Here is a 69,963-nt window from a genome sequence, read left to right as displayed (position 1 = left end):
CCCCTCACCTCTCCTACATATATTGCTGCCGCAGAGGCTTCGTTTATTGCAGCCTCTGGCTGCTGTAGGTGCTGGAGGAGCCTCTGACTCCTTCCCACCCTGCTCTCTGCCCTATGCTCACCTCGTCATCCACCAAGGAGTCTCCAGGCCAGTGGGAAGCAAGATGGACACTAAGTGCATGTTATTTTTATTCTATCCATATCAGGATGTGGTAGGTGAGCCTGATGGTTGGACTTGATGATCTTACAGCCTTAATGATTCTATGGTTCTGTGATTTCCGTGCACGTCACCAGCTGCGAATGCAGGCTGATTGTGAATGACTATAGCATCTCATGATAGCAGCATACACACAGGTCCACATTCCTCTTGGTCTCTGTCTAGATCAAAAATTCCTTTCCCTACACCTTATGGAAGGCTGCCATGTGTGGGTGTGCAGCCCACCATCTCCTGGGAGAGTTTCTAGGTGTTGAAATGTATTGTCCTGCATGCCCTGCATGCCCGGGACTGCACTTGCTGCTTTTGTGCTGCCTCTGTGGGGATAGAAAGCTGAAGTGTTCCCTGACATGAACCTCCTACTGGGGCTTCTCACCCTCTCCATGTTCACTCGCATCCCCCAGCAAAGGGGCCAGCCAGGATGTGGGCCTGGACAGATTGCAGCTTTGGCCTGTGCTGCCAGAGCTTGATGCACCAGTAGAGGGGTGTCCAGGGATTCTTCCAGGTAGTGGGACTACTCAAGAAATCCCTCATTACAAGTGAGCCAGAATGCTGGTTTTGTCTAGGATAGAGTTAATTTTTCCTCCAAGTGTGTAGTAGGTTCTGTGTTTTGGACTTAGTATGAAAATAATATTGATAACACACTGATGTTGTAATTGTTGCAGAGCAGTCCTTACAAGAAAGAAAGAAAGAAAGAGAGAGAGAGAGAAAGAGAGGATTTTTTTGTTTGTTTCTTTCATTGTTGTTGTGGTTTTTTCTTTTTAGTTTGGTACAGCTTCCAGAGAGATATTTTCAATTTATTGTTTTGTTAAGGCCTTAATCCAAATAGGACATACGTATGCACGAGTCAACACTGCAATATCAAATTCTCCTGGAAAGCGCTCAAAATGTTTGAGACACACCAGGTTGAATTGTGACTTTTCTTCTAGTTAGCCTCAGGGACATCCTTTCTGATGTGTTGGTTGTTGGTCTATCGGCCAGCTGAAGGTGAGGCTGAGAGAGGGAGTTAGGAGAATCTTTTCAAGTAGCAATAGAGCACTGACGGCATTAAACTAGGATGCTACTTAGTGTCTTTGCTACCTATGGTACATTGTGCAAATTAACTAAAGCAAGAAGCCTTGTGCCCCTTACCACGTTCGGTCTCTTAATAAGAGTGTGAGCCTATTTTAGGAAACTGGTAGAAACTGGTGCTGCGGATGGACAAGAGCCAAGGAGCAACTGAGTCTGTGCAAAGACAAGAGGTCAACTAGCGGAGAGGAGGAAGAGTCATCAGTCTTCATTGCCACGACCCCTGACAACCACCACCAGATTACACTACACAAGCGCAGATGGGAGGAGTTTATGGAAATGACTCCGTGGAATTAATTTTAATAGGAAGTGGGGACAGGTAATGAATACGTAAGGGCGTATTGTGAAACTTCATGCATAGGTAACTCTTTACCGCATATAAGCAAGGCAAGTTGCGGTGTCAGGTGAGCACGTTTCTGGCGGGACTACTCCCCGTGCTGCCCAGTGCTGAAGAAACATACCTACGTTACAATCTTACTGATTGTGGAGTCAGTTTTGTTCAAGTGAAGGGCAGGGCCAGGAGGCTCCCTCCCTGCCTCCGGCTGCCGGGGCGCCGCGCTCCTCCGCTGCCCGCCGAGCTGCCCCGCGCCCCGCCCCGCGGCCGCCTCCTCCTCCGCCGAAGGGGCCGCGGCCCCGCGGGGGGCGGTGTGGGCCGGGCGTGGGCGGGCGGAGCGGTGGGCGCTGCCCCGGCGAGGGCCCGACTTGTGGTGCGGGCAGGAGCGGCCCGAGCTTGGCCCCGCTCTGCTGCTGTCCGCCTCCCGCCGGGCGCGGCAGGGCCCGATGGCGGGCGGGCTGGGGCCGCGGCTGCTGGCCTTGGCCTTGGCCTTGGGGCCGGCAGGTGAGCGGCGGGCGGGGAGGGCAGCGGGCCGGGGCCGGGGTCGTGTCCGGTGTGTGCGGGAGAGGGAGGCTGTCGGGGTGGGGGAGGCTTTGGGAGCAGCCTTGTCTGAGCCCCGAGCAGGGCAGTCGGGGTAGTGCACCTGCCGAGTGGCTTTCTTGTGTGTTAGTGGGTTGGCGACTGAGGCTGTGCTGGTCTCGGGTTGGTGGTGGGCCTTCTAGTTAGCATCCTCTTCTTTCTGTGTGCACACACTGCCCTACTCCATGTGCTCTGCTGCAGGTGTGTGGGCTCAGTGGAGGTTGGTGGAGTCTGGCGGAGGTGTGAAAACACCTGGGAACTCCGTGAAGCTCTCCTGCGAGGGATCCGGATTCACCTTCAGTTCATTTGCTATACAGTGGTACCGACAGGCACCCGGTGGCAATCCCGAGTGGGTGTCTTACATCGGCGGGCTATCTGGTGCTACAAAGCAATACGGGGCTGCAGTACAAGGTCGAGCCACAGCCTCCCGGGACAATTCACGGTCCGAGTCATCTCTGTTCCTCCAGCATCTGCATGTGGGGGACTCAGCCCGCTATTTCTGTGCTGTTCACACAGGGACAGGAAATCCAGCAGAGCTTTAACAAAAATCCCTTTGCAGGGCATGGCCAGGACTGTGCGAGCTGCAGAGCTCATCTGGGTTGTGTCCGCTGTAGGCTGCTCCCAGGGAGCAAGGGTGCATCACTGTATACCACAGATAGCCCTGTCCTTTCTGCAAGAGCTCCTTTCTCTTAACACTACGTTCTTTCTCCGAAGTCCCCCAAACCCATAATGTAATCTGAAGAGGATGCTCAGCATATTTCTGGTCACCAAACCAGCTTGCGTAGTTTAGCTGCCTTCAGCCCCTCTCTGCCTGCCTTTGGTCTCCTTCTTCACTTGGGCTTTAGAAAAAATGTTGCCTATTTCCATTGTTACTTCCCTCAGTGACCCATCCCTGTGCCATTTCCATGAGCTGGAAAAAGAAAAGCAGTTGAGTGAAGAGCTGTGCTGTGACTCCAATTGTGTTTCAGGGCAGTAAGATCCAAGCAATGAAGTCTGCATTGCGGGACTGAGCACAGTACACAGAGACCCTGTGATGCACTTATAGGTCCAGCGTTTCTTACATTTACATGGCCTGTCACCAGCAGCATCCCAGTTGGCAGTACTTGCTCCAGACAAGGGCCAAGGAGGCTGCTACAGCCCTAGGCCTGTACAGTTGCTGCAGAGAATGGGATTGCTGAATCTCCTGCAGTGCGCCCAAGGTCTTTCTCTAGGAGATACTCCATAGAAGATAGTATGGGAAAGATTGGGAGAATCCCTTGTTGCTTAAAAATCTTCTCTCCCACCCTAGCCTCAGGCTATGGCTCATCCTAATTGCACTGCAAGTACCCAGGAGGCAGCAAACAGCTACAGTGTACCTGTCCAGAGGAAGAGGCTAAGCTCTCAGGAAATTACAAGCAAAATCCCTTTGAGAGTGGGCTATGTAGAACAACAGATATGCCTGTGCATACCAGCCCTCACAGAAAATCCACACTCTTTGTCCTGTAGGCAAATTCTGTTGTTGACAGAATAGAAAGAAAGGATGCCACCCAAAGGGACCTGGACATGCTTGAGAAGTAGGCACACATGAACCTAATGAGGTTCCACAAGTCTAAGTGTAAGGTGCTACAACTGGGCCGGGGCAATCCCAGACATGAGTACAGACTGGATGAAGAACTCCTAGAGTGCAGCCCTGCTGAGAAGGACTTCAGGATTCTGCTGGATGAAAAGCTTCACATGAGGTGTCAATGTGCGGCTTGCAGCCCAGAAGGCCAAAGGCATCCTGGGTTGCATTAAAAGAGGAGTGGCCATCAGATCGAGGGAGGTGGTTGTCTCCCGGTAATCTGCCCTTGTGATGCCCCACTTGGAGTACTGTGTCCATGTCTGGAGCCCCCAGCACAAGAAGGATGTTGATCTGTTAGAGCAGGTCCACAGGAGTGTCACAAAAATGATCAGAGGTACAAATATATCTATTTTTTAATTTTCCCAAGTACATGATCTGCCAGTTTAAAGTAGAAATGATTTGCATGTCAGTGTGACTGTGTCTGGTGCAAGAGGGGTGGTGCTTCTTTTCTGCGTACAAGCGTGGGAGGAGGGCTATGTATAAAAAGGTTAGAGAATACATTGTGGAATTCCCTAAAATCTCGGAAAATTGTCCCATGTGAAGTCTGAGTCATGGCTCACTGGAAAGCAAGGGTAATAGGAGGGGCAGTGCTGACCTTATTTTAAAAAATAGCAATGCCTTCTGCTTTGTGAAAGAACCTGTAAAGTGGACTGACATTACAAAGAGTCCCAAGCCCCCAGTGGTTCCAAAATCTAAGAACAACGTTTAGCTGTCTTCAATACTGTGATGTGACTGAGCTGCCAGCACAGAGGTGATGCAGAAGCAGGTCACCCCTGAGCATCAGTCGGTTGTGCTGGAGTTAGACCAAAAGTACAGGATCCATCAGGCCACAGATACCCCACGATGCAGTGCCTGGGGAGATACTGCTATGAAAGACGTACCAGTGGACATGCCTATGTGGAGTGGAGAAGGCTTCTCCTTTCAGTCCGGAGAAGATGAGGCTCGGTCTGCTTAGTGGAGGCCTCTCTCCCGCTCCCTGAAAGGAAGTTGTGGGGAGCTGTGGGCCGGCCTGTTGTCGCTGATAACGAGCGATAGGACAAGAGGGGCCGCGGCCCGGCGGGGGGCGGTGTGGGCCGGGCGTGGGCGGGCGGAGCGGTGGGCGCTGCCCCGGCGAGGGCCCGACTTGTGGTGCGGGCAGGAGCGGCCCGAGCTTGGCCCCGCTCTGCTGCTGTCCGCCTCCCGCCGGGCGCGGCAGGGCCCGATGGCGGGCGGGCTGGGGCCGCGGCTGCTGGCCTTGGCCTTGGCCTTGGGGCCGGCAGGTGAGCGGCGGGCGGGGAGGGCAGGTTGGTAGGGGGCCGTGTCCGGTGTGTGCGGGAGAGGGAGGCTGTCGGGGTCGGGGAGGCTTTGGGAGCAGCCCCGTCTGAGCCCCGAGCAGGGCAGTCGGGGCAGTGCCCCTGGCCGGGGGCTTTAGTGGGAGAAAATTGGTTGTTATCTCTGGCAGCCCCAGACAAGGGGCATCAGGTTTCCTGGGGATCCGCCTCCCTCTGTGGGCACACACTGCCTTGTTCCAAGTGCTTTCCTTCCACAGGGGTGTGGGCACAGCCGAGCGTTGTGGAGGTCTGCAGCTGGCTGGGGGCTCCGTGGTCCCTTCCTGGCAGGGTTCCAGAATCAGGCAAGGTGGCAGTGTTGAGTGGGCATCCTTCATCAGCACAGATTCCACATACACTGAATTTGGGCCAGAAGTGGAGGGCCAAGCCATGGCTTCCCTCGATGACTTCTTGTCTGAGGTGCATCAGTCCCTGACTGCCCTGTGCCTTCAGGATTCACCCTGCAGTTTCTGTGATGTTAGCATAAGGACAGAAAATCCAGCTGAGCTTTAACAAAAACCTTTTTCCAGTTCACAGCCAAGGCTGCATGAGCTGCAGGGATGGCAGGAGGTGGGCGAGCTTTGGGCTGGTCGCAGGAAGAAAGGGAACATTACCACACAGCACTGGTGGCCTCGTTTTTTCTGCAGAAGTTCCTTTCTCTTAACCACCCTTTTCTTCCTCCATAGTCCCAGAAACAGTACTGTAACCTGAGGAGGAATTTCAGCATATTTCTTGTCACCCAAGCATCTTGGCCAATGTGCCTGCAGCTCATCTCCACCTGCCCTTGTTCCCTTTTTCCCTTGGGGACTGAAAAGCATTTGGGTTCTAGCAACAGCGTTGCCTGCTTCCATCAAGATGTGTGTGGGTCATTTTTATGTGCCTTTGAGAGTGTAGAAGTGGGTGATTAACTCTGCTGTGGTTTCAGGTACAGTTCAGGGTGATGAAATCCAACCAACGAGGACTACAGTGTGGGGACAAGCAGGGCAAACAGAGACTTTGCAGTGTACTTACAGCTCCAACGCCTCTTATATTTATGTGGCTTGGTACCGGCAGCATCCCAATGGGTCTCTGCAGTACTTGCTCCAGAGCAAGGGCCGGGGAGGCTCCTACATTCACACAGCCCCATTTGCCCGCAAGAGGTTTTCCGGCAAGGCTGATGAGAGCTCTGGGACATTGTTCATCCATGCACTGGAGCTGAAGGACAATGCACTGTATTACTGCACCCTGCAGGGACCACAGTGAGAGGTACCCCAGGGCACCTAGACAACATCAAGTTCCTCCACTCCCTCTTGCCTGTTCACAAGTTGTGGTAGGTTTAACTTGGCTGGCTGTCAGCCAACTCTTACTTTCTGGAGGTGGGTGGAGAAAATATGGTGATAAAACTCCTGAGTCAAGCTAAAGACAGGGAGACCACTTACCAGTTTGCATCACATGCAGGGCATTGCCAGGACTGCGTGAGCTGCAGAGCTCATTTGAGCCGTGTCAGCTGTAAGCTGCTCCCAGAGAGCAAGTGTGCATCACTATATACCACAGATGGCCCTGTCCTTTCTGCAAGAGCTCCTTTCTCATAACACTACATTCTTTCTCCAAAGTCCCCCAAACCCACAATGTAATCTGAGGAGGATGCTCAGCATATTTCTGGTCACCAAAATAGCTTGCGTAGTTTAGCTGCCTTCAGCCCCTCTCTGCCTGCCTTTGGTCTCCTTCTTCACTTGGGCTTTAGAAAAAATGTTGCCTATTTCCATTGTTACTTCCCTCAGTGACCCATCCCTGTGCCATTTCCAGAGCTGGAAAAAGAAAAGCAGTTGAGTGAAGAGCTGTGCTGTGACTCCAGTTGTGTTTCAGGGCAGTAAGATCCAAGCAATGAAGTCTGCATTGCGGGGCTGAGCACAGTACACAGAGACCCTTTGATGCAGATGTGAGTAGAGACTGGATGAAGAACTCCTAGAGAGCAGCCCTGCTGAGAAGGACTTGGGGGTTCTGCTGGATAAAAAGCTCGACATGAAGCATCAGTGCGCGGCTTGCAGCCCAGAAGGCCAACTGCATTCTGGGCTGCATTAAATGAGGAGTGAGTATCATGATGAGGGAGGTGTTTGTCTCCCTGTAATCTGCCCTTGTGAGGCCCCGCTGGATCCCACAATACTGGATTGGCACTGGTTCAAATACCAATGTGGCAATTAGCATCTGTAGCAGTCCTGTTCATGGATGGGTTGACAGTTCACAGGCAGTTGATGGTGAGTCTGAGTCCACACCAAGAACACGCGGCTTCTTCTTTTGTACATTTTCATATGCCCTCTCCTCAGTCCTCTCAAGGCAATTAAATGGAAATCTGGGGCTCATGATGAGCTCGTGCTTAGCCTCGTGTCCTGGCTGTCTTCCTCTTTCCCCCTCCCTGACAGTAATGTCAGTGCTCAGGCTGCAATGGGACCAAGAGCTCCTGAGCACGGGTGCTTGCAGCTGCAGGATGGAAGAGATGTGGCTTTTGCTGCCGGCCCCCGTGGGCACAGCAGGCAGCGAGCAGACGAGCAGCTTTTCCGTGTGGCTCCGGCGTGGCACTGCCGGGTCCCTCCTGCCGGGCTGCGCGGGGCTCGAGGCCGGGGCAGCGCCGGGAGGGCAGGGCCAGGAGGCTCCCTCCCTGCGTCCGGCTGCCGGGGCGCCGCGCTCCTCCGCTGCCCGCCGAGCTGCCCCGCGCCCCGCCCCGCGGCCGCCTCCTCCTCCGCCGAAGGGGCCGCGGCCCCGCGGGGGGCGGTGTGGGCCGGGCGTGGGCGGGCGGAGCGGTGGGCGCTGCCCCGGCGAGGGCCCGACTTGTGGTGCGGGCAGGAGCGGCCCGAGCTTGGCCCCGCTCTGCTGCTGTCCGCCTCCCGCCGGGCGCGGCAGGGCCCGATGGCGGGCGGGCTGGGGCCGCGGCTGCTGGCCTTGGCCTTGGCCTTGGGGCCGGCAGGTGAGCGGCGGGCGGGGAGGGCAGCGGGGCCGGGGCCGTGTCCGGTGTGTGCGGGAGAGGGAGGCTGTCGCGGTCGGGAAGGCTTTGGGAGCAGCCCCGAGGATCCCAGAAGAGGGCAGTCAGGGCAGTGCCCCTGGCCAGGGGCTTTGCGTGGAGCAAGCGGGTTGGCGTTCCTGTCTGTGCTGGGCTGGAGTTGCTGTAGCTTCTGGAGAGGATCTTCCATCCGTGGGCACATGCATCCCTGCTCACTGTGATCTCTTTCTTCAGGCGTTTGGGCTGAATTAAAGCTGGTGGAGTCTGGTGGAGGTCTGCGAGCACCTGGAGACTCCGTGTAGCTCTCCTGCCAGGGATCTGGATACAGCTTTGAAGATTATTATGTCTATTGGTACCGTCAGGCACCCGGTCGAAGTCTCGAGTGGGTGTCCTTAATTTACTATTATGGAGAATATGGCAAAGCAGTGGAGGGCCGAGCCAGTGTCTCCCGGGACAATTCCCAGTCCAAGTCTTCTCTGTCCCTGAGCTCCCTGGTACCCCAGGACTCAGCCCAGTACTTCTGTGCAGTTCGCACAGGGACAGGAAATCCAGCTGCGCTTTAACACAAACCTAGTGCCAGGGCCCCTCACCTCTCCTACATATACTGCTGCCACAGAGGCTACATGTATTGCAGCCTCTTGCTGCTGGAGGATCCACTCCTTCCCACCCTGCTCTCTGCCCTATGCTCACCTCCTCATCCACCAAGGAGTCTGCAGGGCAGTGGGAAGCAGGATGGACACTAAGTGCATGTTCTTTTTATTCTATCCGTATCAGGATTTGGTAGGTGAGCTTGATGGTTGGACTTGATGATCTTACAGCCTTAATGATTCTATGGTTTTGTGATTTCCATGCACGTCACCAGCTGGGGATGCAGGCTGATTGTGAATGACTATAGTATCTCATGACAGCAGCATACACACAGGTCCGCATTCCTCTTGGTCTCTGTCTAGAGCAAAAATTCCTTTCCCTACACCTTATGGAAGGCTGCCATGTGTGGGTGTTCGGCCCACCACCTCCTGGGAGAGTTTCTAGGTGTTGAAATGTATTGTCCTGCATGCCCTGCATCCCTGGGACTGCACTCGCTGCTTTTGTGCTGCCTCTGTGGGGATAGAAAGCTGAAGTGTTCCCTGACATGAACCTCCTACTGGGGCTTCTCACCCTCTCCATGTTCACTCGCATCCCCCAGCAAAGAGGCCAGCCAGGATGTGGGCTGGGACAGATTGCAGCTTTGGCCTGTGCTGCCAGAGCTTGATGCACCAGTAGAGGGGTGTCCAGAGATTCTCTCAGGTAGTGGGACTACTCAAGAAATCCCTCATTACAAGTGAGCCAGAATGCTGGTTTTGTCTAGGATAGAGTTATTTTTCCTCCAAGTGTCTGGTAGGGTGCTGTGTTCTGTACTTAGGGTGAAAATAATGTTGATAACACACTGATGTTGTAATTGTTGCAGAGCAGTCCTTACAAGAAAGAAAGAAAGAAAGAAAGGATTTTTTGTTTGTTGGTTTCTTTTGTAGTTGTTGTGTTGTTGTGTTTTTCCTTTTTAGTTTGGTACAGCTTCCAGAGAGATATTTTCAATTTATTGTTTTGTTAAGGCCTTAATCCAAATAGGGCATATGCATGAGTCAACCCTCCAATATCAATTTCTCCCGGAATGTGCTCAAAATGTTTGAGACACACCAAGTTGAATTGTGACTTTTCTTCTAGTTAGCCTCAGGGACATCCTTTCTGATGTGTTGGTTGTTGGTCTACCGGCCAGCTGAAGGTGAGGCTGAGAGAGGGAGTTAGAAGAATCTTATCAAGTCATGATAGAGCACTGACGGCGTTAAACTAGGATGCTGCTTAGTGTCTTTGCTACCTATGGTGCATTGTGCAAATTAACTAAAGCAAGAAGCCTTGTGCCCCTTACGAAGGTCAGTCTCTTAATAAGAGTGTGAGCCTATTTTAGGAAACTGGTAGAAACTGGTGCTGCGGATGGACAAGAGCCAAGGAGCAACTGAGTCTGTGCAAAGACAAGAGGTCAACTGGCGGTGAGGAGGAAGAGTCATCAGTCTTCATTGCCACGATCCCGGATGACCATCACCAGATTACACTACACAAGTGCAGATGGGAGGAGTTTATGGAAATGACTCCTTTGAACTAGTTTTAATACAAAGCGGGGACAGGTTATGAATACGTAAGGGCGTATTGTGAAACTTCATGCATAGGTAACTCTTTACTGCATATAAGCAAGGCAAGTTGCGGTGTCAGGTGAGCACGTTTCTAATGGGACTACCCCCCGTGCTGCCCAGCGCTGAATAAACATACCTACGTTACAATCTTACTGATTGTGGAGTCAGTTTTGTTCAAGTGAAGGGCAGGGCCAGGAGGCTCCCTCCCTGCCTCCGACTGCCGGGGCGCCGCGCTCCTCCGCTGCCCGCCGAGCTGCCCCGCGCCCCGCCCCGCGGCCGCCTCCTCCTCCGCCGAAGGGGCCGCGGCCCCGCGGGGGGCGGTGTGGGCCGGGCGTGGGCGGGCGGAGCGGTGGGCGCTGCCCCGGCGAGGGCCCGACTTGTGGTGCGGGCAGGAGCGGCCCGAGCTTGGCCCCGCTCTGCTGCTGTCCGCCTCCCGCCGGGCGCGGCAGGGCCCGATGGCGGGCGGGCTGGGGCCGCGGCTGCTGGCCTTGGCCTTGGCCTTGGGGCCGGCAGGTGAGCGGCGGGCGGGGAGGGCAGATTGGTAGGGGGCCGTGTCCGGTGTGTGCGGGAGAGGGGGGCTGTCGGGGTCGGGGAGGCTTTGGGAGCAGCCCCGTCTGAGCCCCGAGCAGGGCAGTCGGGGCAGTGCCCCTGGACACGGGCTTTCTAGGGAGCAACGGGGTAGGTCACTCAGGCTGTGCTGTGCTGTAGTCGCAGGAGCTTCTAGAAAGCATCCTTCTTGGCCATGGGCACACACTCTCCCACTCCCTGTGCTCTTCTTCTACAGGCGTTTGGACTCAGTTGAGTCTGGTGGAGTCTGGTGGAGGTCTGCGAGCACCTGGAGACTCCGTGCATCTCTCCTGCCAGGGATTCGGACTCAGCTTTGAAGATTATTATGTCTATTGGTACCGTAAGGCACCCGGTGGCAGTCTTGAGTGGGTGTCCTATATTAATGATGATGGTAGGATACGAGAATATGGCAAAGCAGTGGAGGGCCGAGCCAGTGTCTCCCGGGACAATTCCCAGTCCAAGTCTTCTCTGTCCCTGAGTGCCTTGGTACCCCAGGACTCAGCCCACTACTTCTGTGCAGTTCACACGGGGACAGGAAACCCAGCTGAGCTTTAACACAAACCTGCTCCCAGGTTCTCTTCCCTTTTCTACATGTATTGCTGCCACTGAGAACCAGGAGGAGCAGCAGAACCATATTGTTCTCAACCCTTTCCCACTTTGCCTGTCGGGGCACATGGGACCAACTGCAGTGTCAGGGGGAAAAGGCCAGGTCAACTGGAGTGCAGCAAGAAGAGCTGCACAGGCTTCCTCATGAGAGGAAGTGCTGAGTGCTGCTCTTGGGTCCTAACAACCCCATTCTGTGGGATTGATGGATGTAACAATCCCGTTCAGGCTTGGGGAAGAGTGAATGGAAAGTGTCTTGGTCAAAGAGGTCCTGAGGGTTTTGTTTGACAGCCAGATGAACATGAGCCATTGGTGTGCCCCTGCGGTCAAGAAGGCCAATCTCATCAGAAACAGTGAGACCATCAGGAGTTGGGAAGTAATGGTCCTTTGGTACGTGGCTCTGGTGACAACACATCTCTGACATTGGGTTCATTTTGGTCCCCTCACTACAAGGAGGTGTGCTGGGTCTGGCTGGCATGCTATCTCTCCCTGCAGTAGCCCATACAGTGCTGTGCCCTGCACTTGTAGGTACAAGGGCACTGGTGTCACACCAGCATTTAGTTTATTGTTGCCCACTACTGGCACAGCATCAGGACTCCCTCCAACCCCGGAAGAGCCATCAGGCTGGGGGTGTGTAAGTGATGGGGAGGGGACATCACTGGGGCAGCTGACCTAAACCGACCAAAGGTCTATTCCATACCATATGATGTCACTCTGAGCAATAAATGTGGGAAAGGTGAAGGAGAGGTGGGGGGCCTCGTTGTGGAAGAGTGTGTTCTCCCACACAACCACTATGTGTATTGAGGCCCTGCTTCCCAGGATGTGGCTGAATGTGGCTCGTTGATGGGAAGTAGAGGGTAACTGCTTTTCTCTCACTGTTCTTCCGTGCAGCCTTTGCATTTTTTTTTTTTTTGTTCCCTTCTTATTTTTGCCTTTACTTATATCATCCTTATGTCAAACCTTGAGGCCTTTGTATTGTTTTTTCTCCCCCTTTTTCTTTGAGGAGGGGGAGTGAGAGAGCAGCTGTGGTGGAACTCGGCTGTCCACCCAAGTAAAACGACCACAGAAGGATATTGAGTTGCTTGAGTATGTGCAAAGAGCAACAAAGCTGGTGAGGGGACTAGAAAGCAAGTGTTCTCATCAACAGCCGAGGGAACTGTTTTTTTTTAGTGTAGAGAAAAGCAGGCTGAGGGGAGACCCGATCATTCTCTGCAGCTGTCTGAGAGAAGATTGCAGCAAGGAGGTGTTGTTCTCCATGTTTCTATGATTCCATGGTTAAACACTGGACAGCTTTTCCCTCTGATCCTAAATGGGACTATTTTCTTGTGCAGAAGAGATGAACTGCTGAATTTATTTGCTGTGGAAGAAGCACTAGTTTCCCGGGAGGTCAATGAGGCTGAGTGAGTTAGAGATGATTTATCATGTGTCTCGCCAGGTGATCGATTCTTCCGCTGCAGGCCGAGCTGCCCCGCGCCCCGCCCCGCGGCCGCCTCCTCCTCCGCCGAAGGGGCCGCGGCCCCGCGGGGGGCGGTGTGGGCCGGGCGTGGGCGGGCGGAGCGGTGGGCGCTGCCCCGGCGAGGGCCCGACTTGTGGTGCGGGCAGGAGCGGCCCGAGCTTGGCCCCGCTCTGCTGCTGTCCGCCTCCCGCCGGGCGCGGCAGGGCCCGATGGCGGGCGGGCTGGGGCCGCGGCTGCTGGCCTTGGCCTTGGCCTTGGGGCCGGCAGGTGAGCGGCGGGCGGGGAGGGCAGATTGGTAGGGGGCCGTGTCCGGTGTGTGCGGGAGAGGGAGGCTGTCGGGGTCGGGGAGGCTTTGGGAGCAGCCCCGTCTGAGTCCCGAGGAGGGCAGTCGGGGCAGTGCACCTGGTGAGTGGCTTTCTCAAGAATAAAGGGGTTAGCGGCTGAGGCTGTGCTGGTCTGGGGTTGGTGGGCCTTCTGGTTAGCATCCTCTTCTTTCTGTATTCTCACTGCCTCACTCCGTGTGCTCTCATACAGGCGTGTGGGCACAGTGGAGGTTGATGGTGTCTGGCGGAGGTCTGCGAGCACCTGGAGACTCCGTGCACCTCTCCTGCCAGGGATCCGGATTCAGATTTGAAGATTATTATGTCTATTGGTACCGTCAGGCACCCGGTGGAAGTCTTGAGTGGTTGTCCTTCATTAACACTTATGGTAGCACTGTAGAATATGGCAAAGCAGTGGAGGGCCGAGCCAGTGTCTCCCGGGATAATTCCCAGTCCAAGTCTTCTCTGTCCCTGAGCTCCCTGGTACCCCAGGACTCAGCCCAGTACTTCTGTGCAGTTCGCACAGGGACAGGAAATCCAGCTGAGCTTTAACACAAACCTGCTGAAAGGGCCCCTCACCTCTCCTACATATATTGCTGCCACAGAGGCTACGTATATTGCAGCCTCTTGCTGCTGGGGGATCCACTCCTTCCCACCCTGCTCTCTGCCCTATGCTCACCTCCTCATCCACCAAGGAGTCTGCAGGCCAGTGGGAAGCAGGATGGACACTAAGTGCATGTTCTTTTTATTCTATCCGTATCAGGATTTGGTAGGTGAGCTCGATGGTTGGACTTGATGATCTTACAGCGTTAATGATTCTATGGTTTTGTGATTTCCGTGCACGTCACCAGCTGGGGATGCAGGCTGATTGTGAATGACTATAGCATCTCATGATACCAGCAGGCACACAGGTCCACATTCCTCTTGGTCTCTGTCTAGAGCAAAAATTCCTTTTCCTACACCTTATGGAAGGCTGCCATGTGTGGGTGTGCAGCCCACCAACTCCTGGGAGAGTTTCTAGGTGTTGAAATGTATTGTCCTGCATGCCCTGCATGCCCGGGACTGCACTTGCTGCTTTTGTGCTGCCTCTGTGGGGATAGAAAGCTGAAGTGTTCCCTGACATGAACCTCCTACTGGGGCTTCTCACCCTCTCCATGTTCACTCGCATCCCCCAGCAAAGGGGCCAGCCAGGACGTGGGCTGGGACAGATTGCAGCTTTGGCCTGTGCTGCCAGAGCTTGGTGCACCAGTAGAGGGGTGTCCAGGGATTCTCTTAGGTAGTGGGACTACTCAAGAAATCTGTCATTACAAGTGAGCCAGAATGCTGGTTTTGTCTAGGATAGAGTTTATTTTCCTCCAAGTGTGTAGTAGGTTCTGTGTTTTGGACTTAGGGTGAAAATAATGTTGATAACACACTGATGTTATAGTTGTTGCAGAGCAGTCCTAACAAGAAAGAAAGAAAGGATTTTTTTTTTTTTTTTGGTTTCTATTGTTGTTGTGTTGTTGTGTTTTTCGTTTTTAGTTCTGTACAGCTTCCAGAGAGATATTTTCAATTTATTGTTTTGTTAAGGCCTTAATCCAAATAGGGCATACATATGCATGAGTCAACCCTCCAATATCAATTTCTCCCGGAATGTGCTCAAAATGTTTGAGACACACCAGGTTGAATTGTGACTTTTCTTCTAGTTAGCCTCAGGGACATCTCTTCTGATGTGTTGGTTGTTGGTCTACCGGCCAGCTGACGGTGAGGCTGAGAGAGAGTTAGGAGAATCTTATCAAGTCATGATAGAGCACTGATGGCATTAAACTAGGATGCTACTTAGTGTCTTTGCTAACTATGGTGCTTTGTGCAAATTAACTAAAGCAAGAAGCCTTGTGCCCCTTACCGAGGTCAGTCTCTTAATAAGAGTGTGAGCCTGTCTTAAGAAACTGGTAGAAACTGGTGCTGTGGATGGACAAGAGCCAAGGAGCAACTGAGTCTGTGCAAAGACAAGAGGTCAACTGGCGGTGAGGAGGAAGAGTCATCAGTCTTCATTGCCACGATCCCGGATGACCATCACCAGATTATACTACACAAGCGCAGATGGGAGGAGTTTATGGAAATGACTCCTTGGAACTAATTTTAATATGAAGTGGGGACAGGTTATGAATACGTATAGGCATATTGTGAAACTTCATGCATAGGTAACTCTTTACCGCATATAAGCAAGGCAAGTTGCGGTGTCAGGTGAGCACGTTTCTGACGGGACTACTCCCCGTGCTGCCCAGCGCTGAATAAACATACCTACGTTACAATCTTACTGATTGTGGAGTCAGTTTTGTTCAAGTGAAGGGCAGGGCCAGGAGGCTCCCTCCCTGCCTCCGGCTGCCGGGGCGCCTCGCTCCTCCGCTGCTCCCCGAGCTGCCCCGCGCCCCGCCCCGCGGCCGCCTCCTCCTCCGCCGAAGGGGCCGCGGCCCCGCGGGGGGCGGTGTGGGCCGGGCGTGGGCGGGCGGAGCGGTGGGCGCTGCCCCGGCGAGGGCCCGACTTGTGGTGCGGGCAGGAGCGGCCCGAGCTTGGCCCCGCTCTGCTGCTGTCCGCCTCCCGCCGGGCGCGGCAGGGCCCGATGGCGGGCGGGCTGGGGCCGCGGCTGCTGGCCTTGGCCTTGGCCTTGGGGCCGGCAGGTGAGCGGCGGGCGGGGAGGGCAGCGGGGCCGGGGCCGGGGTCGTGTCCAGTGTGTGCGGGAGAGGGAGGCTGTCGGGGTCGGGGAGGCTTTGGGAGCAGCCTTGTCTGAGCCCCGAGCAGGGCAGTCGGGGTAGTGCACCTGCCGAGTGGCTTTCTTGTGTGTTAGTGGGTTGGCGACTGAGGCTGTGCTGGTCTCGGGTTGGTGGTGGGCCTTCTAGTTAGCATCCTCTTCTTTCTGTGTGCACACACTGCCCTACTCCATGTGCTCTGCTGCAGGTGTGTGGGCTCAGTGGAGGTTGGTGGAGTCTGGCGGAGGTGTGAAAACACCTGGGAACTCCGTGAAGCTCTCCTGCCAGGGATCCGGATTCACCTTCAGTTCATTTGCTATACAGTGGTACCGACAGGCACCCGGTGGCAGTCCCGAGTGGGTGTCTTACATCGGCGGGCTATCTGGTGATACAGGGCAATACGGGGCTGCAGTACAAGGTCGAGCCACAGCCTCCCGGGACAATTCACGGTCCGAGTCATCTCTGTTCCTCCAGCATCTGCATGTGGGGGACTCAGCCCGCTATTTCTGTGCTGTTCACACAGGGACAGGAAATCCAGCAGAGCTTTAACAAAAATCCCTTTGCAGGGCATGGCCAGGACTGTGCGAGCTGCAGAGCTCATCTGGGTTGTGTCCGCTGTAGGCTGCTCCCAGGGAGCAAGGGTGCATCACTGTATACCACAGATAGCCCTGTCCTTTCTGCAAGAGCTCCTTTCTCTTAACACTACGTTCTTTCTCCGAAGTCCCCCAAACCCATAATGTAATCTGAAGAGGATGTTCAGCATATTTCTGGTCACCAAACCAGCTTGTGTAGTTTAGCTGCCTTCAGCCCCTCTCTGCCTGCCTTTGGTCTCCTTCTTCACTTGGGCTTTAGAAAAAATGTTGCCTATTTCCATTGTTACTTCCCTCAGTGACCCGTCCCTGTGCCATTTCCATGAGCTGGAAAAAGAAAAGCAGTTGAGTGAAGAGCTGTGCTGTGACTCCAATTGTGTTTCAAGGCAGTAAGATCCAAGTAATGAAGTCTGCATTGCGGGGCTGAGCACAGTACACAGAGACCCTGTGATGCACTTATAGGTCCAGCGTTTCTTACACTTACATGGCCTGTCACCAGCAGCATCCCAGTTGGCAGTACTTGCTCCTGACAAGGGCCAAGGAGGCTGCTACAGCCCTAGGCCTGTACAGTTGCTGCAGAGAATGGGATTGCTGAATCTCCTGCAGTGCGCCCAAGGTCGTTCTCTAGGAGATACTCCACAGAAGATAGTATGGGAAAGATTGGGAGAATCCCTTGTTGCTTAAAAATCTTCTCTCCCACCCTAGCCTCAGGCTACGGCTCATCCTAATTGCACTGCAAGTACCCAGGAGGCAGCAAGTAGCTACAGTGTACCTGTTCAGAGGAAGAGGCTAAGCTCTCAGGAAATTACAAGCAAAATCCCTTTGAGAGTGGGCTATGTAGAACAACAGATATGCCTGTGCATACCAGCCCTCACAGAAAATCCACACTCTTTGTCCTGTAGGCAAATTCTGTTGTTGACAGAATAGAAAGAAAGGATGCCACCCAAAGGGACCTGGACATGCTTGAGAAGTGGGCACACATGAACCTAATGAGGTTCCACAAGTCTAAGTGTAAGGTGCTACAACTGGGCCGGGGCAATCCCAGACATGAGTACAGACTGGATGAAGAACTCCTAGAGTGCAGCCCTGCTGAGAAGGACTTCGGGATTCTGATGGATGAAAAGCTTCACATGAGGTGTCAATGTGCGGCTTGCAGCCCAGAAGGCCAAAGGCATCCTGGGTTGCATTAAAAGAGGAGTGGCCATCAGATCGAGGGAGGTGGTTGTCTCCCTGTAATCTGCCCTTGTGATGGCTTACTTGGAGTACTGTGTCCATGTCTGGAGCCCCCAGCACAAGAAGGATGTTGATCTGTTAGAGCAGGTCCACAGGAGTGTCACAAAAATGATCAGAGGTACAAATATATCTATTTTTTAATTTTCCCAAGTACATGATCTGCCAGTTTAAAGTAGAAATGATTTGCATGTCAGTGTGACTGTGTCTGGTGCAAGAGGGGTGGTGCTTCTTTTCTGCGTACAAGCGTGGGAGGAGGGCTATGTATAAAAAGGTTAGAGAATACATTGTGGAATTCCCTAAAATCTCGGAAAATTGTCCCATGTGAAGTCTGAGTCATGGCTCACTGGAAAGCAAGGGTAACAGGAGGGGCAGTGCTGACCTTATTTTAAAAAATAGCAATGCCTTCTGCTTTGTGAAAGAACCTGTAAAGTGGACTGACATTACAAAGAGTCCCAAGCCCCCAGTGGTTCCAAAATCTAAGAACAACGTTTAGCTGTCTTCAATACTGTGATGTGACTGAGCTGTCAGCACAGAGGTGATGCAGAAGCAGGTCACCCCTGAGCATCAATCGGTTGTGCTGGAGTTAGACCAAAAGTACAGGATCCATCAGGCCACAGATACCCCACGATGCAGTGCCTGGGGAGATACTGCTATGAAAGACGTACCAGTGGACATGCCTGTGTGGAGTGGAGAAGGCTTCTCCTTTCAGTCCGGAGAAGATGAGGCTCGGTCTGCTTAGTGGAGGCCTCTCTCCCGCTCCCTGAAAGGAAGTTGTGGGGAGCTGTGGGCCGGCCTGTTGTCGCTGATAACGAGCGATAGGACAAGAGGGGCCGCGGCCCCGCGGGGGGCGGTGTGGGCCGGTCGTGGGCGGGCGGAGCGGTGGGCGCTGCCCCGGCGAGGGCCCGACTTGTGGTGCGGGCAGGAGCGGCCCGAGCTTGGCCCCGCTCTGCTGCTGTCCGCCTCCCGCCGGGCGCGGCAGGGCCCGATGGCGGGCGGGCTGGGGCCGCGGCTGCTGGCCTTGGCCTTGGCCTTGGCCTTGGCCTTGGCCTTGGGGCCGGCAGGTGAGCGGCGGGCGGGGAGGGCAGCGGGGCTGGGGCCGGGGCCGTGTCCGGTGTGTGCGGGAGAGGGAGGCTGTCGGGGTCGGGGAGGCTTTGGGAGCAGCCCCGGCTGAGTCCCGAGCAGGGCAGTCACTCAGGCTGTGCTGTGCTGTAGTCGCAGGAGCTTCTAGAAAGCGTCCTTCCTGTCCATGGGCACACACTGCCCCACTCCCTGTGCTCTCCTTCTGCAGGTGTTTGGGCAGAATTGAAGCTGGTGGAGTCTGGTGGAGGTCTGCGAGCACCTGGAGACTCCGTGCGTCTCTCCTGCCAGGGATCCGGACTCAGCTTTGAAGATTATTATGTCTTGTGGTACCGTCAGGCACCCGGTGGAAGTCTTGAGTGGGTGTCCATTAACTATGATGATAGCACTGTAGAATATGGCAAAGCAGTGGAGGGCCGAGCCAGTGTCTCCCAGGACAATTCCCAATCCAAGTCTTCTCTGTCCCTGAGCTCCCTGGTACCTCAGGACTCAGCCCATTACTTCTGTGCAGTTCGCACAGGGACAGGAAATCCAGCTGAGCTTTAACACAAACCTGCTGCCAGGGCCCCACGCCTTTCCAACATATACTGCTGCCACAGAGGCTACATATATTGCAGCCTCTTGCTGCTGGGGGATCCACTCCTTCCCACCCTGCTCTCTGCCCTATGCTCACCTCCTCATCCACCACGGAGTCTGCAGGGCAGTGGGAAGCAGGATGGACACTAAGTGCATGTTCTTTTTATTCTATCCATATCAGGATTTGGTAGGTGAGCTTGATGGTTGGACTTGATGATCTTACAGCATTAATGATTCTACGGTTCTGTGATTTCCGTGCACGTCACCAGCTGGGGATGCAGGCTGATTGTGAATGACTATAGCATCTCATGATAGCAGCATGCACACAGGTCCACATTCCTCTTGGTCTCTCAAGAACAAACATTCCTTTTCCTACACCTTATGGAAGGCTGCCATGTGTGGGTGTGCAGACCACCAACTCCTGGGACAGTTTCTAGGTGTTGAAATGTATTGTCCTGCATGCCCTGCATCCCTGGGACTGCACTCGCTGCTTTTGTGCTGCCTCTGTGGGGATAGAAAGCTGAAGTGTTCCCTGACATGAACCTCCTACTGGGGCTTCTCACCCTCTCCGTGTTCACTCGCATCCCCCAGCAAAGTGGCCGAGACAGGACGTGGGCTGGGAGAAATTGCAGCTTTGGCCTGTGCTGCCAGAGCTTGATGCACCAGTAGAGGGGTGTCCAGGGATTCTCTCAGGTAGTGGAACTACTCAAGAAATCCGTCATTACAAGTGAGCCAGAATGCTGGTTTTGTCTAGGATAGAGTTAATTTTCCTCCAAGTGTCTGGTAGGGTGCTGTGTCTTGTACTTAGGGTGAAAATAATGTTGATAACACATTGATGTTATAATTGCTGCAGAGCAGTGCTTACACTAAGCCAAGGACTTTTCAGCTTCTCATGCTCTCTTGCCAGTGGCCAGGCTGGGGATGCAGCAGGAGCTGTGATGGGACAGAACCAGGAGAGCTGACCCGATCTGTCCAAAGGGATATTCCCTACCACTGAAATTCCCCTGACCAATTAATATGGGGTGGCTGATAGGGATGGGGACACTGGCTGCTCAGGGATAGACAGGGCATCAGTCAGCGGGTGGTGTGCAATTGCATTCTGCATCACTTATTTTGTATGTACTCTTAATAGTAGTACTATCATTGTCATCATCATTATTGTTATTATCTTCCCTTTTCTATTCCATTAAACGATCTCCAGGTCCACCCACAAGCTTTCAGTTTAATTTTTTTTTTTTTTGATTTTATCCCCCATCCCAGAGAGGGAAGAATGAGTGTGATTGAACGGCTATGTTTTTACATCTGCACTGATCTAGTATGTTCTATTTAGAATTTACTGATTCTTTAAGGCCTTAATATAAATAACACATGCATGAGTTACCCCTCCAGTATCACTATCCCCTGGAACGTGGTCAAAATGCTCAAGATGCACCAAGTTGAATTGTGATTTTCTGCCAGTTAGCCTCATGGGCATCCCTTCTGATGAGTGGGTTGTTGGTCTACAGGCCAGCTGATGGTGAGTCTGAGTCTGCACTGAGAGCATGTGGCTCCTCCTCTGCTTTCTCCTGCTCCGTATGCCCATCACTTTCAATCCAATTGAAATCATATTGAGCTTGCACTCAGCTTATGTTCCAATTAGTTGCTAGCACACTTCGTCATCTTGGAGTTTGTACAATACTTGCATTCTTCTGCTCTCCTTTCTCTCTGTTTGCAGGAGACTGTGGTGTCCCTGCTGGTTCAGTAAGATGTATTGGAGCTCGGGGGTGAAACCAGCAGGCGTCGTGTCCTGTCATGGTGCAGCATTGGTCAAGCTGCACAGTTTCATGACTTAAGCCGAGACGAACCCATGATGTCTGTGCTTTGAGGACACCGCAAATGGAGTTCCCTCTTGAAGAGCCTTTCCATCCTTAGCCCTACCTTTGCCTATGACACTTGGAGAGGCACCGCAGCATGCCTTCTGCTTAGAAAGGGCTTGTGGGATTTCTCCTTGATGGTGCCTTGTGGGCCATTCTGAGCTAGATGCAAGTGCTGAAGGTGGTTCTGCTTAAGCCCCCTTTTGTGGATGTTGTGAAGCCTCCCTGCCACATCACCCCATGCCTAGTCACTCTGTCACAGGGCTGCTGGCTCCTCGCTCTCTCCACCATAGTCCCTGCTCTAGATCCCTACACCTGAGGTCCACCTATCTGCAACAAACCCTTTGCTCTGCTTCATGCCATGGCTGTCTTCCTATTTCCCACTCCCTGACAGTAATGTCAGTGCTCAGGCTGTGATGGGAGCAAGAGCTCCTGAGCACGGGAGCTTGCAGCTGCAGGAGGGCAGAGATGAGGCTCTCACTGGTGGCTCCCGTGGGCACAGCAGGCAGCGAGCGGCTGAGCAGCTTTTCCGTGTGGCTCCGGCGTGGCACTGCCGGGTCCCTCCTGCCGGGCTGCGCGGGGCTCGAGGCCGGGGCAGCGCCGGGAGGGCAGGGCCAGGAGGCTCCCTCCCTGCGTCCGGCTGCCGGGGCGCCGCGCTCCTCCGCTGCCCGCCGAGCTGCCCCGCGCCCCGCCCCGCGGCCGCCTCCTCCTCCGCCGAAGGGGCCGCGGCCCCGCGGGGGGCGGTGTGGGCCGGGCGTGGGCGGGCGGAGCGGTGGGCGCTGCCCCGGCGAGGGCCCGACTTGTGGTGCGGGCAGGAGCGGCCCGAGCTTGGCCCCGCTCTGCTGCTGTCCGCCTCCCGCCGGGCGCGGCAGGGCCCGATGGCGGGCGGGCTGGGGCCGCGGCTGCTGGCCTTGGCCTTGGCCTTGGGGCCGGCAGGTGAGCGGCGGGCGGGGAGGGCAGCGGGGCCGGGGCCGGGGCCGGGGCCGGTGTGTGCGGGAGAGGGAGGCTGTCGGGGTCGGGAAGGCTTTGGGAGCAGCCCCTTCGGAGCCCCGAGGAGGGCAGTCGGCGCATTACCCCTGGCCAGGGTCTTTGTGTGGAGCAAGCGCGTTGGCGTTTCTGTCTGTGCTGGGCTGGAGTTGCTGTAGCTTCTGGAGAGGATCTTCCATCCGTGGGCACACGCATCCCTGCTCACTGTGCTCTCCTTCTGCAGGCGTTTGGGCTGAATTGAAGTTGGTGGAGTCTGGTGGAGGTCTGCGAGCACCTGGAGACTCCGTGCATCTCTCCTGCCAGGGATCTGGATTCACCTTTGAAGATTATTATGTCTATTGGTACCGTCAGGCACCCGGTCGAACTCTTGAGTGGGTGTCCTTCATTTACTATGATGGTAGCACTGTAGAATATGACAAAGCAGTGGAGGGCCGAGCCAGTGTCTCCCGGGATAATTCCCAGTCCAAGTCTTCTCTGTCCCTGAGCTCCCTGGTACCCCAGGACTCAGCCAAGTACTTCTGTGCAGTTCGCACAGGGACAGGAAATCCAGCTGAGCTTTAACACAAACCTGCTGAAAGGGCCCCTCACCTCTCCTACATATATTGCTGCCACAGAGGCTACGTATATTGCAGCCTCTTGCTGCTGGGGGATCCACTCCTTCCCACCCTGCTCTCTGCCCTATGCTCACCTCCTCATCCACCAAGGAGTCTGCAGGCCAGTGGGAAGCAGGATGGACACTAAGTGCATGTTCTTTTTATTCTATCCGTATCAGGATTTGGTAGGTGAGCTTGATGGTTGGACTTGATGATCTTACAGCGTTAATGATTCTATGGTTTTGTGATTTCCGTGCACGTCACCAGCTGGGAATGCAGGCTGATTGTGAATGACTATAGCATCTCATGATACCAGCATACACACAGGTCCACATTCCTCTTGGTCTCTGTCTAGAGCAAAAATTCCTTTTCCTACACCTTATGGAAGGCTGCCATGTGTGGGTGTGCAGACCACCAACTCCTGGGACAGTTTCTAGGTGTTGAAATGTATTGTCCTGCATGCCCTGCATGCCCGGGACTGCACTTGCTGCTTTTGTGCTGCCTCTGTGGGGATAGAAAGCTTAAGTGTTCCCTGACATGAACCTCCTACTGAGGCTTCTCACCCTCTCCATGTTCACTCGCGTGCCCCAGCAAAGGGGCCAGCCAGGACGTGGGTTGGGACAGATTGCAGCTTTGGCCTGTGCTGCCTGAGCTTGGTGCACCAGTAGAGGGGTGTCCAGGGATTCTCTTAGGTAGTGGGACTACTCAAGAAATCCCTCATTACAAGTGAGCCAGAATGCTGGTTTTGTCTAGGATAGAGTTTATTTTCCTCCAAGTGTGTAGTAGGTTCTGTGTTTTGGACTTAGGGTGAAAATAATGTTGATAACACACTGATGTTATAGTTGTTGCAGAGCAGTCCTTACAAGAAAGAAAGAAAGGATTTTTTTTTTTTTTTTTTTTGGTTTCTATTGCTGTTGTGTTGTTGTGTTTTTCGTTTTTAGTTTGGTACAGCTTACAGAGAGATATTTTCAATTTATCGTTTTGTTAAGGCCTTAATCCAAATAGGGCATACATATGCATGAGTCAACCCTCCAATATGAAATTCTCCCGGAATGTGCTCAAAATGTTTGAGACACACCAGGTTGAATTGTGACTTTTCTTCTAGTTAGCCTCAGGGGCATCCTTTCTGATGTATTTGTTGTTGGTCTACTGGCCAGCTGACGGTGAGGCTGAGAGAGGGAGTTAGGAGAATCTTATCAAGTAGCAATAGAGCACTGACGGCATTAAACTAGGATGCTGCTTAGTGTCTTTGCTACCTATGGTGCATTGTGCAAATTAACTAAAGCAAGAAGCCTTGTGCCCCTTACCATGGTCAGTCTCTTAATAAGAGTGTGAGCCTATTTTAGGAAACTGGTAGAAACTGGTGCTGCGGATGGACAAGAGTCAAGGAGCAACTGAGTCTGTGGAAAGACAAGAGGTCAACTAGCGGTGAGGAGGAAGAGTCATCAGTCTTCATTGCCACAACCCCCGAGGACCACCACCAGATTACACTACACAAGCGCAGATGGGAGGAGTTTATGGAAATGACTCCGTGGAATTAACTTTAATACGAAGTGGGGACAGGTTATGAATATGTATGGACTTATTGTGAAACTTCGTGCGTATGTAATTCGTATTGCATATAATCAAGGCAAGTTGCGGTGTCAGGTGAGCACGATTCTGACGGGACTACTCCCCGTGCTGCCCAGCACTGAATAAACATACCTACGTTACAGTCTTACTGATTGTGGAGTCAGTTTTGTTCAAGTGAAGGGCAGGGCCAGGAGGCTCCCTGCCTGCCTCCGACTGCCGGGGCGCCGCGCTCCTCCGCTGCCCGCCGAGCTGCCCCGCGCCCCGCCCCGCGGCCGCCTCCTCCTCCGCCGAAGGGGCCGCGGCCCCGCGGGGGGCGGTGTGGGCCGGGCGTGGGCGGGCGGAGCGGTGGGCGCTGCCCCGGCGAGGGCCCGACTTGTGGTGCGGGCAGGAGCGGCCCGAGCTTGGCCCCGCTCTGCTGCTGTCCGCCTCCCGCCGGGCGCGGCAGGGCCCGATGGCGGGCGGGCTGGGGCCGCGGCTGCTGGCCTTGGCCTTGGCCTTGGGGCCGGCAGGTGAGCGGCGGGCGGGGAGGGCAGCGGGGCCGGGGCCGGGGCCGGGGCCGGTGTGTGCGGGAGAGGGAGGCGGTCGGGGACGCTTTGAGAACAACTCCGTGTGAGTCCCGAGGAGGGCAGTCGGGGTAGTGCACCTGCCGAGTGGCTTTCTTGCGTGTTAGTGGGTTGGCGACTGAGGCTGTGCTGGTCTCGGGTTGGTGGTGGTCCTTCTGGTTAGCATCCTCTTTTTTCTGCGTGCACACACTGCCCTACTCCATGTGCTCTGCTGCAGGTGTGTGGGCTCAGTGGAGGTTGGTGGAATCTGGCGGAGGTGTGAAAACACCTGGGAACTCCGTGAAGCTCTCCTGCCAGGGATCCGGATTCACCTTCAGTTCATTTGCTATACGGTGGTACCGTCAGGCACCCGGTGGCAGTCCTGAGTGGGTGTCTTACATCAGCGGGCTATCTGGTGCTACAAAGCAATACGGGGCTGCAGTACAAGGTCGAGCCACAGCCTCCCGGGACAATTCACGGTCCGAATCATCTCTGTTCCTCCAGCATCTGCATGTGGGGGACTCAGCCCGCTATTTCTGTGCTGTTCACACAGGGACAGGAAATCCAACAGGGCTTTAACAAAAATCCCTTTGCAGGGCGTGGCCAGGACTGTGCGAGCTGCAGAGCTCATCTGGGTTGTGTCCGCTGTAGGCTGCTCCCAGGGAGCAAGGGTGCATCACTGTATACCACAGAAGGCCCTGTCCTTTCTGCAAGAGCTCCTTTCTCTTAACACTACGCTCTTTCTCTGAAGTCCCCCAAACCCATAATGTAATCTGAGGAGGATGCTCAGCATATTTCTGGTCACCAAAGTAGCTTGCGTAGTTTAGCTGCCTTCAGCCCCTCTCTGCCTGCCTTTGGTCTCCTTCTTCACTTGGGCTTTAGAAAAAATGTTGCCTATTTCCATTGTTACTTCCCTCAGTGACCCATCCCTGTGCCATTTCCATGAGCTGGAAAAGGAAAAGTAGTTGTGTGAAGAGCTGTGCTGTGACTCCAGTTGTGTTTCAGGGCAGTAAGATCCAAGCAATGAAGTCTGCATTGCGGGGCTGAGCACAGTACACAGAGACCGTGTGATGCACTTATAGGTCCAGCATTTCTTACATTTACATGGCCTGTCACCAGCAGCATCCCAGTTGGCAGTACTTGCTCCAGACAAGGGCCAAGGAGGCTGCTACAGCCCTAGGCCTGTACAGTTGCTGCAGAGAATGGGATTGCTGAATCTCCTGCAGTGCGCCCAAGGTCTTTCTCTAGGAGATACACCTTAGAATATAGTATGGGAAACATTCGGAGAATCCCTTGTTGCTCAAAAATCTTCTCTCCCACCCTAGCCTCAGGCTATGGCTCATCCTAATTGCACTGCAAGTACCCAGGAGGCAGCAAGCAGCTACAGTGTACCTGTCCAGAGGAAGAGGCTAAGCTCTCAGGAAATTACAAGCAAAATCCCTTTGAGAGTGGGCTATGTAGAACAATAGATATGCCTGTGCATGCCAGCCCTCACAGAAAATCCACACTCTTTGTCCTGTAGGCAAATTCTGTTGTTGATAGAATAGAAAGAAGGGATGCCACCCAAAGGGACCTGGACATGCTTGAGAAGTGGGCACACATGAACCTAATGAGGTTCCACAAGTCTAAGTGTAAGGTGCTACAACTGGGCTGGGGCAATCCCTGACATGAGTACAGACTGGATGAAGAACTCCTAGAGTGCAGCCCTGCTGAGAAGGACTTCGGGATTCTGCTGGATGAAAAGCTTCACATGAGGTGTCAATGTGCGGCTTGCAGCCCAGAAGGCCAAAGGCATCCTGGGTTGCATTAAAAGAGGAGTGGCCATCAGATCGAGGGAGGTGGTTGTCTCCCTGTAATCTGCCCTTGTGATGCCCCACTTGGAGTACTGTTTCCATGTCTGGAGCCCCCAGCACAAGAAGGATGTTGATCTGTTAGAGCAGGTCCACAGGAGTGTCACAAAAATGATCAGAGGTACAAATATATATTTTTTAATTTTTCCCAAGTACATGTTCTGCCAGTTTAAAGTAGAAATGATTTGCATGTCAGTGTGACTGTGTCTGGTGCAAGAGGGGTGGTGCTTCTTTTCTGCGTACAAGCGTGGGAGGAGGGCTATGTATAAAAAGGTTAGAGAATACATTGTGGAATTCCCTAAAATCTCGGAAAACTGTCCCATGTGAAGTCTGAGTCATGGCTCACTCGAAAGCAAGGGTAATAGGAGGTGAAGTGCTGACCTTATTTTAAAAAATAGCAATGCCTTCTGCTTTGTGAAAGAACCTGTAAAGTGGACTAACATTACAAAGAGTCCCAAGCCCCCAGTGGTTCCAAAATCTAAGAACAACGTTTAGCTGTCTTCAATACTGTGATGTGACTGAGCTGTCAGCACAGAGGTGATGCAGAAGCAGGTCACCCCTGAGCATCAATCGGTTGTGCTGGAGTTAGACCAAAAATACAGGATCCATCAGGCCACAGATACCCCACGATGCAGTGCCTGGGGAGATACTGCTATGAAAGACGTACCAGCGGACATGCCTATGTGGAGTGGAGAAGGCTTCTCCCTTCAGTCCGGAGAAGATGAGGCTCGGTCTGCTTAGTGGAGGCCTCTCTCCCGCTCCCTGAAAGGAAGTTGTGGGGAGCTGTGGGCCGGCCTGTTGTCGCTGATAACGAGCGATAGGACAAGAGGGGCCGCGGCCCCGCGGGGGGCGGTGTGGGCCGGTCGTGGGCGGGCGGAGCGGTGGGCGCTGCCCCGGCGAGGGCCCGACTTGTGGTGCGGGCAGGAGCGGCCCGAGCTTGGCCCCGCTCTGCTGCTGTCCGCCTCCCGCCGGGCGCGGCAGGGCCCGATGGCGGGCGGGCTGGGGCCGCGGCTGCTGGCCTTGGCCTTGGCCTTGGGGCCGGCAGGTGAGCGGCGGGCGGGGAGGGCAGCGGGTCTGGGGCCGGCGCCGGGGCCGGGGCCGGTGTGTGCGGGAGAGGGAGGCTGTCGGGGTCGGGGAGGCTTTGGGAGCAGCCCCTTCGGAGTCCCGAGGAGGGCAGTCAGGACAGTGCCCCTGGCCGGGGGCTTTAGTGGGAGAAAATTGGTTGTTATCTCTGGCAGCCCCAGACAAGGGGCATCAGGTTTCCTGGGGATCCGCCTCCCTCTGTGGGCACACACTGCCTTGTTCCAAGTGCTTTCCTTCCACAGGGGTGTGGGCACAGCCGAGCGTTGTGGAGGTCTGCAGCTGGCTGGGGGCTCCGTGGTCCCCTCCTGGCAGGGTTCCAGAATCAGGCAAGGTGGCAGTGTTGAGTGGGCATCCTTCATCAGCACAGATTCCACATACACTGAATTTGGGCCAGAAGTGGAGGGCCAAGCCATGGCTTCCCTCGATGACTTCTTGTCTGAGGTGCATCAGTCCCTGACTGCCCTGTGCCTTCAGGATTCACCCTGCAGTTTCTGTGATGTTAGCATAAGGACAGAAAATCCAGCTGAGCTTTAACAAAAACCTTTTTCCAGTTCACAGCCAAGGCTGCATGAGCTGCAGGGATGGCAGGAGGTGGGCGAGCTTTGGGCTGGTCGCAGGAAGAAAGGGAACATTACCACACAGCACTGGTGGCCTCGTTTTTTCTGCAGAAGTTCCTTTCTCTTAACCACCCTTTTCTTCCTCCATAGTCCCAGAAACAGTACTGTAACCTGAGGAGGAATTTCAGCATATTTCTTGTCACCCAAGCATCTTGGCCAATGTGCCTGCAGCTCATCTCCACCTGCCCTTGTTCCCTTTTTCCCTTGGGGACTGAAAAGCATTTGGGTTCTAGCAACAGCGTTGCCTGCTTCCATCAAGATGTGTGTGGGTCATTTTTATGTGCCTTTGAGAGTGTAGAAGTGGGTGATTAACTCTGCTGTGGTTTCAGGTACAGTTCAGGGTGATGAAATCCAACCAACGAGGACTACAGTGTGGGGACAAGCAGGGCAAACAGAGACTTTGCAGTGTACTTACAGCTCCAACGCCTCTTATATTTACGTGGCTTGGTACTGGCAGCATCCCAATGGGTCTCTGCAGTACTTGCTCCAGAGCAAGGGCCGGGGAGGCTCCTACATTCACACAGCCCCATTTGCCCGCAAGAGGTTTTCCGGCAAGGCTGATGAGAGCTCTGGGACATTGTTCATCCATGCACTGGAGCTGAAGGACAATGCACTGTATTACTGCACCCTGCAGGGACCACAGTGAGAGGTACCCCAGGGCACCTAGACAACATCAAGTTCCTCCACTCCCTCTTGCCTGTTCACAAGTTGTGGTAGGTTTAACTTGGCTGGCTGTCAGTCAACTCTTACTTTCTGGAGGTGGGTGGAGAAAATATGGTGATAAAACTCCTGAGTCAAGCTAAAGACAGGGAGACCACTTACCAGTTTGCATCACATGCAGGGCATTGCCAGGACTGCGTGAGCTGCAGCGCTCATTTGAGCCGTGTCAGCTGTAAGCTGCTCCCAGAGAGCAAGTGTGCATCACTATATACCACAGATAGCCCTGTCCTTTCTGCAAGAGCTCCTTTCTCATAACACTACATTCTTTCTCCAAAGTCCCCCAAACCCACAATGTAATCTGAGGAGGATGCTCAGCATATTTCTGGTCACCAAAATAGCTTGCGTAGTTTAGCTGCCTTCAGCCCCTCTCTGCCTGCCTTTGGTCTCCTTCTTCACTTGGGCTTTAGAAAAAATGTTGCCTATTTCCATTGTTACTTCCCTCAGTGACCCATCCCTGTGCCATTTCCAGAGCTGGAAAAAGAAAAGCAGTTGAGTGAAGAGCTGTGCTGTGACTCCAGTTGTGTTTCAGGGCAGTAAGATCCAAGCAATGAAGTCTGCATTGCGGGGCTGAGCACAGTACACAGAGACCCTTTGATGCAGATGTGAGTAGAGACTGGATGAAGAACTCCTAGAGAGCAGCCCTGCTGAGAAGGACTTGGGGGTTCTGCTGGATAAAAAGCTCGACATGAAGCATCAGTGCGCGGCTTGCAGCCCAGAAGGCCAACTGCATTCTGGGCTGCATTAAATGAGGAGTGAGTATCATGATGAGGGAGGTGTTTGTCTCCCTGTAATCTGCCCTTGTGAGGCCCCGCTGGATCCCACAATACTGGATTGGCACTGGTTCAAATACCAATGTGGCAATTAGCATCTGTAGCAGTCCTGTTCATGGATGGGTTGACAGTTCACAGGCAGTTGATGGTGAGTCTGAGTCCACACCAAGAACACGCGGCTTCTTCTTTTGTACATTTTCATATGCCCTCTCCTCAGTCCTCTCAAGGCAATTAAATGGAAATCTGGGGCTCATGATGAGCTCGTGCTTAGCCTCGTGTCCTGGCTGTCTTCCTCTTTCCCCCTCCCTGACAGTAATGTCAGTGCTCAGGCTGCAATGGGACCAAGAGCTCCTGAGCACGGGTGCTTGCAGCTGCAGGATGGAAGAGATGTGGCTTTTGCTGCCGGCCCCCATGGCCACAGCAGGCAGCGAGCGGCCGAGCACCTTTTCCATGTGGCTCCGGAACGGCACTGCCGGGTCCCTCCTGCCGGGCTGCGCGGGGCTCGAGGCCGGGGCAGCGCCGGGAGGGCAGGGCCAGGAGGCTCCCTCCCTGCCTCCGGCTGCCGGGGCGCCGCGCTCCTCCGCTGCCCACCGAGCTGCCCCGCGCCCCGCCCCGCGGCCGCCTCCTCCTCCGCCGAAGGGGCCGCGGCCCCGCGGGGGGCGGTGTGGGCCGGGCGTGGGCGGGCGGAGCGGTGGGCGCTGCCCCAGCGAGGGCCCGACTTGTGGTGCGGGCAGGAGCGGCCCGAGCTTGGCCCCGCTCTGCTGCTGTCCGCCTCCCGCCGGGCGCGGCAGGGCCCGATGGCGGGCGGGCTGGGGCCGCGGCTGCTGGCCTTGGCCTTGGCCTTGGGGCCGGCAGGTGAGCGGCGGGCGGGGAGGGCAGATTGGTAGGGGGCCGTGTCCAGTGTGTGCGGGAGAGGGAGGCTGTCGCGGTCGGGAAGGCTTTGGGAGCAGCCCTGAGGATCCCAGAAGAGGGCAGTCGGGGCAGTGCCCCTGGCCAGGGGCTTTGCGTGGAGCAAGCGGGTTGGCGTTCCTGTCTGTGCTGGGCTGGAGTTGCTGTAGGTTCTGGAGAGGATCTTCCATCCGTGGGCACATGCATCCCTGCTCACTGTGATCTCTTTCTTCAGGTGTTTGGGCTGAATTAAAGCTGGTGGAGTCTGGTGGAGGTCTGCGAGCACCTGGAGACTCCGTGCAGCTCTCCTGCCAGGGATCTGGATTCAGCTTTGAAGATTATCGTGTCTATTGGTACCGTCAGGCACCCGGTCGAAGTCTCGAGTGGGTGTCCTTAATTTACTATTATGGAGAATATGGCAAAGCAGTGGAGGGCCGAGCCAGTGTCTCCCGGGACAATTCCCAGTCCAAGTCTTCTCTGTCCCTGAGCTCGCTGGTACCCCAGGACTCAGCCCAGTACTTCTGTGCAGTTGGCACAGGGACAGGAAATCCAGCTGAGCTTTAACACAAACCTAGTGCCAGGGCCCCTCACCTCTCCTACATATACTGCTGCCACAGAGGCTACATGTATTGCAGCCTCTGGCTGCTGGAGGATCCACTCCTTCCCACCCCGCTCTCTGCCCTATGCTCACCTCCTCATCCACCAAGGAGTCTGCAGGGCAGTGGGAAGCAGGATGGACACTAAGTGCATGTTCTTTTTATTCTATCCGTATCAGGATTTGGTAGGTGAGCCTGATGGTTGGACTTGATGATCTTACAGCCTTAATGATTCTATGGTTCTGTGATTTCCATGCACGTCACCAGCTGGGGATGCAGGCTGATTGTGAATGACTATAGTATCTCATGACAGCAGCATACACACAGGTCCGCATTCCTCTTGGTCTCTGTCTAGAGCAAAAATTCCTTTCCCTACACCTTATGGAAGGCTGCCATGTGTGGGTGTGCAGCCCACCACCTCCTGGGAGAGTTTCTAGGTGTTGAAATGTATTGTCCTGCATGCCCTGCATCCCTGGGACTGCACTTGCTGCTTTTGTTCTGCCTCTATGGGGATAGAAAGCTAAAGTGTTCCCTGACATGAACCTCCTACTGGGGCTTCTCACCCTCTCCATGTTCACTCGCATCCCCCAGCAAAGAGGCCAGCCAGGATGTGGGCTGGGACAGATTGCAGCTTTGGCCTCTGCTGCCAGAGCTTGATGCACCAGTAGAGGGGTGTCCAGAGATTCTCTCAGGTAGTGGGACTACTCAAGAAATCCCTCATTACAAGTGAGCCAGAATGCTGGTTTTGTCTAGGATAGAGTTATTTTTCCTCCAAGTGTCTGGTAGGGTGCTGTGTTTTGGAGTTAGGATGAAAATAATGTTGATAACACACTGATGTTGTAATTGTTGCAGAGCAGTCCTTACAAGAAAGAGAGAAAGAAAGGATTTTTTGTTTGTTGGTTTCTTTTGTAGTTGTTGTGTTGTTGTGTTTTTCCTTTTTAGTTTGGTACAGCCTCCAGAGATATATTTTCAATTTATTGTTTTGTTAAGGCCTTAATCCAAATAGGGCATATGCATGAGTCAACCCTCCAATATCAATTTCTCCCGGAATGTGCTCAAAATGTTTGAGACACACCAAGTTGAATTGTGACTTTTCTTCTAGTTAGCCTCAGGGACATCCTTTCTGATGTGTTGGTTGTTGGTCTACCGGCCAGCTGAAGGTGAGGCTGAGAGAGGGAGTTAGAAGAATCTTATCAAGTAATGATAGAGCACTGACGGCGTTAAACTAGGATGCTGCTTAGTGTCTTTGCTAACTGTGGTGCATTGTGCAAATTAACTAAAGCAAGAAGCCTTGTGCCCCTTACCAAGGTCAGTCTCTTAATAAGAGTGTGAGCCTATCTTAAGAAACTGGTAGAAACTGGTGCTGCGGATGGACAAGAGCCAAGGAGCAACTGAGTCTGCGCAAAGACAAGAGGTCAACTGGCAGTGAGGAGGAAGAGTCATCAGTCTTCATCCCCACGATCCCCGATGACCATCACCAGATTACACTACACAAGCGCAGATGGGAGGAGTTTATGGAAATGACTCCTTGGAACTAGTTTTAATACAAAGCGGGGACAGGTAATGAATACGTAAGGGCGTATTGTGAAACTTCATGCATAGGTAGCTCTTTACCGCATATAAGCAAGGCAAGTTGCGGTGTCAGGTGAGCACGTTTCTGACGGGACTACTCCCCGTGCTGCCCAGCGCTGAATAAACATACCTACGTTACAATCTTACTGATTGTGGAGTCAGTTTGGTTCAAGTGAAGGGCAGGGCCAGGAGGCTCCCTGCCTGCCTCCGGCTGCCGGGGCGCCGCGCTCCTCCGCTGCCCGCCGAGCTGCCCCGCGCCCCGCCCCGCGGCCGCCTCCTCCTCCGCCGAAGGGGCCGCGGCCCCGCGGGGGGCGGTGTGGGCCGGGCGTGGGCGGGCGGAGCGGTGGGCGCTGCCCCGGCGAGGGCCCGACTTGTGGTGCGGGCAGGAGCGGCCCGAGCTTGGCCCCGCTCTGCTGCTGTCCGCCTCCCGCCGGGCGCGGCAGGGCCCGATGGCGGGCGGGCTGGGGCCGCGGCTGCTGGCCTTGGCCTTGGCTTTGGGGCCGGCAGGTGAGCGGCGGGAGGCGAGGGCATCGGGCCCTGGGCGGGGTTGGGGCTGGGGCTGAAACGTGTCGGGGCTGGGCCAGCGGGTGGCCGTGACCGACGTGGAGCGTCTCCTGGTGCTGCCCTGCCGGGCGCACTGGGGTCCGGCGCTCTCCGTCGTCGTTGTGGAGCGTACTGTGTGTGCGGGAATGGTAGGCTTTCCAGGTCCGGGAGTCTTTGGGAGGAGCCCCGGCTGAGTCCCGAGGAGGGCAGTCGGCGCAGTGCCCCTGGCCATGGGCTTTGTCGGGAGCAACGGGGATGGTGTTACAGGTTGTGCTGTGCTGTAGTCACTGGAGCGTCTAGACAGCATCCTCCTCTATCCTTGGCCACACACTGTCCCACTCCCTGTGCTCTCCTTCTGCAGGCGTTTGGACTCAGTTGAGGTTGGTGGAGTCTGGTGGAGGTCTGCGAGCACCTGGAGACTCCGTGCAGCTCTCCTGCCAGGTGTCCACACCCAACTTCGAAGATTATTCTGTCCGCTGGTTCCGTCAGGCACGCGGTGGTTGTCTCGAATGGGTGTCTTACATCAGCAGCCGGTCTGGTACTGTAAAGCAATACGGGGCTACAGTAGAAGGTCGAGCCACAGCCTCCCGGGACAATTCACGGGCTGAGTCATCTCTGTCCCTCCAACATCTGCATGTGGGGGACTCAGGCCGCTATTTCTGTGCTGTTCGCACAGGGACAGGAAATCCAGCAGAGCTTTAACAAAAATCCCTTTGCAGGGCATGGCCTGTGTTAGCTGCAGGGCTGGTTTGGGCTGTGTAAGCTGTGGGCTGCTTCCAGGGAGCAAGGGTGCATCACAGATGGCCCTGTCCTTTCTGTAAGTGTTCCTTTCTCTTAATCACCCCTTTCTCTCAAGTGAGCAACTGAAGCTAACTGCATCCTGTGCTGCAGTAATAGAGGAGCGGGTGTAGGTAGAGATAGTTGATTGTCTTCCTCTAATCTCCCCCTATTATGCCCCACTTGGAGTACTGTGTAAAGGTCTGGAGCTCCCAGCACAAGAAGGATGTTGATCTGTTAGAGCCGGTCCAGAGGAGTGCCACAAATATGGTCATGGGGCTGGAGCAGGTCTCATATGAAAAAAGGCTGAGAGATGTGGGGCTGTTTATCCCACAGAAGCAAAAGCTTGCAGGTGACCTCATTGCAACCTTTTAGTATTTGACGGGGGCTTGTAGAAGGGATGGAGAGCAACTCTTTACTCATTTGGATGTTGACAGGATGAGGGGGAATGGTTTTAAACTAAAAGAGTGGAGATTTAGATGAGGGGTTAGGAGGGCCCAGGTGGGGCACCACTTTCTTCACTCAGAGGGTGGTGAGGCACTGGTACAGGTTGCCCAGAGATGTTGTGGATGCCCCACCCTTAGAGGTGTTCAAGACCAGGTTGGATAAGGCTCTGATCAACCTGATCTCTTGGGTGGCATCCCTGCCTATGGCAGGGGGTTGGAACTAAATGTTTTTTGGTTACCCTTCCATCCCAAACCGTTCTATGACTATTAAATTAGTGTATAACTGAGTATGAAAAGCCTGCAAACTGAAGCATTGTGCTAAGGTGTTGCTCGGCCCTTTAAACCTGTCTTACAGGTAAACCTTTGAAGAACCAGAATTTGAAAAGGCAAAAACCAGAATGAGTACAAATATATATATATATATATTTCTGAAATATATGATCTGCCAGTTTCAAGCTGCAATGATTTGCATGTGTGTCTGTGTGTGTGTGCAGGAGGGGTGGTGCTCATCTTCTGTGTTGGAGGAGGACTATGTATAAAAAGGTTAGAGAATACATTGTGGAATTCCCTAAAATCTCGGAAAATTGTCCCGTGTGAAGTCTGAGTCATGGCTCACTGGAAAGCAAGGGTAATAGGAGGGGCAGTGCTGACCTTATTTTAAAAAATAGCAATGCCTTCTGCTTTGTGAAAGAACCTGTAAAGTGGACTGACATTACAAAGAGTCCCAAGCCCCCAGTGGTTCCAAAATCTAAGAACAACGTTTATCTGTCTTCAATACTGTGATGTGACTGAGCTGTCAGCACAGAGGTGATGCAGAAGCAGGTCACCCCTGAGCATCAATCGGTTGTGCTGGAGTTAGACCAAAAGTACAGGATCCATCAGGCCACAGATACCCCACGATGCAGTGCCTGGGGAGATACTGCTATGAAAGACGTACCAGTGGACATGCCTATGTGGAGTGGAGAAGGCTTCTCCTTTCAGTCCGGAGAAGATGAGGCTCGGTCTGCTTAGTGGAGGCCTCTCTCCCGCTCCCTGAAAGGAAGTTGTGGGGAGCTGTGGGCCGGCCTGTTGTCGCTGATAACGAGCGATAGGACAAGAGGGGCCGCGGCCCCGCGGGGGGCGGTGTGGGCCGGTCGTGGGCGGGCGGAGCGGTGGGCGCTGCCCCGGCGAGGGCCCGACTTGTGGTGCGGGCAGGAGCGGCCCGAGCTTGGCCCCGCTCTGCTGCTGTCCGCCTCCCGCCGGGCGCGGCAGGGCCCGATGGCGGGCGGGCTGGGGCCGCGGCTGCTGGCCTTGGCCTTGGCCTTGGGGCCGGCAGGTGAGCGGCGGGCGGGGAGGGCAGCGGGGCCGGGGCAGGGGCCGTGTCCGGTGTGTGCGGGAGAGGGAGGCTGTCGGGGTCGGGGAGGCTTTGGGAGCAGCCCCGTCTGAGTCCCGAGGAGGGCAGTCGGGGCAGTGTCCCTGGCCAGGGGCTTTTTTTGGGATCAACGGGGTTGGTCACTCAGGCTGTGCTGTGCTGTAGTCGCAGGAGCTTCTAGAAAGCATCCTTCCTGTCCATGGGCACACGCATCCCTGCTCACTGTGCTCTCCTTCTGCAGGCGTTTGGGCTGAATTGAAGTTGGTGGAGTCTGGTGGAGGTCTGCGAGCACCTGGAGACTCCGTGCATCTCTCCTGCCAGGGATCTGGACTCCGTTTTGACGATTATTATGTCTATTGGTACCGTCAGGCACCCGGTGGAAGTCTCGAGTGGTTGTCCTTCATTAGCTCTGGTGGTAGCACTGTACAATATGGCAAAGCAGTGAAGGGCCGAGCCAGTGTCTCCCGGGACAATTCCCAGTCCAAGTCTTCTCTGTCCCTGAGCTCCCTGGTACCCCAGGACTCAGCCGAGTACTTCTGTGCAGTTCGCACAGGGACAGGAAATCCAGCTGCGCTTTAACACAAACCTGCTGCCAGGGCCCCTCACCTTTCCTACATATATTGCTGCCGCAGAGGCTTCGTTTATTGCAGCCTCTGGCTGCTGTAGGTGCTGGAGGAGCCTCTGACTCCTTCCCACCACGCTCTCTGCCCTATGCTCACCTCCTCATCCACCAAGGAGTCTGCAGGCCAGTGGGAAGCAAGATGGACACTAAGTGCATGTTCTTTTTATTCTATCCATATCAGGATTTGGTAGGTGAGCCTGATGGTTGGACTTGATGATCTTACAGCCTTAATGATTCTATGGTTCTGTGATTTCCGTGCACGTCACCAGCTGGGGATGCAGGCTGATTGTGAATGACTATAGCATCTCATGATACCAGCATACACACAGGTCCGCATTCCTTTTGGTCTCTGTCTAGATCAAAAATTCCTTTCCCTACACCTTATGGAAGGCTGCCATGTGTGGGTGTGCAGCCCACCATCTCCTGGGAGAGTTTCTAGGTGTTGAAATGTATTGTCCTGCATGCCCTGCATCCCCGGGACTGCACTTGCTGCTTTTGTGCTGCCTCTGTGGGGATAGAAAGCTGAAGTGTTCCCTGACATGAACCTCCTACTGGGGCTTCTCACCCTCTCCATGTTCACTCTCGTCCCCCAGCAAAGGGGCCGAGATAGGATGTGGGCTGGGACAGATTGCAGCTTTGGCCTGTGCTGCCAGAACATGATGCACCAGTAGAGGGGTGTCCAGGGATTCTTTCAGGTAGTGGGACTACTCAAGAAATCCGTCATTACAAGTGAGCCAGAATGCTGGTTTTGTCTAGGATAGAGTTAATTTTCCTCCAAGTGTCTGGTAGGGTGCTGTGTCTTGTACTTAGGGTGAAAATAATGTTGATAACACACTGATGTTATAATTGTTGCAGAGCAGTCCTAACAAGAAAGAAAGAAAGAAAGAAAGAAAGAAAGAAAGAAAGGATTTTTTTTTTTTTTTTTTGGTTTCTATTGTTGTTGTGTTTTTCGTTTTTAGTTCTGTACAGGTTCCAGAGAGATATTTTCAATGTATTGTTTTGTTAAGGCCTTAATCCAAATAGGACATATGCATGAGTCAACCCTCCAATATCAAATTCTCCCGGAATGTGCTCAAAATGTTTGAGACACACCAGGTTGAATTGTGACTTTTCTTCTAGTTAGCCTCAGGAGCATCTCTTCCGATGTGTTGGTTGTTGGTCTACCGGCCAGCTGACGGTGAGGCTGAGAGAGGGAGTTAGGAGAATCTTATCAAGTAGCGATAGAGCACTGACGACATTAAACTAGGATGCTGCTTAGTGTCTTTGCTACCTATGGTGCATTGTGCAAATTAACTAAAGCAAGAAGCCTTGTGCCCCTTACCATGGTCAGTCTCTTAATAAGAGTGTGAGCCTATTTTAGGAAACTGGTAGAAACTGGTGCTGCGGATGGACAAGAGCCAAGGAGCAACTGAGTCTGTGCAAAGACAAGAGGTCAACTAGCGGTGAGGAGGAAGAGTCATCAGTCTTCATTGCCACGACCCCTGACAACCACCACCAGATTACACTACACAAGCGCAGATGGGAGGAGTTTATGGAAATGACTCCTTGGAACTAGTTTTAATACAAAGCGGGGACAGGTAATGAATACGTAAGGGCGTATTGTGAAACTTCATGCATAGGTAACTCTTTACCGCATATAAGCAAGGCAAGTTGCGGTGTCAGGTGAGCACGTTTCTGACGGGACTACCCCCGGTGCTGCCCAGTGCTGAATAAACACACCTACGTTACAATCTTACTGATTGTGGAGTCAGTTTTGTTCAAGTCAAGGGCAGGGCCAGGAGGCTCCCTCCCTGCGTCCGGCTGCCGGGGCGCCGCGCTCCTCCGCTGCCCGCCGAGCTGCCCCGCGCCCCGCCCCGCGGCCGCCTCCTCGTCCGCCGAAGGGGCCGCGGCCCCGCGGGGGGCGGTGTTGGCCGGGCGTGGGCGGGCGGAGCGGTGGGCGCTGCCCCGGCGAGGGCCCGACTTGTGGTGCGGGCAGGAGCGGCCCGAGCTTGGCCCCGCTCTGCTGCTGTCCGCCTCCCGCCGGGCGCGGCAGGGCCCGATGGCGGGCGGGCTGGGGCCGCGGCTGCTGGCCTTGGCCTTGGCCTTGGGGCCGGCAGGTGAGCGGCGGGCGGGGAGGGCAGCGGGGCCGGGGCCGTGTCCGGTGTGTGCGGGAGAGGGAGGCTGTCGGGGTCGGGGAGGCTTTGGGAGCAGCCCCGTCTGAGCCCCGAGGTGAGCAGTCAGGACAGTGCCCCTGGCCGGGGGCTTTAGTGGGAGAAAATTGGTTGTTATCTCTGGCAGCCCCAGACAAGGGGCATCAGGTTTCCTGGGGATCCGCCTCCCTCTGTGGGCACACACTGCCTTGTTCCAAGTGCTTTCCTTCCACAGGGGTGTGGGCACAGCCGAGCGTTGTGGAGGTCTGCAGCTGGCTGGGGGCTCCGTGGTCCCTTCCTGGCAGGGTTCCAGAATCAGGCAAGGTGGCAGTGTTGAGTGGGCATCCTTCATCAGCACAGATTCCACATACACTGAATTTGGGCCAGAAGTGGAGGGCCAAGCCATGGCTTCCCTCGATGACTTCTTGTCTGAGGTGCATCAGTCCCTGACTGCCCTGTGCCTTCAGGATTCACCCTGCAGTTTCTGTGATGTTAGCATAAGGACAGAAAATCCAGCTGAGCTTTAACAAAAACCTTTTTCCAGTTCACAGCCAAGGCTGCATGAGCTGCAGGGATGGCAGGAGGTGGGCGAGCTTTGGGCTGGTCGCAGGAAGAAAGGGAACATTACCACACAGCACTGGTGGCCTCGTTTTTTCTGCAGAAGTTCCTTTCTCTTAACCACCCTTTTCTTCCTCCATAGTCCCAGAAACAGTACTGTAACCTGAGGAGGAATTTCAGCATATTTCTTGTCACCCAAGCATCTTGGCCAATGTGCCTGCAGCTCATCTCCACCTGCCCTTGTTCCCTTTTTCCCTTGGGGACTGAAAAGCATTTGGGTTCTAGCAACAGCGTTGCCTGCTTCCATCAAGATGTGTGTGGGTCATTTTTATGTGCCTTTGAGAGTGTAGAAGTGGGTGATTAACTCTGCTGTGGTTTCAGGTACAGTTCAGGGTGATGAAATCCAACCAACGAGGACTACAGTGTGGGGACAAGCAGGGCAAACAGAGACTTTGCAGTGTACTTACAGCTCCAACGCCTCTTATATTTACGTGGCTTGGTACTGGCAGCATCCCAATGGGTCTCTGCAGTACTTGCTCCAGAGCAAGGGCCGGGGAGGCTCCTACATTCACACAGCCCCATTTGCCCGCAAGAGGTTTTCCGGCAAGGCTGATGAGAGCTCTGGGACATTGTTCATCCATGCACTGGAGCTGAAGGACAATGCACTGTATTACTGCACCCTGCAGGGACCACAGTGAGAGGTACCCCAGGGCACCTAGACAACATCAAGTTCCTCCACTCCCTCTTGCCTGTTCACAAGTTGTGGTAGGTTTAACTTGGCTGGCTGTCAGTCAACTCTTACTTTCTGGAGGTGGGTGGAGAAAATATGGTGATAAAACTCCTGAGTCAAGCTAAAGACAGGGAGACCACTTACCAGTTTGCATCACATGCAGGGCATTGCCAGGACTGCGTGAGCTGCAGCGCTCATTTGAGCCGTGTCAGCTGTAAGCTGCTCCCAGAGAGCAAGTGTGCATCACTATATACCACAGATAGCCCTGTCCTTTCTGCAAGAGCTCCTTTCTCATAACACTACATTCTTTCTCCAAAGTCCCCCAAACCCACAATGTAATCTGAGGAGGATGCTCAGCATATTTCTGGTCACCAAAATAGCTTGCGTAGTTTAGCTGCCTTCAGCCCCTCTCTGCCTGCCTTTGGTCTCCTTCTTCACTTGGGCTTTAGAAAAAATGTTGCCTATTTCCATTGTTACTTCCCTCAGTGACCCATCCCTGTGCCATTTCCAGAGCTGGAAAAAGAAAAGCAGTTGAGTGAAGAGCTGTGCTGTGACTCCAGTTGTGTTTCAGGGCAGTAAGATCCAAGCAATGAAGTCTGCATTGCGGGGCTGAGCACAGTACACAGAGACCCTTTGATGCAGATGTGAGTAGAGACTGGATGAAGAACTCCTAGAGAGCAGCCCTGCTGAGAAGGACTTGGGGGTTCTGCTGGATAAAAAGCTCGACATGAAGCATCAGTGCGCGGCTTGCAGCCCAGAAGGCCAACTGCATTCTGGGCTGCATTAAATGAGGAGTGAGTATCATGATGAGGGAGGTGTTTGTCTCCCTGTAATCTGCCCTTGTGAGGCCCCGCTGGATCCCACAATACTGGATTGGCACTGGTTCAAATACCAATGTGGCAATTAGCATCTGTAGCAGTCCTGTTCATGGATGGGTTGACAGTTCACAGGCAGTTGATGGTGAGTCTGAGTCCACACCAAGAACACGCGGCTTCTTCTTTTGTACATTTTCATATGCCCTCTCCTCAGTCCTCTCAAGGCAATTAAATGGAAATCTGGGGCTCATGATGAGCTCGTGCTTAGCCTCGTGTCCTGGCTGTCTTCCTCTTTCCCCCTCCCTGACAGTAATGTCAGTGCTCAGGCTGCAATGGGACCAAGAGCTCCTGAGCACGGGTGCTTGCAGCTGCAGGATGGAAGAGATGTGGCTCTCGCTGCCGGCCCCCGTGGGCACAGCAGGCAGCGAGCGGCCGAGCACCTTTTCCATGTGGCTCCGGAACGGCACTGCCGGGTCCCTCCTGCCGGGCTGCGCGGGGCTCGAGGCCGGGGCAGCGCCGGGAGGGCAGGGCCAGGAGGCTCCCTCCCTGCCTCCGGCTGCCGGGGCGCCGCGCCCCTCCGCTGCCCGCCGAGCTGCCCCGCGCCCCGCCCTGCGGCCGCCTCCTCCTCCGCCGAAGGGGCCGCGGCCCCGCGGGGGGCGGTGTGGGCCGGTCGTGGGCGGGCGGAGCGGTGGGCGCTGCCCCGGCGAGGGCCCGACTTGTGGTGCGGGCAGGAGCGGCCCGAGCTTGGCCCCGCTCTGCTGCTGTCCGCCTCCCGCCGGGCGCGGCAGGGCCCGATGGCGGGCGGGCTGGGGCCGCGGCTGCTGGCCTTGGCCTTGGCCTTGGGGCCGGCAGGTGAGCGGCGGGCGGGGAGGGCAGCGGGGCCGGGGCCGTGTCCGGTGTGTGCGGGAGAGGGAGGCAGTCGGGGTCGGGGAGGCTTTGGGAGCAGCCCCGTCTGAGTCCCGAGCAGGGCAGTCGGGGCAGTGCATCTGGCGAGTGGCTTTCTCAAGAGTAAGGGGGTTAGCGGCTTATGCTGTGCTGGTCTGGGGTTGGTGGGCCTTCTGGTTAGCATCCTCTTCTTTCTGTGTTCTCACTGCCTCACTCCATGTGCTCTCATACAGGCGTGTGGGCACAGTGGAGGTTGGTGGAGTCTGGTGGAGGCGTGCAAGCGCCTGGGAACACCGTGCTTCTCTCCTGCCAGGGATCCGGATTCACCTTCAGTTCATTTGCTATACAGTGGTACCGTCAGGCACCCGGTGGCAGTCTCGAGTGGGTGTCTTACATCAGCAGCCGGTGTGGTAGTACAAAGCAATACGGGGCTGCAGTACAAGGTCGAGCCACAGCCTTCCGGGACAATTCACGGTCCGAGTCATCTCTGTCCCTCCAGCACCTGCATGTGGGGGACTCAGCCCGCTATTTCTGTGCTGTTCGCACAGGGACAGGAAATCCAACAGGGCTTTAACAAAAATCCCTTTGCAGGGCGTGGCCAGGACTGGGTGAGCTGCAGAGCTCATCTGGGTTGTGTCCGCTGTAGGCTGCTCCCAGGGAGCAAGGGTGCATCACTGTATACTACAGATAGCCCTGTCCTTTCTGCAAGAGCTCCTTTCTCTTAACACTACATTCTTTCTCTGAAGTCCCCCAAACCCATAATGTAATCTGAGGAGGATGCTCAGCATATTTCTGGTCACCAAACCAGCTTGCCTATTTTAGCTGCCTTCAACCCCTGTCTGCCTGCCTTTGGTCTCCTTCTTCACTTGGGCTTTAGAAAAAATGTTGCCTATTTCCATTGTTACTTCCCTCAGTGACCCGTCCCTGTGCCCTTTCCATGAGCTGGAAAAAGAAAAGCAGATGTGTGAAGAGCTGTGCTGTGACTCCAGTTGTGTTTCAGGGCAGTAAGATCCAAGCAATGGAGTCTGCATTGCGGGGCTGAGCACAGTACACAGAGACCCTGTGATGCACTTATAGGTCCAGCGTTTCTTACATTTACATGGCCTGTCACCAGCAGCATCCCAGTTGGCAGTACTTGCTCCAGACAAGGGCCAAGGAGGCTGCTACAGCCCTAGGCCTGTACAGTTGCTGCAGAGAATGGGATTGCTGAATCTCCTGCAGTGCGCCCAAGGTCTTTCTCTAGGAGATACACCTTAGAAGATAGTATGGGAAACATTCGGAGAATCCCTTGTTGCTCAAAAATCTTCTCTCCCATCATAGCCTCAGGCTATGGCTCATCCTAATTGTACTGCAAGTACCCTGGATGCAGCAAGGAGCTACAGTGCACCTGTCCAGAGGAAGAGGCTAAGCTCTCAGGCAATTACAAGCAAAATCCCTTTGAGAGTGGGCTATGTAGAACAACAGATATGCCTGTGCATGCCAGCCCTCAGAAGAAATCCACACACTTTGTCCTGTAGGCAAATTCTGTTGTTGACAGAATAGAAAGAAGGGATGCCACCCAAAGGGACCCGGACAAGCTTGAGAAGTGGGCACACATGAACCTAATGAGGTTCCACAAGTCTAAGTGCAAGGTGCTACCCCTGGGCCAGGGCAGTCCCAGACATGAGTACAGTCTGGATGTAGAAGGGGACTTGTAGAAGGGGTGGTTAGCAACTCATTGCTTGTTTGGACGTTGACAGGATGAGGGGGAATGGTTTTAAACTATAAGAGGAGAGATTTAGATGAGAGGTTAGGAGGGCCCAGGTAGGGCACCATTTTTTTTACTCAGAGGGTGGTGAGGCACTTGAAGATGGTGCCCAGAGAGGTTGTGGATGCCCCACCCTTGGAGGTGTTTGAGACCAGCTTGGATGAGGCTCTGATCAACCTGATCTATTGGGTGGCATCCCTGCCTATGGCAGGGGGTTGGAACTAAATGTTTTTCTATGTTTCCATCCATCCATAGCCATTCTTGGACTCTATTAAATTAGCATATAACTGAGTATGAAAAGCCTGCAAACTGAAGCATTGTGCTAAGGTGTTTCTCGGCCCTTTAAACCTGTCTTACAGGTAAACCTTTGAAGAACCAGAATTTGAAAAGGCAAAAACCAGAATGAGTACAAATATATATATATATATATATTTCTGAAATATATGATCTGCCAGTTTCAAGCTGCAATGATTTGCATGTGAGTCTGTGTGTGTGTGCAGGAGGGTGGTGCTCATCTTCTGTGTTGGAGGAGGACTATGTTTAAAAAGGTTAGAGAATACATTGTGGAATTCCCTAAAATCTCGGAAAATTGTCCCATGTGAAGTCTGAGTCATGGCTCACTGGAAAGCAAGGGTAATAGGAGGGGCAGTGCTGACCTTATTTAAAAAATAGCAATGCCTTCTGCTTTGTGAAAGAACCTGTAAAGTGGACTGACATTACAAAGAGTCCCAAGCCCCCAGTGGTTCCAAAATCGAAGAACAACGTTTAGCTGTCTTCAATACTGTGATGTGACTGAGCTGTCAGCACAGAGGTGATGCAGAAGCAGGTCACCCCTGAGCATCAATCGGTTGTGCTGGAGTTAGACCAAAAATACAGGATCCATCAGGCCACAGATACCCCACGATGCAGTGCCTGGGGAGATACTGCTATGAAAGACGTACCAGCGGACATGCCTATGTGGAGTGGAGAAGGCTTCTCCTTTCAGTCCGGAGAAGATGAGGCTCGGTCTGCTTAGTGGAGGCCTCTCTCCCGCTCCCTGAAAGGAAGTTGTGGGGAGCTGTGGGCCGGCCTGTTGTCGCTGATAACGAGCGATAGGACAAGAGGGGCCGCGGCCCCGCGGGGGGCGGTGTGGGCCGGTCGTGGGCGGGCGGAGCGGTGGGCGCTGCCCCGGCGAGGGCCCGACTTGTGGTGCGGGCAGGAGCGGCCCGAGCTTGGCCCCGCTCTGCTGCTGTCCGCCTCCCGCCGGGCGCGGCAGGGCCCGATGGCGGGCGGGCTGGGGCCGCGGCTGCTGGCCTTGGCCTTGGCCTTGGGGCCGGCAGGTGAGCGGTGGGCGGGGAGGGCAGCGGGGCCGGCGCCGGGGTCGGGTCCGGTGTGTGCGGGAGAGGGAGGCGGTCGGGATCGGGGAGGCTTTGGGAGCAGCCCCGGCTGAGTCCCGAGGAGAGCAGTCGGGGCAGTGCCCCTGGCCAGGGGCTTTGTGGGGAGCAACGGGGTTGGTCACTCAGGCTGTGCTGTGCTGTAGTCGCAGGAGCTTCTAGAAAGCATCCTTCCTGTCCTTGGGCACACACTGCCCCACTCCCTGTGCTCTCCTTCTGCAGGCGTTTCGGCTCAGAGTCTGGTGGTGTCTGGTGGAGGTCTGCAAGCACCTGGAGACTCCGTGCATCTCTCCTGCCAGGGATCCGGACTCCGTTTTGACGATTATTATGTCTATTGGTACCGTCAGGCACCCGGTGGAAGTCTTGAGTGGTTGTCCTTCATTAACACTTATGGTAGCACTGTAGAATATGGCAAAGCAGTGAAGGGCCGAGCCAGTGTCTCCCGGGACAATTCCCAGTCCAAGTCTTCTCTGTCCCTGAGCTCCCTGGTACCCCAGGACTCAGCCCAGTACTTCTGTGCAGTTCGCACAGGGACAGGAAATCCAGCTGAGCTTTAACACAAACCTGCTGCCAGGGCCCCTCACCTTTCCTACATGTATTGCTGCCACAGTGGCTTCATTTATTGCAGCCTCTGGCTGCTGTAGGTGCTGGAGGAGCCTCTGACTCCTTCCCACCACGCTCTCTGCCGTATGCTCACCTCCTCATCCACCAAGGAGTCTGCAGGGCAGTGGGAAGCAAGATGGACACTAAGTGCATGTTATTTTTATTCTACCCATATCAGGATTTGGTAGGTGAGCCTGATGGTTGGACTTGATGATCTTACAGCGTTAATGATTCTACGGTTATGTGATTTCCGTGCATGTCACCAGCTGGGGATGCAGGCTGATTGTGAATGACTATAGCATCTCATGATAGCAGCAGGCACACAGGTCCACATTCCTCTTGGTCTCTGTCTAGAGCAAAAATTCCTTTTCCTACACCTTATGGAAGGCTGCCATGTGTGGGTGTGCAGCCCACCATCTCCTGGGAGAGTTTCTAGGTGTTGAAATGTATTGTCCTGCATGCCCTGCATGCCCGGGACTGCACTTGCTGCTTTTGTTCTGCCTCTATGGGGATAGAAAGCTGAAGTGTTCCCTGACATGAACCTCCTACTGGGGCTTCTCACCCTCTCCATGCTCACTCGCATCCCCCAGCAAAGGGGCCAGCCAGGATGTGGGCTGGGACAGATTGCAGCTTTGGCCTGTGCTGCCAGAACATGATGCACCAGTAGAGGGGTGTCCAGGGATTCTTTCAGGTAGTGGGACTACTCAAGAAATCTGTCATTACAAGTGAGCCAGAATGCTGGTTTTGTCTAGGATAGAGTTAATTTTCCTCCAAGTGTCTGGTAGGGTGCTGTGTTCTGTACTTAGGATGAAAATAATGTTGATAACACACTGATGTTGTAATTGTTGCAGAGCAGTCCTTACAAGAAAGAAAGAGAGAAAGAAAGGATTTTTTGTTTGTTGGTTTCTTTTGTAGTTGTTGTGTTGTTGTGTTTTTTTGGTTTTAGTTTGGTACAGCTTCCAGAGAGATATTTTCAATTTATTGTTTTGTTAAGGCCTTAATCCAAATAGGACATATGCATGAGTCAACCCTCCAATATCAAATTCTCCCGGAATGTGCTCAAAATGTTTGAGACACACCAGGTTGAATTGTGACTTTTTTTCTAGTTAGCCTCAGGGGCATCTCTTCTGATGTGTTGGTTGTTGGTCTACCGGCCAACTGACGGTGAGGCTGAGAGAGGGAGTTAGGAGAATCTTATCAAGTAGCAATAGAGCACTGACGACATTAAACTAGGATGCTACTTAGTGTCTTTGCTAACTATGGTACATTGTGCAAATTAACTAAAGCAAGAAGCCTTGTGCCCCTTACGAAGGTCAGTCTCTTAATAAGAGTGTGAGCCTATTTTAGGAAACTGGTAGAAACTGGTGCTGCGGATGGACAAGAGCCAAGGAGCAACTGAGTCTGTGCAAAGACAAGAGGTCAACTAGCGGTGAGGAGGAAGAGTCATCAGTCTTCATTGCCACGACCCCTGACAACCACCACCAGATTACACTACACAAGCGCAGATGGGAGGAGTTTATGGAAATGACTCCGTGGAATTAATTTCAATACGAAGTGGGGACAGGTTATGAATACATAAGGGCGTATTGTGAAACTTCATGCATATGTAATTCTTTCTGCATATAAGCAAGGCAAGTTGCGGTGTCAGCTGAGCACGTTTCTGACGGGACTACCCCCCGTGCTGCCCAGTGCTGAAGAAACACACCTACGTTACAGTCTTACTGATTGTGGAGTCAGTTTTGTTCAAGTCAAGGGCAGGGCCAGGAGGCTCCCTGCCTGCCTCCGGCTGCCGGGGCGCCGCGCTCCTCCGCTGCCCGCCGAGCTGCCCCGCGCCCCGCCCCGCGGCCGCCTCCTCCTCCGCCGAAGGGGCCGCGGCCCCGCGGGGGGCGGTGTTGGCCGGGCGTGGGCGGGCGGAGCGGTGGGCGCTGCCCCGGCGAGGGCCCGACTTGTGGTGCGGGCAGGAGCGGCCCGAGCTTGGCCCCGCTCTGCTGCTGTCCGCCTCCCGCCGGGCGCGGCAGGGCCCGATGGCGGGCGGGCTGGGGCCGCGGCTGCTGGCCTTGGCCTTGGCCTTGGGGCCGGCAGGTGAGCGGCGGGCGGGGAGGGCAGCGGGCCGGGGCCGTGTCCGGTGTGTGCGGGAGAGGGAGGCTGTCGCGGTCGGGGAGGCTTTGGAACATCCCCGTCTGAGTCCCGAGGAGGGCAGTCAGGGCAGTGCCCCTGGACACGGGCTTTCTAGGGAGCAACGGGGTTGGTCACTCAGGCTGTGCTGTGCTGTAGTCGCAGGAGCTTCTAGAAAGCATCCTTCCTGTCCATGGACACACACTGCCCCACTCCCTGTGCTCTCCTTCTGCAGGCGTTTGGACTCAGTTGAGTGTGGTGGAGTCTGGTGGAGGTCTGCGAGCACATGGAGACTCCGTGCATCTCTCCTGCCAGGGATCTGGATTCACCTTTGGAAGTTATCCTGTCTGGTGGTACCGTCAGGCACGCGGTGGAAGTCTCGAGTGGCTGTCCGCCATTAGCTCTGGTGGTAGCACTGTAGAATATGGCAAAGCAGTGAAGGGCCGAGCCAGTGTCTCCCGGGACAATTCCCAGTCCAAGTCTTCTCTGTCCCTGAGCTCCCTGGTACCCCAGGACTCAGCCCAGTACTTTTGTGCAGTTGGCACAGGGACAGGAAATCCAGCTGAGCTTTAACACAAACCTGCTGCCAGGGCCCCTCACCTTTCCTACATATATTACTGCCACAGAGGCTACATATATTGCAGCCTCTGGCTGCTGTAGGTGCTGGAGGAGCCTCTGACTCCTTCCCACCCCGCTCTCTGCCCTATGCTCACCTCCTCATCCACCAAGGAGTCTGCAGGGCAGTGGGAAGCAGGATGGACACTAAGTGCATGTTCTTTTTATTCTATCCGTATCAGGATTTGGTTGGTGAGCTCGATGGTTGGACTTGATGATCTTACAGGTCTTTTGTAGCAGTAATGATTCGGCGGGAGGCGAGGGCAGCGGGCCCTGGGCGGGGTTGGGGCTGGGACTGAAACGTGTCGGGGCTAGGCCAGCGGGTTGCCGTGACCGATGTGGAGCGTCTCCTGGTGCCGCCCCACCAGGCGCACTGGGGTCCGGCGCTCTCCGTCGTCGTTGTGGAGGGTCCGGTGTGTGCGGGAGAGGGATGCAGGCCGGGGTGGGGTTGCATTGGGAGCAGCCCCATCTGAGCCCCGTGGAGCGCAGTCGGGGCTGCGGGCCTCACCAGGGGCTTTGTGGGGAAAAGGGGGTTGGCGGCTCAGGCTGTGATGTGATGGGGTTGCCGGGGCTTCTGGAGAACATGCTTCCTCCGTCGGTACGCACTGCCTCACTCCTTGTGCTCTCCTGCAGGTGTGTGTGCTGAATTGATGCTGGTGGAGTCTGGTGGACGTCTTCGAGTGCCAGGGGAATCCGTGCACCTCTCCTGCTGGGGATCTGACTTCAACTTTGCAATTTACAGTGTTCTGTGGTACCGTCAGGCACTTGGTGGGAGTCTTCAGTGGCTGTCCTATATTAACCCATATTCCTCATATATTAGATATGGCTCAGCAGTGAAAGGCCGAGCCACAGCCTCTCGAGATAATTCCAAGTCCAAGACAGCTCTGACCCTGAATAACCTGCACCTCCAGGACTCAGCCCGCTATTTCTGTGCTGTTCACACAGGGACAGGAAATCTAGCTGAGCTTTAACTGAATCCTGCTTGCAGGGCTCTGGCCCTTGGCACTGGAGCTTAATCGAGTTGCACAGGTGTTTGGGGCAGCTCCTAGAGAGCCATTTTTTTTTTACAACATACAGTTTTTAATTATTTGACTTAGAGAGACATGTTCTACTTGTTTCTGTCACCAGAGGAGCTCAAACACTTCTGATTGCTGTCTTCCTGTGTCTCTTCCTCACGTTCCTGAAACATCACCTTTGGAAACAAGTTTCCCTGTTTCCATTGTTTCCTGATAGGATGGGTGTCATGTAGTTGTCCTACAGATAAACCCTGGTCTGGTTTTAGGTATGGCTTGGTTTGCTTCAGTCCAGCCTACAGGCTTTGTACTCTCCCCTTTTCTCTGAGGGTTTCCCCTTCTCTCTGAGGGTTGAACAGGGGAAAAGGGGAGAGTACAAAGGGTCCTTTGGGAGCTCACCATAAGAAAGGAGATGTCTGTAGTTTCTCGTGGAAGACAGTTCAGGAAAGACAAAATTTGCCTTTCATCCAAAATGAGACAGTTTTCACATCAGTGTCTTGTAGGCTTAACAAAGCAGTATTGCAATAAAAGTAAATTTACATTATTTACATTATTTCCAATTGGTTCTTTCCCTGATAACATGAAAGTCTGTGCACACGTCTGAGTGCTTCATCTTATGGCCACATTCTGGGTTGGTTGTTGTTTTTCATGGGCTTCTCTCACAGATCTGAGAATATAATGGGAGCAAGAGCTACTGAGAATATGTCTTTACAGCCCCTGGATTCCATAGATCACAAGTAGAAGCCTGAGAAAATGAGAGAGTGGACGAAGCAATTGCTTGAGCTCTCACTGCTTGTTCATCCTTCTCATCTGGGGCTGTGGTTGCCCTTTTCCAGGTGCAGAGGCCTTTGGGCCCATAGTAGGGAAGGTCACAGAGTCTCTCACACTTAGCTGTCCCATCTCTGGTGTTCCCATAACTACACTTGGAGCTGGATCTGGCAGATTCCTGACAGAGACCTGCAGCATATAGTGCTGCAATATTTTTTGTAGGACTCCAACACTTTGCTTCATCCTTCCAGACTGGAGTCACCAGGTCTGCAGGCTCCTCCAGGAATGACCTTTCCCTGGAAGTGCTCCAGGAGGTGAGACCTGCTGGAAAACCAGATCTGAATTGGTTCTTGAAAACTCATGTTGTTTGGGGAGTCCCAGAGTGGTGCAGCACCAGGAGCTGAGCTGAAGAGGTTATTTTCCCTTGGACCTGAGTAGTCTCTTCCCTTTGTTTTTAGTTGTGGCTCCAGGTACATACCTGTTCACATGTGCACACTGAGGCTAGCAGGAATTTTTGCTGGGGACCCCAGCAAAGAGGGTATGGAGGGTGCCCTGGACCAGAACAACAATCCCGTAATCCATAGGTTTAAGGGGCTATAGAGGACCTGGCATGTCCTGCCATGCGGGGACAGTCCTGAGCTGCTCAGGGCACCCTACACCACCCTAATCCTGCATCCTACTGCTTCAATGCCCACCCTCAAGTCTCCAACGGGCTCCTCTGACCTATGCAACTCCCTTTTCCAGCCCTGTCCTAGCCTTCCCCAGGGAGCCAGGCTGTAGTACCTGGGAAAAGATGGGGTTGCAGGGGGATAGATTCAGACACTCTGTGGAGTTGGCAGTGTTCCCCTAAAGGTGGTACCAGTCAAAACCATGACACTGTGCCAGGGTTTGGTCCACTTAGGTGTCCTGTAATGTAGCTGAAAAGGTCCTAAGGGGAGTTCTGGGCTCCTGCTAAGCTGGAGTCGTGTTGTTAAGGCAATGTTCTCTGGACTAGATTTACAAGGAGGAGTCTGGAGAAGGTTTCCAGTCACTTTAAGGGAGCAGTGGAATCCTGGAACAGATTCACACCACAGATTCAGAGAGCAAAACAAAGGGATGAGGCAGCATATTACTGTGGTGCAAGACTCATACTGGAGCAGAACTGCATCAGAGTGGAACAAATTTATGATCCAATTTATGACAAGTTATGATCCAATATATACTGGGAAGTTCAGAGGCTGTATGGTGTACTGCAGGTTAACACACTTTGCCTGGGCCTCCTATTTATCATGGCCCAGTTTTTCCTCCACAGCCTAGCTGCAAAGGTACTGGATCATGGAGATTTGGTGGGACAGCTTGCAGAAATACTGTAGGGGATGGATCAAAAGAAGGGGATGCATCAAAAGAAGTGCAGCTAGCAGGTCAAGGGAGGTATTTTTTCCCTTCTGCTGTTGTGAGACCCTGCCTGGAGTACAGTGTTCAGCTCTAGGACCCCCAGCATAAGAAAGACATAGACCTGTTACAGAGGAGAGCCATGAAGATGATGAGATGGTTGAAGCACCTCTCATATGAATAAAGACAGAGAATTGGGGTTGTTCAGCCTGGAGAAGAGAAGGCTCTGGGGAGACCTTTTAGTGGTCTTCCGGTACTTACAGGGGGCCTATGGGAAAGAGGGAGAAGGACTCAGGAAGTGCAATGATAGGACAAGGGGGAATAGCTTTACTCTAAAAGTGAGTAGATTTAAATTAATCTTTAGGACAAAATCTTTTACTATGAGATGATAAAGCACTAGAACAGGTTGCCCAGAGAAGTTGTGGATTCCCACTCTCTGGAATTGTTCAAGACCAGGTTGGATGGGGTTTTGGACAACCTCATGTAGTGGAAGGTGTCTGCCCATGGCAGGGAGGTTGGCAGTAGGTGATCTGTAAGGTCCCTTCCAATCCAAACTATTCTATGACTCCTCATTAGGAAAGAGAGACTGGGAAGGTGAGGAAAGGCAATTGCTCTTTCCATGACAGACTATGTGAAATGCATGGAATTCTGCTTTGGGACACGCAATGAGAGAGCTGATAGCATATGGGTCAGGCTTAGAGAGCAGATCAGCATGACTGATATGATGGGTGGCTATGACAGATCATCTGATCCAGAAGAGGTAGATGAAGCTTTCTGCAGACAACTGGAAGAAGCCTCACGTTCACTGGCCCTGGTCTTCATAGGGGACTTGAACCATGTGAAATATCTGCTGGAAGGAAAGCACAGTAGGGCAAAAGCAATCCAAGCACTTTTCTAGAGCTTACTGATGAAAATATCGTGACAGAATGATAGAGGAGCTGGACCTCCTACTTCATCATGACAAAACAGGAAGTCAAGCAAAGGAGGTTAAAATCATGAGGAAGGAGCTCCTGAACAAACTCAGAAACTGAAAGAAAATGTGCAAGAGGTCGAAGCAGAGGCAGGTGATCTGGGAGGCATTTAGACACCCTGTATGATCATGCAGGATTAGGGTTGGGAAAGCCAAAGCCTATCAGGAGCTGATTGTGGTGAGGCATATGGGGTCATTTATCCCCAGTCTCTACTCTGGTTACCACATTTGGCTCTGTGGAAGAATCATTGTCATGGATTAACCTAAGAGTTATTTAACACGGTAGAGTTCTTGTCAGGCCAGTATCAATTGTCTCTCTAGAACTGATAAATACAGAGAAGATGCTTTTTTATTTCTTCTGTTACCACCTTCCTTTCTTGTAGCTGTCTGCAGCATGGGGACTTTCCCAAGCAAGTATTAAAGATCCAACTTTAAATCACTGTTTTTATCTGTTCATTCCCAAATGAAAGTTGTGACTTACTGTTTGATCTTTTTAAATAACAATTTTCGTAAGATCACCTACACTCAGGAAACAAATAACCAGTAGAATTTCTGCCTTGGAAGATGGTTTGAATATATGGAATGATTATGTCCATAAAAGAACATAATGTCTAATGTATCCTTTAAGAAAGAAGTCAGCTTCTTGACAGCTACACCCCAGAATCACCTCTCCTTCCAATGACAGCCATGGACACAGACTTTTATATATGTGTGACGAAATCAAGTAGATGTTCTGGGAGCTAATCTCAGAGTAAGCTGTTCCCCAAAAAGGGAAATTGGGTTAAAATACAAATGTTTAGTGGCTAAGAATTATTGTGCTTAAAGGGCCAGGATTGTTTTTTTCTCTAAAAATGCTTGTTAGACCTTTTGGCAAGAGCTTAAAGAACTCAACTATTCCCTGTACAAAATATATCTTCATCTGCTTAGGACACTCTTCTGGAGGAAGAGGCACTCCCTTTCTTACTTCTTCTGACACAGAACTGAAGGAGAGGTCTTCAGTATCACTTTGTAGAAGACAAATGGTCTAAACATTCTCTATAGCACCTCACTATCAGTATTGGAATGCCTCCTGCAACTTTTTGGAGGGCATGCACCAGGATGAAGAAAGAAAAAAAAAAAGGCACAACTCAGCTTTTAAACCAAACAAACCTCAGTGCATGGCTTGCAGGAGGCTGTAAAAGACAGGTGTGTTTCTGTGGCTACACAAAGGCCTGGCATGGGAAAGGGCTGTTGTACTATGTCTCAGATTTCAGTGGCAAGAATGCTTCCCTGATATGATTTGGCAGCAAGTGACGGGGGTGGGACGGACACCTGTAGCTAACCAGGCCTGTCACTGGAGATCTTTAGAATTTCTCTTCCCGCAAACAGTTCAAGAGACTGAAAGTATCACATCTGTCAACTCAGCCATTTCCTGGGGAAGGTTGAGGCACGAAGGAGAAACCAATTTGGCACAGTAAAGGAAAGTGTCAATGAACATACACATCTTGACAACAGAAAACATAGCAGCACTGGTATTAAAAATAGTGATTAAAAATGAGAAATACACTTTTGTCTTTAGCAATAACAATAATGCTAATAAACAAATTGAGTAATACAGCATGGAACCAGGCAGATTTTTGGACAGGTTGAAATACTGCTCTTTCCTTTTGTGTCTTAGAAATGGAATTGATTCAGAAACTGCTTCACAGTTGCAGATAGCCATTAAGCCAAATAATCAAAATCAGATATTTTATTTTATTTTATTTTATTTTATTTTATTTTATTTTATTTTATTTTATTTTATTTTATTTTATTTTATTTATTTTAATTTTAATTTTTAAAGACAACTCTAATCATCCATGACTAGATATTACAGACTCTCAAACTCAGCTAAAGTCACATAAAAGTAGTTAAAATGTCCAAAGTATAGACAGTTCAGTAGCCAAGAAATCTATTTCACCATATCAGAGAAAGTGAGAAAAAATGATGCATATAATCATGAAAAAACAACAACAACAACAAAAAAAACACACCTCCAGAAACATTTACATAAATGGCACTCAAACAAGAAATATTATGAATCAAATGCTTCAGTAAACAAACAACTTTAGCATATCCAGGAAAACAGAATCCATTAAAAAAAATCAGTGAAAACAAACTAACTTTTGAAAAAAATGTAAATATGGACTTATTTTTTATTTGACATGACAATAGGCTTTAGAAACATAAATGCTTTAAGGCCAAATAAGACTTGGGAAATGTAGAATGAAACTAAATTGAAAAGAGCAGTCAGGCATTGGAATGGCTTGCCCAGGGAAGTGGTGGCATCGGCGTCCCTGGGGGTGTTCAAGGAAGTGTTGGACATGGTGCTTAGGGACATAGTTCAGTGGGTGACATTGGTAGTAGGGTGATGGTTGGACCAGGTGATCCTGAAGGTCTTTTCCAACCTTAATGATTCCATGATTCTGTGATTAGTAGGACTGGTGCAACAGGTCCCCAGATATTCTTTAAAATGTTTTACCCCAAAGCTCATTATATTTGTTAAAAGATGAACCAGAAATAAGGTCTGTCAAGCTCTAACAACTCAAAAGGAATGACATCATTTATGAGAAGTACGGGCAATATTATAATCAGAGATTAATATTATTCTGCCAAAAAAAAAATGCTTACAGCATTGCTTTTAGAATATAACAATCTCTCTGCAACAGTTTTAGATTATTCAAAAGTCTAATGGTAGAGAGAAAGAGGAAAATAAAATCTATCTATTCAAAGGACACGAAAAAGGAGAACACCTGACTCTAAAAAAAAAAAAAATCCAACAACAAAACAACAGATGTTTTTGTAGAACCGTCTAACACTGTGTTGACTACGTACCACAGTGACTGAAACAGACTGAACTGCTGCACACAAACTGGCTTATTCACTGACTTCTCTCAAATGCAGAAACATGGTGCCCTGCATAGTCTCTTTTTCTTCAGACAACTGTATTCACAAACACAAATTTGATTCCCAGCATGATTCAAAGAGTGAGGAGACATTCTTATACAAGCCTAGTTTCTATAGAAAACCCTGACATTCACACCAGATCTTATATCTTGCATATGATGTGATTTTGGACATCTACCTGTCAGCTCAAGGTGATCAGGTAGGTATAGAACTACTGTATTTTAGGTGTTTCTATTTAATCTCAGCATTGTGTTCTCTTCTTTTTCTTAGATCACATAGCAGGTAAGATTTGTTGACTCTTTTTTTAGTGAAAATAGAGATATTTTTAGCTCTGTATCCAAAAACATACAGAAGCAGAGGCATGAAGAATAGTACAAAAGCAGGAGACTACAAAGGATACTTCCCACTAACAATCTTCCAGCTACCAGACATCAGAGCAAGGACTTTGAAACACATGTGTCTCCAATATATTTACTTGGGAATCCTGAAGATTGGACTCACCTGTAAAGACAGACATAGAAGGCACCAAGTGCCTCAGAATGCTTCAACCTTTTCACTTGCTTTTGTCTCCATTTCCCGTGCTCCAGTCAGCAGTGTGCCCACATTTTCTCTAGTCCTTCTTTGGTTGATGATGTACCTATAGAAACATTTTTGTTACTCTCCATGTGGCTTACCAAAATCAGCTCCAGATGGGCTTTGGTTTTCCCAACCCTAATCCTGCATGATCAGGCAGGGTGTCTTCTATCCTTTGTAGATCACTTGAATCTGCTCCTATCTCTTGCAGATTTCCTTTCTATTTCTGAGTTTGTTCAGGAGTTCCTTGTTCAACATTTTGGCCTCCTGCTACCTTTGCTTGATTTCCTGCTTGCATGAACCATTCTTGAACCTGAAGTGGGTGATCTCTGAAAATCAAGCAACTTTCCTGGACCCCTCCTCTGTCCAGGACCATAACCCATGGGATTCTTCTAAGCAGATCCCCAAGGGTGGCAAATTCTGCTCTTCTGAAGTCTAGGACTGTGATTCTGCTTTTTGCATTTCTCCCTTCTCTCTGAGCTCAAACTCTGCATGATCACTGCAGCCAAGCCTGCCACTGACCTTCACATCTACCACCAATTCTTCCTTGTTTGCAAGGATGAGGTCCAGCTCTATCACCTGTGACATAATATTTTCAACAGTAAGCTCTAGAAAAGTGCTGCAATGTTTGTGTCCTGCTGTGCTTTCCTTCCAGCTGATATTTGGTATGGTTCAAGTCCCCCATGAGGACCATGTGAACGTGAAGCTTCTTCCAGTTGTCTGCAGAAGTCTTCATCTACTTCTTCCAGATCAGATGAACTGTCATAGCCACCCATCATGCTGATCTGCTCTCTAATCCTGACCCATATGCTATCAGCTCTCTCACTGGGTGTCCCAAAGCAGAACTATGCTTTTCAGGTAACATTCAGATGCATTTCAATTCTTGAGTCATATGAAGTATCCTACCATGTCTCCATGATCTCAGTGAGATCATAGCCCTGCAACTACAAGCTGGGATTAAATTTATCTTGTTTTTCTTTTCCTGGGTTTTCATTTATTATTGCCCAGGCACTTCAGAGGGGAACTCAGTCACACATGAAGACTTTATTTTGCACCAGCTTATTGGCAAAGAAGCCAGCTATTGTACAGCTTTTACTCAGCTTATTGGCAAAGAAACTTTTGGCCCATTTAGTCAGGTGGATCCCATCTCTTTCACATAGTCCTCAGTCCAATGGGTCTGATGGTCATAGAAACAAAGTCCCTGCTGCCACCAACTCTCAGCCAGCAGGATCCACCCATTCCTCCTTCTCACTTCCTTCCTCCTCACCAATAGGATGAAATAGAAACCCCTGTGTCCTTGACCATCACCTTTCAAGCCATGTAGTCATGCTGGCTACTTTCCAGGACTCCTGGCAGTTTCATTAGTACTCACATGAAAGATCAGCAGGGGTTAATAGTCTATATGTCTTATAAGTTTTGACAGTGTCCCAGATTTGAGGCCTTAAAAGTAGTAAACCTCGCTAGATGACAGGTCAGTTTGTCAGATGGGGGCTTACATCCTCTGGAGCGGGGAGCCTCCCACTACTAACACTCACCACTTTTTCTGCTGCTCCTGTGTGATCCATGGCCTATGAGCACATACACCTCATTTCACAGAGTTCTACCTTCTTGTTTACTGTGAGAGTACTCAATCTATTCTGTAGTTGCAAATCTTCAGGTGGAGCAAGAGCATTCCTCCTAGTGACAGAAATCACAATTCCCAGCCTTCATCATCACAGGAGTCTCCTTTTCCCAAAATGATGGACACAGACAACCTGCTTCTCCTCTGTTAGAAACTGGGAGTTGGGCTCTTCAAACTACAGGGTTCCTGTTTTCATCTCATTTGGCCTCCTCACAAAACTCCTCTTTTGGTGACACAGATCTTCATCAACAACACATATTCTACAGGTTAGAAGATCACGGCATCTTTCTTTGGTCTTAACAGCTGCAATGTCAGCATCTTTCCACAATGGAGGGTGTTTCAAGGATCATTCTACAAGCTTCCCGTATGTAAGATGCCACCTCCATTTCTGTCAGAGGAAATATAAATAAGTTGCATTTCTTTAAGCCCTTGGAAGCATCATGGAAGATGGTGAGTTGCAGTCTCCATCATTACATGTTGTTAAATCCTCAGTTTACCTCACAGTAAGAAAGCTTTGTATTTCAAACACTGCTCTTATATCTTTTTCTGTGATGAAAGAACATGCACACAGATCTTTGTGTGTACCAAGGGGTTACTATGTTGGTTAAGTATTACTTTGTCTGTTATCTCATGTTTATTAAACTTGTATTTTTGCATTACAAGACGGCTGTAGAAGGGACTTTTTTTTTTTTTACTGTAACATCTTGGACAATAGTGAAAAGGCATTTAATCACCACACCTCTGATTCCTAAATGAGCCAAAGAGCCACATGATTTTAAATCAGCCCAGAACAGACAGGTACATTCACACATAGTGTATGTTCCTCTGCTTATACTCTGTACAATTTTCTAGGTCTAGATAGTGCTAATGGTGCATGGCTTGATCCTCCTGAAGACTTTGATCAAGCTGCTATAAACAACTTACTCTTTGACAGCCACTTCTATGGGTACAGTATCTCTACCTAACAAAGAACAATAATTTTCTCTACTTTCTCATCTTACCTAAAAAAAAGGATTAAGACTTCCTAAGGCACCAAATGACCCCCAGACACCACCTCTAAGTGACAATATCAAGCACATTTGTCACCCTGCTGAGCAATGAAATCAAATTCAAGATGTAAAAGTAGACACCGTTCTGCAACCTAGAAGAATTTTCCAAAATGCTTTGAAATAGTACTAAAGATACCATGTTTATCTTTTTCCCCTGCTTTCTCACAAGCTTAACTCCACGAGACTTTTCAGAAGAGTTATGTAATCCCAAAGTTGCCACTTTAAATTTTACCTTCTTTATCTTATTCTAGACTCTTTCTTGAAAGCCATACCATATTTCTTCATGTGGTATGTTAGTACAGAAACCACTCAAGAAGTCATGTGACTGCCAGTATAATCCAAAATTCTGCGTAGACAAAAGAGGCAGTTTTTGTAATGAAATATATCACAGTGTTTTGGGGTTGGAGTACCACAATGATATAAACAATATAGGGCCCTGTACAAAAACTGAAAGATGGAAAAATGGCTATGTGTTTTTGAAAGAAAATTACATAAATGCCTGAAATATGTCAGGAGACAAATCCAATGTTCTTTTCATATTTTCATTTATCCTGGAAAAATAAATCTCACAGAGTTGCCAAAACATGGAAGAAAAGGAGAACTTGGGATTTCTGTACTTGATCAAGCTATTTGAAGTCATTGAACTACTCAATTATTGTTTGCTCCCTTCCAGGTTCAGAAGAAAGCATTGATTAAAACACCCTCATGGAATTTTATACATGGATCATTAGGATAAGTATATGGCTTTTATTCTCCTTTTTTAAACCAACTTATAGATACAGCAAGGAAAGAGTTATTTATTGGACTAGGTATTAACAGTGTGATAACAGATAAGCTTGTCTTTGGAAGTGGAACCACTCTCACAGTCGAACCAAGTAAGTACCATTATTTTAAATCTAAAAATTGTGTTAAAGGGATCCAGTGGTTTGCGTTCACTGTAAGAATTTTCTGCTGTAATAATCCTGGAGTATAGTCTCTCTTGCCAGGCTTTCAAACTGAGTTCTCATCTTGTATCTGCTTAGGAAGGCTTCACAGGAACAACTAGGTTACCTCTGTATATCACCATCAATCCATGATTCCCAAACACCTGGTGTGCATTAATTACTTAAGTTTAACATGTCATAATTCCCAGTCTGGATTGCATTCTGAGGATAAGTATCTTATCCTCATTAGTGCTTCAGTGGATTTTCACTGCTTCATTTTGAGCAGGTATGCATAACAGTAAATAACTGACAGTGGAGACAAGAGTTCGAGAAAAGTCCCTAGCTCTCTAGTATGAAAAGTTTTTTTTTTTTTTTCCCCATAGTCACCACATTCACAGTGCTACCAGGTAAGTAATTCCATTAACAGAGAAGAAAGGAGGTTAAATAACCTTGGGTAAATTTTCAGAGCTGCCTCACATCCAAGACCACATGGAATGAATAAGATTTGGCTATTCAGGCTTTGCAAATGCATGTAGGGGGGCGGAGGGAGGAAGATAGGGATCATAACAAGCCATAGTTCTTCCTGACTTTAACTTTATTTGGAGTTTTATCATGTACAATAAAGATAGATGTCACCCCAGGCTTCTCTGCGGCAATGTGAATGCTAGGGCACCAGGGGAATTTGATCTCTGTTATCCTAAACATCCAGGTGCATACCTTAAAACTTGTTACGATGCTTTCAGAGGTCGGCGTGGCTTTAAAATTCTGCAAAAATGTCCTGTGTCATTTTGTATCCCTAAAGAGTCTAGCTCTCTTTCTCGAAGGAGGTCATGAGGCTCTCTTAGGTGCTGTCTAATATCTATCCAGGTCAGGAGGATATCTTGCTATGGAATAAATGCCTGTTTAGGAACAATTAGATCCCACCTCAATTGCAAAGGAATAATGCCATGCAAATGTATTACTCTGAAGAAAGGTCTGTTCTTTCCAAACAAAAAATCCTCAGCTGTAAATGTAGAACCAGAAGACACTTTCAGATTTCATTATTCTATCATCAGCCTACATGTATTTAACTTTGCATTTGTCAACAAAAGAGGTAAAACATTCCACAGAGTATTTGGCAGGAAAAAAAAACAACCAGCAAAGCACAGACTGGCAGGTAGAAGTCTGAACAATGATAGTCTTTTTTCAGACATACACAGAAATGCTAATATGACAATCTTGTCTCTGATGTAAAGGTTATATACGTGTCTTTTTAAAAAAGTTTAGCCAAATTCCTGTGACCTCCCATTATCAGCAAGTGCTGTGTAATTGCCCTTGTTTTCTAGAAAAAAGGACAAAAATTGTTCTCTTGAGCATTCAGTTAAGGTCAGATAAGGGTTTTGGTTTTGGTTTTGTTTATTCTAGATAAAACTTTAACTAAGAAAACTAAGGCCTCTAACATTATCTTAACATTGTAAGATTAAAGAAAAAAAAAAGAACTATGACTTTTTGTACTAATAAAAAGGCTCTTCCAGACTGTAATATAAAAATCTCTCCTCAGACCAAGTAAAGTAGGAATTCATGGATGTATTTTCAGCTAAAGCAAAATAATGGGACTCAGTTGAGACTGCTGGAGTTTGATATTAAAATAATTCTTCTTTATTAATGATCATTGCACAGTGAACGTTTGTTCTTGCTGAGGATATGACCCAGTCAGTTATGCCAGAGGAGCAGTTTCCTGGCATACTGGTGGTCGTTTAGAAATATTGGAGATCAGAAAGCATGAAAAGCCTTTAAAGATCTCTGATAAGGGAGAGAAGGTATGAGGGGGAAGCACAGAGCTAACAGTAGCTGGCAAAAACATTTCACAACACCTGGAAGGGAAATGCATGTGGGATGAATAACAAAAGGAGCCTTTTTTGATTTACCCATTGTAATTGTGTGTTACTGCTCCTCTTATCTTCGGGAAGGGGACTCAACTGACCGTGGAGCCAAGTAGGTATTCTTTACTCATGAGCCTTTTCTGAGTTGTTCTTGTTTGGATTTTAACATTGTTACTCTTCTTCTTCCTCCTAAAATTAAAGCAGTATTTATCCCATGTGTTAGTATTCTTTACATGCTCCTTTGATATGCAATTAGACAGTTTAAGTGTAAAAACATCCTTATTCATAGAAGTTCCCAAAGAATTTTAACTCCACAAGAGCAATTCCATGCTGAATTTGTTTGGGACCTAGTATCTACTCACTTATGCACTTCAATAAGCTTTGCATAGTCATTATTAGGTTTTACAGCCATGCTTGGACAGTTTGAAGGGAACTAAAACTCCTGTGGAGGTTGACGTTTAAGTTCCTAAGAATTTCTATTCTGTCAGAGTTAGAAAGGCAGAACTAGGGGCAAAAGGATAATGTTATGCAAAAACATTAAAAGGAGTCTTAGGCAATGTTTCTGTACTAATTTGATCTTCCTCAATGGTTCGGAGATTGTGTTAAACTGAATAGGTAAAAGGAATTAAATGAAGATTTCAGTCCTCTTTGGAATCTGTTTTCTCTAGATGTTGACAAGGATGGAGTTATGCCTATTTTCATTGGTAGAACCAACTCATGAAGTTAAGGTAGAATAATGCATGGCTTGCACCTCAGTTCTTCAGTACTGGGACATGAATAGTAGAGAAAGACAGTAAAATCGGAGTACCTGCTCAAGAACTTGCAAAGATACCTTGTGAAGAACAAAATGTGAAGAGCCAAAATGTTAGACTTGAGGAAAGCAGAATACAACACAGTTGCCATGCAAAATACAAAGCCTAATAGACCTCTCTTTAGCAAAGACAGCCATCAGGATGCACTTGTCAAATTGGACTTACTCTATTCTAAATATGTATATATATATTAATGCCTGATAGCCTTGGATAAGCTGAGCTCTTTTTTTTCAAGGAGGCATAGTAGATGAATCCCTTCAGTTTCATGTTTTTATTATAATTCATGTTAGAATCATAAAATCATAGAATCATGGAGAAGAGAAGACTGGGAGGGGGCTGATCAATGTATACAAATATCTGAAAGGAGGGTACCTAGGGGATGGGGTCAGACTCTTTTCAGTGGTGCCCAGTCACAAGACAAGAGGCAATGGGCACAAACTGAAACACATGAAGTTCTAGATGAATATGAGAGAACATTACTGTAAGGGTGACAGAGCGCTGGAACAGGTTGCCCAGAGAGGTTGTGGAGTCTCCTTCCTTGGAGATATTCAAAACCTGCTTGGATGCAACCCTGTGCAACGTGCCCTAGTTGACCCTGCTTGGCAGGGGGTTGAACCAGATGATCTCTGGAGGTCCCTTTCAACCATTCTGTGATTCTGTGATTTCATCTGGAAAAGATCTCTTAAGATCATATAGTCTAACCTTTAACCTAGCACTGCCAAGCCAAGTCCATATTGCCAATCTTGTCCTGACATTAGTTTGTGGAGTAACCCTAGTTGCTCTGTGTATAACCTGAAGGCAAATATAGTTTAAAAATCATTATGATAATTGGCACCAAATAATTTTGAGAGACAATCTCTTTCCTGAAAAAAACTTCCACTTCAAGTTCAAGCAATCTAACTTCCTTACTTTTATGTCTTATAAGAATTTCCCAGAGAAGGCTGCTGCTGTGTCATTGAAAATCATGTTTTTGCAGTTGTTAAGTCTTTGGCTTTCATATTTTGTTGCTCAGAATTAAGAATTTAGCTGCTAAAATATTTCAAAGCTAAAAAGAAAAAAAAAAAAAAAAAAAGCTTTTGAAAGTTTCAGAGCAATTCTGAAAGGTACAGGAGAGGGCTAGGATGTCAAATCATGTGAACATTTGTCAGCACCTTTTAGGTTCTTTCAAAACTCCACTTCTAGGGCATATACATGTATTTTGTATCTTGATGTTTGCTAATATCTTAATCCTAAAGAGCTACCACTGAAGGTTAGTACACTATTGTAAGTAAGATTTTAAGAAGATTTGTCCATAGGCATCAAGTTTATAGGCATCAAGATGTTCTGCTCAAACCATTTTATTATGCTAATTTTGCATTATACTTCTAACTGTTCCTGAAGCTGTGGGACTAACAATATAGCACAGTGCACAGATGAGAAAGGTCACACTTTCTGAAACATGTACAGAAGGTTTTCTTGAACCAAGTACCAGTCATAATATCTTTCCAGTGTCTCTAGACTGGATTGGAATGATTTACACCTGTACAATGTCTAGTGGGGAAAATCTCTTTCACAATTTAAATTGCTTGACCTTATCACAAATTCTTGGAAATTCAGAGACTTCTGATTACTTGTCTCCTAATTTGCCACCTTAGAGGCACATAACCTTCCTGTATCTGAGCATTTGTTAATGAAAAGATCAATCTTGTTCTCCACTCCAGCAACAGCACTTCATTTCTGCAAGTAATGCTCCTCATTGGAGTAACCTTGCACGATGGTGACGTAACAAACTGACTTCTCTCTTTGCCTTACCACTCTTGTTATGGTTAGACCTTTTAGACACATCAGAAGACTTTGGGGAGGTGAGAATGAGTAAAGGAAAAAGAGTTACTCCCTTATGTCTCAGGGGTATACAGGACTGTCCTTGATAGATGTGTTATTTTTAGTAACTAATTTGTTGATTAAGCAGAATAATTTGTCTATTGGACCTGCATCCTTCAAAGTTCTCTTCTCATTTTCTGGTGCCTTACAAACTGAAGAATTCGCATGCAGGCATGAGTTCTAGCAAAAGGAAGCTTAGGATCCCACGGAATTAAAGCTTCTATGGAAAACCTACCCGTATATATTCTTTCTGTATTTTATCTGTTCTTTTGGAATAAGCAGAAAGACAATAAAGACAGTTAGTCAGTCATTGTTAATTCCAGGAATTAGTCAATGGAGGAGTGCACATGAATTGCAGGTAGCTTAGCTCTCAGGCAAGATTTCAATAAAATCAAATCATGCCCAAACAACACTTTTTTTTTTTTTTTTTTTTTTTTTTTTTTAAACAGGCAATCAGAAAGAATCTGACCCAGAAGTTGTTCTGATAAAATCCAAGGCACTTGAAGAAGGTGGCAGTACTGGGAAAGCAGCTTGTTTGGCAAGGAATTTCTATCCAAAGAATATCATCTTGGACATGTCAACAGCTGAAGTCATATACGAACAGTCTACACCCATTGTGACATCAGAGGGGACATACAATACTATTAAAGTGGTGAATGTGGCAGAAAACTCAGAGGTATCCTGCACGGCCAAGTTCAAGAACAAAAATTTTGCAGCCAATGCAACGTCATCAGGTACAAATTTGTGGTACAACTGCAACTTATTTCTGGAGGCAGTGTCTTCCAAGACTTGCTATTTCTTTTTTTTTTTTTTGAAAAAAAAAAAGACACTTTTTTTTTTAATTTTTAAATTTATATTAACTTATGATTAAATACTTCAACATATAGCGGAAACTTTCTAGAACACAGTTTAGAATAGCTTTTCTAAAACCAACAAAAAGTAAAAATTTTTTTTTTTTGTTAAATAACTTTTTACATTTTTGCATTGCTTTTCCCATTATGCAGCTCGTTCAAAAAAAGTAAAAACAAAGCAAGTCAAAAACTTATTTTGTCCAACTGTACTGAGATTTGTTTTCCTCAAATAAATATTAGTGACCTGCCTGCTTAGCCTCAGACTGTATCACTCACCTGATTCTGTGGGAAAAGTAATATGAACACTGTCTTTAATCCTTCTTACAAGTCAGATTTTGTTTATGCTGTCTTTTCTTTATCATGCTATAGAAAAGGTGGTGGAAGAACCAATAACAGCAAGTGTTTGCAACACCACAGACATCTCTTCAGAAGGTTAGTTAACTAAAGGGATTATAAAGTTATGTTACTATGTTGGGGATAAAAGCATGGAAATGTATTTTCTCAGGGACAGAGAAATCAGAATACCATGTATTCATTGTATTAATTAAACATAACCTATTAATTAAACATAACCATTGTATTAATTAAACATAACCTCTGGGTAACTATTTTAGTAAAAGACAATTTTTGTTATAGTTACAAAGTATCAGGAGGGAAAAAAACAGTGGTCAATGGCTCTATGTCCAGGTGGAGGCCAGTGATGAGCGGTGTTCCTCATGAGTGTGTCTTGGGACTTGTGCTATTTAACATCTTCATCAATGACATAGATGATAGTATTGAGTGCATCCTCAGCAAGTTTGCAGATGACACCAAGCTTTGTGGAATGGTTCATACAACAGAAGGAAGAGATTCCATCCAAAGGGACTTGGACAAGCTTGAGAAGTGGGCCCATGATAACCTAATGAGGTTTAACAAGTCCAAGTGCAAGGTGCTGCACCTGGGCCAGTGCAATCCCAGACAGGAGTACAGACTGGGAGAAGAAGTCACTGAGAGCAGCCCTGAGGAGAGAGACTTAAGGGTTCTGGTGGATGAAAGGTTCAACATGAGCCAGCAGTGCGCGCTTGCAGCCCAGAAGGCTAACTGCATCCTGGGCTGTATCACAAGAGGAGTGGCCAGCAGGTCGAGGGAGGTGATTGCCACCCTCTACTTTGCCCTCATGAGTACCTGGAGTACGTATCCAGTTCTGGGGCCCCCAGCATTAAGGAAGATGTAGACTTGTAGAGCAAGTCCAGAGGAGGGCCACAAATATGATCAGAGGGCTGGAGCACCTCTCCTACGAAGAAAGGCTAAGAGAGATGAGGATGTTTAGTCTGCAGAAGAGAAGGCTCTGGGGTGACCTTATTGTGACCTTTCAGTATTTAAAGGGGTCTTTATTATATAGATAATGATAGGACAGGGGGGAATGGTCTCATCTAAATCTATCCTCTTAGTTTTAGACATTAGGTGGAAGTTCTTCACTGTAAGAGTAGTGAGGCACTGGAAAAAGTTGCCAAGAGAAGTTGTGGATGCCCCATCCCTGTAGGTGTTCAAGACCAGGCTGGATGTGGCCTTGGCCAACCTGATCTAGCACGTGGGTTGGGGTTTTATGATCTTTAAGGTCCCTTCCAATACAAACCATTCTATGATTCTATGAAAATCCAATATTGACAGATACTCTCCGCCTTTGTTGTTGCCATGTTTCTCTGTCATCTTTTCTTTTACAGCCATTTCTCTCCTTGACACTATTGTCTGTGTTTTTTTTTTCACTTTCCACCAATGTCATGACATCCCACTCTAGATCATGATCTCTCCTATCTTTTCTCTCTCACTAAGGAGATATCAAAACAGAGAAAACAAACATGCTGTCCATGGCTGTGTTGGGTTTAAGAGTCCTGCTGGCAAAAAGTATTGCCTTCAATACACTCATGAGCATCAAGTTGTTTCTTTTCTGAGGTAAGGAAATACATTGTTTCATCTGCAGAAAAATTGGAAGTACGTGCCAGTAATGACTACTTGTCTTTGTGTACTTCTCAAACCCCACAAGGAGTGACATCTGTTCATCTACTCCTGTTTCCATTAATAAATGCTGTAGGTTTATGGAAACAAGCAAACAACAAACAAACAAGCAAACAACAACAACAAAACCAACCAACCAAAAAAACACAGCCTTTTCATGAATCCATAGCTCAGTTCTAGGTTGCTGGTCCCCAGATTTACTTTGCAGCAAGCTTGCTTTGACAGAACATCTCAGGTTTTATCAGAAATGCTTAAGAAATATCTTAATGACTGTTTCATCTGGCAGAACATGAGGGCTAGAGAAAAATCAAGATGAATAAGGAATCAAAAGCCAGGCTTCCAAAACACAGTCATGTGAAGAGGTAGCAGGAAAGAGGAGGAGGGAGAATTTTTAAATTAATATAACCAAAAGTCTCACAAAAGACTATCCAGATTAAGCTTTGTAAATCTACCTATCTTGATCTAACAGTAATCACACAACGGCACATTTCATTAAATATAATGGCACCTATATGCATTAAAAATAATTTAAAACATACTCTTCTTTGTCAGGCAAAGAGGTATCAAGGCAGAAGAAAGCTGAGAAACAGCAGGAGAGAGCAGCTACCAGCAGTACAATTTGAAGAGATGATGTTAAATCTGTTGACAACAACCATCTAGAACACAGCACAGCACCATCTCCTTAAGACATTTCAGAGTGTGGACTCCTGCCTGGATAGTTTATGTAATTTTTAGAGTTGTAATTGCTTTTGCTATTTCTTGTTTTCTGTGAGCAGAGGAAAGTATTTTTCCTCATCTGTCAGCTAAGTAGAAATTGATCCTTCCACTTTTCTATCCTTTGCATGGAAGCATCCAACATACTTTGATAGTTCTGAAAAAAAAAATTGAAACCTCACTATCGATATATGAACTTTTAAAAATACCTTTTTACAGCAATGTTGCATTATTCTGTAGAACTGATATTTTACTTCTGAGAGGCACAGTGGATGTCATTTATATATATATATTTTAAGATATCTTTAATAACCATAATTTTCTAGTATAGATGAGAAGAGCTGCATTGGATCCGAAGGGGTGCACTTCAACCAGATGATGTTCAACTGTAGTAACATTTTTATTTACATTTCTTTATTTAATTTTTATCTTTTCTGCAAAGTGTATGACATCTGCATTTTATATCACTGTAGCGATTATCAAAATAAAATTTTATTACACCAAAATGCTGTGGTTTGTGCTTGCTTTTTCATCTGAATTTGTAATAGAGATTGCTGAAATCCAGTTCTAATGACCAGTGAGATTAGAAATGCATTGTTCATAACCTAGATTTACTGTTGACCGAATTTGTCTTTTCTAGGGCTTGCACAGGGAAGTGGAGGGGCTCCTTGACTCATTAAAGAGATACAGAAGGGGACATGAATCTTAGATTTAGGGGATTTGAAGGACATTTTGTCTTTCAGATCACTTTAAAGAGAACTCAGCATGATATTTTGGATCACAGCAGAGAGACATATGCCTAAGGAAAAATCAATGAAGAAGCAGGTTGATAGGAGCATGAGGAAGAAAAATATAGGTATCAGAAGAGATGAGAACATGTTTCTTTTTTTCCCACTCATTAATACTAGGAAGGGACCAACAGGAAATAACGTATGATGGTTTGATGGAGTGATACAGTTTCTACAGCAACTTGATTATTAGTCAAAAAGACCCACAACACACACATTCCCCAACTCATCTTACTCTCAGAAGCAACGGGCAGGATGCTGTGGTTAACACCTATGACTAACTTGCAAGATGCAAGGCAAACTCCCCCTCGTTTCGAAAAACAAGTTAACCACATCCTGAAGGGAAAATGACATTTTTCAGATACTGCCTGAGTTACTGCTAGCTTCAAGACAGACTCTACAAAAAGTGCATAAGAAAGTCCATTTAATTAACCCTTGTCAGGTTAATTGCAAACCCCTAGATGAAGACTCTCACCCTACCCAGAAGATGAGTGAAGTTTGCACAGTAAATCCAAAAACAGTAATTTAAAAAAATTATTTTAAAATCCATTCCACCCCCATAATGTAAAATAGAAACACTTGCTTGTTCATATTTTTATCCTGATTTTCTGATGATACCCTCAACTTTTTTGTGTTGCACTCCACATCATACATTTTCCCAATCTCTCAGGCAAGGATATGACTGGGAATACTGTTTCTGGTTCTCTGTGCAGATCAAGGAATGTCATTTTTCTGGGTTGTCTTTGGTTGTGTCTGAGAACTTTGACTGAATGAAAATCTTGTAGCAGTGCACAAGCAAAGAACGGGATCTACAGATGTCTAACTACTGAGTGACATAGTACTCATTCATACAGAAATATATCAGCTGGATATATTGGATATATCAGCTTGATATATAATAGTGACATCAGTCACTATTGTTTTAAATACATATTCATAAAGTTACAGGACACCAGAACCCTCATTTCCATCATGAAGACATACATGACCTGTGTGACACTTCTGTAGTCAGTTATCTCATATTTCTCTGCACCACTGGCACAGTGTTGATCAGAGGGGAACACTTATCCCCTCACTATTCTTCCAAAATATCAGTTGCCCAAGAACCTATTATCTAGGTCTCGGTCAAATGGAGAGAAACTTCCGTCTTTGAGATCAATTTTGACAGAATCTTCAGCTCTGTGAATTGTGAGGTGGAAGTACTTGTCCCTCAGACTTTTACCACAGTCTATCACTCAACCACTGTGACTACAGTTAGCTTTCATTGGAGTAATCTAGACTAGTGACCAGGCCTATAACTCCCCTGAGACTGCTTTTCAGGTCAGACTACATGAAATAAGAGGACTGTGTCACAGCTGTCCAGTATGATGTTTCTGAGACATGGTTCCAAGGGTGGATATTGAAGACAATCAGAGGCAACCCAGCTACCCTACTGTAGTAAAACCTGGTGCAACCTGTTTTTCTCATTTCCTCTGGAGAGAAAAAAATAAAAAATGTTGGCCTTCTTCTGGAAGGAAGGGATTAG

General features: G+C 50.2%; 2 protein-coding genes and 1 gene segment (V, D, J or C); all 3 read left to right on the top strand.

Annotated features, from left to right (window-relative positions):
- The window catches only part of LOC137844681 (uncharacterized), an 8,496-nt gene extending 6,738 nt beyond the window's left edge, over positions 1-1,758 (top strand). Inside the window, exon 4 of the mRNA XM_068661218.1 lies at positions 1-1,758. This exon is cut by the window's left edge and continues 360 nt beyond it. The gene's annotated coding sequence lies outside the window, so the exon portion shown is untranslated.
- An 8,875-nt stretch (positions 1,759-10,633) lies between these two features.
- On the top strand, positions 10,634-68,156 carry LOC137844684 (Ig heavy chain Mem5-like). Of its 3 annotated transcripts, none has more exons than XM_068661223.1 (7): positions 10,634-10,753; positions 11,025-11,321; positions 59,443-59,508; positions 64,540-64,824; positions 65,311-65,373; positions 66,754-66,873; positions 67,489-68,156. In XM_068661223.1, exons 1-6 carry the CDS (start codon positions 10,696-10,698, stop codon positions 66,870-66,872), a joined length of 888 nt encoding a protein of 295 aa, XP_068517324.1. In that variant the 5' UTR covers positions 10,634-10,695; the 3' UTR covers position 66,873; positions 67,489-68,156. The 3 variants fall into 3 exon arrangements, with proteins under 3 accessions (XP_068517324.1, XP_068517325.1, XP_068517323.1); XM_068661224.1 differs by lacking the exons at positions 10,634-10,753; positions 11,025-11,321 and adding exons at positions 47,547-47,695; positions 47,964-48,260 and having other exon boundaries at positions 66,757-66,873; XM_068661222.1 differs by lacking the exons at positions 10,634-10,753; positions 11,025-11,321 and adding exons at positions 47,553-47,695; positions 47,964-48,260.
- On the top strand, positions 31,426-38,508 carry LOC137844692 (Ig heavy chain V region 6.96-like). The segment is given in 3 exon segments: positions 31,426-33,541; positions 33,939-34,115; positions 36,393-38,508. Coding segments are annotated over 3 exon segments (573 nt in total).
- Positions 68,157-69,963: the final 1,807 nt, after the last annotated feature.

This window comes from Anas acuta, chromosome 25 (genome assembly GCF_963932015.1).
Source record: "Anas acuta chromosome 25, bAnaAcu1.1, whole genome shotgun sequence".
Lineage (NCBI taxonomy): Eukaryota > Metazoa > Chordata > Aves > Anseriformes > Anatidae > Anas > Anas acuta.
This window is presented reverse-complemented; position numbering and strand designations above follow the sequence as displayed.

Excerpts from the sequence above, each read along its gene's own strand:
- LOC137844684 (XM_068661223.1), top strand. The coding sequence starts at position 10,696 with ATGGCGGGCGGGCTGGGGCCGCGGCTGCTGGCCTTGGCCTTGGCCTTG. Across the intron at positions 64,825-65,310 it reads AGCCAATGCAACGTCATCAG|AAAAGGTGGTGGAAGAACCA; the intron begins GTACAAATTTGT and ends ATCATGCTATAG. Across the intron at positions 65,374-66,753 it reads CACAGACATCTCTTCAGAAG|GAGATATCAAAACAGAGAAA; the intron begins GTTAGTTAACTA and ends TCTCTCACTAAG.